The sequence below is a fragment of the Manihot esculenta genome, chromosome 9, assembly GCF_001659605.2.
Source record: "Manihot esculenta cultivar AM560-2 chromosome 9, M.esculenta_v8, whole genome shotgun sequence".
NCBI classification, from domain to species: Eukaryota; Viridiplantae; Streptophyta; class Magnoliopsida; order Malpighiales; family Euphorbiaceae; genus Manihot; species Manihot esculenta.
In genome coordinates this window covers 6,320,465-6,391,331 of record NC_035169.2, presented here as the reverse complement: position 1 = coordinate 6,391,331, position 70,867 = coordinate 6,320,465, and the positions used below count along the sequence as shown (strand labels likewise).

General features: G+C 32.4%; 7 protein-coding genes and 1 long non-coding RNA gene across 11 annotated transcripts; 2 read left to right on the top strand and 6 right to left on the bottom strand.

Moving 5' to 3' along the window:
* Positions 1-14,727: 14,727 nt before the first annotated feature.
* On the bottom strand, positions 14,728-17,987 carry LOC110622146 (protein ABHD18). The gene is made up of 5 exons (XM_021766551.2): positions 16,876-17,987; positions 16,021-16,105; positions 15,747-15,916; positions 15,274-15,548; positions 14,728-15,165 (listed from the first exon to the last, which is right to left on the bottom strand). The coding sequence occupies exons 1-5, from the start codon at positions 17,249-17,251 to the stop codon at positions 14,989-14,991; spliced, it is 1,083 nt and encodes a 360-aa protein (XP_021622243.1). The 5' UTR covers positions 17,252-17,987; the 3' UTR covers positions 14,728-14,988.
* A 5,541-nt stretch (positions 17,988-23,528) lies between these two features.
* Positions 23,529-26,040, bottom strand: LOC110622257 (cytochrome P450 93A3). The gene is made up of 2 exons (XM_021766715.2): positions 25,135-26,040; positions 23,529-24,284 (listed from the first exon to the last, which is right to left on the bottom strand). The coding sequence occupies exons 1-2, from the start codon at positions 26,038-26,040 to the stop codon at positions 23,649-23,651; spliced, it is 1,542 nt and encodes a 513-aa protein (XP_021622407.1). The 3' UTR covers positions 23,529-23,648.
* Positions 25,574-26,592, top strand: LOC122724482. Its single transcript, XR_006351854.1, has 2 exons — positions 25,574-25,713; positions 25,791-26,592. It is a non-coding gene; the product is annotated as an uncharacterized LOC122724482 (long non-coding RNA).
* A 743-nt stretch (positions 26,593-27,335) lies between these two features.
* LOC110622258 (ras-related protein RABA4d) lies at positions 27,336-29,837 on the bottom strand. The gene is made up of 2 exons (XM_021766716.2): positions 29,228-29,837; positions 27,336-28,040 (listed from the first exon to the last, which is right to left on the bottom strand). Exons 1-2 carry the CDS (start codon positions 29,449-29,451, stop codon positions 27,599-27,601), a joined length of 666 nt encoding a protein of 221 aa, XP_021622408.1. The 5' UTR covers positions 29,452-29,837; the 3' UTR covers positions 27,336-27,598.
* Positions 29,838-33,179: 3,342 nt separating this feature from the next.
* LOC110622047 (transcription factor bHLH130) lies at positions 33,180-35,816 on the bottom strand. Of its 2 annotated transcripts, none has more exons than XM_021766395.2 (6): positions 34,897-35,816; positions 34,212-34,540; positions 33,963-34,133; positions 33,761-33,826; positions 33,608-33,679; positions 33,180-33,528 (listed from the first exon to the last, which is right to left on the bottom strand). In XM_021766395.2, the coding sequence occupies exons 1-6, from the start codon at positions 35,294-35,296 to the stop codon at positions 33,457-33,459; spliced, it is 1,110 nt and encodes a 369-aa protein (XP_021622087.1). In that variant the 5' UTR covers positions 35,297-35,816; the 3' UTR covers positions 33,180-33,456. The 2 variants fall into 2 exon arrangements, with proteins under 2 accessions (XP_021622087.1, XP_021622088.1); XM_021766396.2 differs by having other exon boundaries at positions 33,608-33,676; positions 34,897-35,815.
* A 4,379-nt stretch (positions 35,817-40,195) lies between these two features.
* LOC110622430 (receptor protein kinase-like protein ZAR1) lies at positions 40,196-43,263 on the bottom strand. The gene is made up of 2 exons (XM_021766923.2): positions 41,660-43,263; positions 40,196-41,076 (listed from the first exon to the last, which is right to left on the bottom strand). Exons 1-2 carry the CDS (start codon positions 42,975-42,977, stop codon positions 40,436-40,438), a joined length of 1,959 nt encoding a protein of 652 aa, XP_021622615.1. The 5' UTR covers positions 42,978-43,263; the 3' UTR covers positions 40,196-40,435.
* Positions 43,264-49,336: 6,073 nt separating this feature from the next.
* LOC110623493 (OVARIAN TUMOR DOMAIN-containing deubiquitinating enzyme 4) lies at positions 49,337-55,271 on the bottom strand. Its single transcript, XM_021768458.2, has 6 exons — positions 55,016-55,271; positions 51,641-52,249; positions 51,394-51,515; positions 50,997-51,037; positions 49,865-49,963; positions 49,337-49,725 (listed from the first exon to the last, which is right to left on the bottom strand). Exons 2-6 carry the CDS (start codon positions 52,236-52,238, stop codon positions 49,554-49,556), a joined length of 1,032 nt encoding a protein of 343 aa, XP_021624150.1. The 5' UTR covers positions 52,239-52,249; positions 55,016-55,271; the 3' UTR covers positions 49,337-49,553.
* Positions 55,272-61,523: 6,252 nt separating this feature from the next.
* Positions 61,524-70,348, top strand: LOC110622084 (protein cornichon homolog 1). Of its 3 annotated transcripts, none has more exons than XM_021766461.2 (4): positions 61,524-61,746; positions 62,456-62,637; positions 63,899-64,021; positions 64,162-64,550. In XM_021766461.2, the coding sequence occupies exons 1-4, from the start codon at positions 61,672-61,674 to the stop codon at positions 64,232-64,234; spliced, it is 453 nt and encodes a 150-aa protein (XP_021622153.1). In that variant the 5' UTR covers positions 61,524-61,671; the 3' UTR covers positions 64,235-64,550. The 3 variants fall into 3 exon arrangements, with proteins under 3 accessions (XP_021622153.1, XP_021622155.1, XP_021622154.1); XM_021766463.2 differs by lacking the exon at positions 64,162-64,550 and adding an exon at positions 64,572-65,705 and having other exon boundaries at positions 61,525-61,746; XM_021766462.2 differs by lacking the exon at positions 64,162-64,550 and adding an exon at positions 69,941-70,348 and having other exon boundaries at positions 61,527-61,746.
* Positions 70,349-70,867: the final 519 nt, after the last annotated feature.

Sequence of the window (70,867 nt, the reverse complement as noted above, 5' to 3'; positions counted from 1 at the left end):
CCCTAGGAGTGACTTGCCCCTTTTCTTCTCTCTTTCTTTTTATTTTTATTTTTAGCAGCACTTATTCTTATCCTTGCCTGAAAAAGTCACTACCCTTTTTACGCGATTGTGTACATGGGTGATACACCCCCGGTTACTCAGTTAGTCACTTGTTCAAGTGGCTACTAGCTCTGTTCATAGTCTAGACCATTGAAACTTATTTGCTTGAAAAAGTTACTGACCTTTTTACGCGATTGTGTACATGGGTGATACACCCCCGGTTACTCAGTCAGTTACTTCTCCAAGTGGCTATTAGGCTCAGTTCAAAAATCTTAGACCATTGGAACAAGTTTGTGATTTGTGCTTTGTGCTGGTTTGTCATGATAGTTTGGGCAAATCAGCTCATAGGGAGTTACACTAGCTTTTTATTTGCATGTATTTTTATTTTTATTTCCCTTGACCACAACAAATTTAAGGATTCAATTCAAGTAAAGAACTTTCTAAGTGAAGGTAACATACTGTGAATGATTCAATTTAGGCTTAAAGGGGTGGCAAATCAATGGGGTCATGAGATAAGGAAACTCTTTTAACCTTGTTATCTATATTGAGTAGAGCAAAAACCAAGACAAAATTCTGTGTGTGTGTGCAAAAAGTGTGAAAAAATTCTGGTGTGTGCAAAAAGGGGTAAGAATAATGCAAAAAGAAACAAAAAGAAACAATAAGAAACAAATAGAAATCAAAAGATGGTGTGATCAGTGAATAAATACTCTCCAGTACCCCCACACCTATCCCAAATATTGTCCTCAATGTTTGAATATATATATATAGAGAAATGAAGGAGAAAAGGGAAAGGGACTTCCTGGCCTGTGGGTGATTTGACCAGTGACTTGGGCAAGCACTGGGCAAATCACTGGGCAGATCGCTATCTGTCACGGTGCTGGGGCAGAAAATGGTCCACCAGCAGGTCCAACAAGTGCTCCATCCTTTGTATTCGGTCCTCAATCCTACTGAGACGAGCCTCTACTGTCTGGTTGGGGGCTTCGTCTTCTGGTGGCTGAGGAGCATCCTGCTGGGGTCTGCTGGAAGTGTATTTGCTGGTTCTTGCCCTGTTTCCTGTGTTGTCCCATCTGCAGGGGCTGCTGTGGAGGGGTGTCCCGCGCTTCGTCATCACTGTCGGAGGGGATGGGTCTCGGCAGCCCTAGTTTCTTCCACATGAACGGTCCGCCGATGGCCTTCATCTTAATTCTTACCATTGTGGTCTTGAGTTTGCCGGTGGGTGAGTGGTGGGTCGGAGAGGAGAAATCTTGAAGAAGAAGAGATAAAAACAGTAGATAGCGTAAAAAGTAAAAGAGTAAAAGAAAAGAACTACTTAAAGTGATTTGGGTATGTGAACTGCCCTGATCATTTAATGCTGGCCCTCTGGATTCTTGACAGGGTGATTTGACCAGTGATTTGGATAAGCAGTGGGCAAATCACTTGGCCAGACCGCTTCTCCTTTGCAGTTGCTGGGCTGGTACTGTTCACGCCCTTTTCTGATGATGTGCTTGATTTTGCGATTGGACCGGTGATCTTGGTCAAATTATCTGGGCAATTGGGCAAATCACTGCCCCGATCACTTGTGACTATGGTATATTCAGTCGATTTGCCCGGCGATTTGGGCAAGCAGTGGGCAAATCACTACATCTGGGCTGCCTCCCAGTAGCGCCCTATTTTCTGTCTTGGGCTGGACTTCAGTGTCTTGCTCAGCAGTCTTGGGAAGGGGGATCCAAGGGAACCTCCTCCACAACATGGACAATAAAACCTTCATAGAATATCTTCAAACGATGCCCATTAACCTTGAAAACCTTGCTTGTTTGTGGACTCCGTATGTCAATAGCTTCATGTGCTGTATCCTGTCTCTGATTCTGGTGAGATGAGCCTCCACCGAATGGTCTTGAGGTGCCTTTTATGTCCTCCCAGGTCCACCCAATTGCTTTTTTGTGCTTCTTTAACACATCAAGGAGCTTTTCCTCTTCTTCTTGGCTGAGCTGGTTAGAAATAATGACTGGAAGTGAATTTCCAGCTCCTAAGTAGGCATATTTGAGGTGGCTTGGCAATGGTTTCAGTTCTAGTGCTGATTTCTGCTGTTTGCTGTCTGATTTGGGCTGTGATTTGGGCAGATTATCTGGTGGTCTGGGCAAATCACTTTCTGTTAAGTCTGTCTGCTCCAGTGATTTGGTCTGTGATTTGAGCAGATTATCTGGTGGTCTGGGCAAATCACTGGGCAAATCACCCACATCCAGCAAGTTACAGCAGTCTGCTGTTTTTTCTGCTTCAGTGATGTTGCTGTCCACTTCTCCTTTCCTGCAAAGACCTTCATAAAGTAAGTTTTCTTGATCAAAATCAAAAATTTCTTGACTTAAATCATCAATAACATCAAGGCCATAAACAGGAGAAACATCATTGGGGAATTTCATGGCATCATAAACATTAAATTTGATAACTTCCCCTTCAAACTCCATAGTCAATGTGCCATCATGCACATCAATTTTTGTTCTTGCTGTGCTCAAGAATGGTCTCCCAAGTAAGATGTCAGAGGTGATTTTGCCCTTATCCTCCTCCATGTCAATCACATAAAAATCTGCTGGGAAGACTAGTTGGTCAACTTGTACAACACATCTTCTAGCACTCCCTTGGGATGGACGACGGATCGGTCAGCCAATTGGATCACAATACTGGTGCCCTTGAGTGTACCTGCATTCAACAAGTTAAAAATGGAAAGTGGCATGACATTTATTGAAGCTCTAAGGTCACACATGGCCTTCTTTATTCCCACATTGCCTATCTTGCATGAAACCGCGAATATTCCTCTATCCTTGCATTTGGTTGGAAGTTTCCTTTGGATTACAACTGAAACACACTCCCCCACACTTACCTTTTCACGTTCAGCAAGTTTCCTTCGGTTGGTGCATAGCTCTTTGAGAAACTTGGCATACCTTGGAATTTGCTTTACAGCATCAAGTAGGGGAATGTTGATTTCCACCTTGCGGAGTGTCTCCAATATCTCTTTTTCCTCTTTCTCCTTTTGGGACTTTGCAAATCTCTTTGGGAAGGGAGGAGGTATCTTGAATTTTTCTGCTGGTTGCTGTTTCTGCCTTTGACTGGATTCTGCCTTCTCTGGTGATTTGGGCAAATCACTTTCTGCCTTCTCTGGTGGTTTGGGCAGATCACTACTGGACAGCTCAGTTTGACCAGCGATTGGGTCAGTTTCTACTAGTGAACTGGGCAAATCACTGCCCTGATCACTTTCTGGCAGAATTTCTTCCATGCCCTGTTTTTGCAATTTTTCAGCCCTATTGTCTTGCAACTCCTTTCCACTCCTTAATGTGATGGCGCTAACATTTTGTCTTGGATTTATCTCAGTTTGGGAGGGTAGCTTCCCTTGAGATTCATATTTGCTCATTGAAGTGGCCATTTGGCTCACTTGTTTCTCAAGATTTTGCACAGTACTTGCTAAATTCTTCACAATTTCTTCAAGAGATGCATTGGAGTTCTGAGGTGCAGCTTGAGCTTGGTTCCTTTGCTGGTAGCTTGGATATTGATTTCCCCTTGCATAACTGAAATTTGGATGGTCCCTCCAACCTGGATTATAAGTATTTGTATAAGGATCATACCTTCTTTGCCCATTGAAGCCTCCAACAGCATTGACTTGCTGGTCCTCCTCTTGAAGGGAAGGACATAGATTAGTTGGGTGGTTGTTGGCACATATTCCACATGTCTTGGGCTGCTGAATCTGCTGGACTTGTTGGGTTTGACTCACAACAAGGCTACGGACAGCATTGGTGAGTTCAGAAAGTTGGGATGATAAAATGGAATTACTCACCTCATTTACATTCCTTGTTCGCAGCTCTTGGTCTCCAAATTGTTGAGAAGCTGCAGCCATGGAGGAAATCAAGTCCCTCATCTCTCGAGGTGATTTTTTTTCAATTGTTCCTCCACAGGCTGCGTCAATAAATTTTCTCTCTGAGGGTAGCAAACCTCCATAGAAGTACTCAATCAGAGATTGGTCAGAAATATCATGCCGAGGGCAGCTTGTGCACAACTTTTTGAACCTCTCCCAGTACTCATACAAGCCTTCAGAGTGCTTTTGCTTTATACCACTTATTTCTCGACGGATGCCTATGGCTTTTGAGGTTGGAAAGAATTTTCTCAAGAATGCTCTTACCATATCAGCCCATGATGTGATGGATCCGGGTGGTAAGTAGAATAGCCATTCTTTGGCATAGTCTTCAAGGGAAAAAGGGAAGGCTCTAAGCTTGATATCGTCTTCTAGAATGCCTTGGGGTCTCATGGTTGAGCACACAACGTGGAATGCCTTCAAATGCTTGTGAGGATCTTCATTCTCTAGGCCTCTGAATTTAGGAAGGAGATGAATCAGACCTGTCCTTAGCTCGAATGGTGCTGTCAATAGGGGATATTCAATGCATAAGGGTGCTTGATCTCCTGTTGGTTCAGCTAACTCTCCGAGAATTCTTTCCCGTGGCTGGGGTGTTTGGATGGGCGCGTTTCCAGCTTGTATTTCAGCTTCTACATGTGCAGCAGGTGGTGCTGCCATTGCTGGATTTTCTGCCATAACCTGGAATCGGGTATCAGGTTCAAATGCAGTAGTGGCTGTAGGAGAGTTTGCTGGTGCAAAAATTTCTGCAGCAGGGGCAGATGTGATAGTAAGTGCTTCAGCTGGTGTAGAGGTAGGTGAATTTGCTGGTGCAGAAAAATCAGCAGGTATAACAACAGCTCTGTGAGATGGTGTTGCTGACGAAGATGCTTTTGAGGCTTGGTTCCTCAAATTTGCTTGCTTCCTTAAGTGCTTGGCAGTTTTCTCAATCTCAGGGTCGTAAAGAAGAGTGTCCTTACGGCCAGACCTGGTCATAAAGGAAAAATACGTTAGTTTAAATCAATTCCCCGGCAACGGCGCCAATTTTTGATAGGCGGTTGTCGAAGCCGTAAAAAATAAACCTATTAGACAATCAACAATAAACTTGTAGATTGTGGCAATAGGGTCGAACCACAGAGAATTGACACCAATGATTTTCCTAATAATGACTAGGTCAAGTAAATAACAAGTAAATAAAAGAGGGGGGTTTTGTGTTGAAGATGTACTAAAGCTAATTAACAATAGCAAGCAAATAATTTAAAGATGAGTAAATCAATAAGAGAAAAGCTTCTAGTTGAAGTATGGATCTTATTTCAGATTGTTTAGAATTGATCATTGATTCTTTAACACTCCTATTTATTCCAATAAATTAGTTTTGGATGTGGAAGACGCTTCTCACAATCCAAATTCCTCCTTAGTTCTAGTTTGATTAGGAAACGTTCGCTAATCAAACACTAGTTAACAAGTTGCCAAGAAACGTCCTTGGGGCATTATAGCATCGAACAACTGTTAACTGCATTAAGACTTAGAGAAACCTAATTCTAACCTTGCCAACCGCGTGGTCAAGTTTAGATCATGCAACTTGATTAAATGTGAGTTTAAACAATTTAAGCAATTACGGACCTAAATCATTCAAACAATTTATCACTTTAGCAATTTAAAAGCAATGGGCCCTTATTGATTCTAAAAGCAAAGTAATAATTATGGAAAAGATCAGATTGCATAAATATTGAAATAAACAAGAGTTCAACAATGGAGTATTAAATCTCCCAATTCATCACAAAATCTGAAATTCACCAACTTCAACTAGAAAGGAAGGAAATTAGCCACTCATGGTGGACTAAGTACACAAAAGATGAAAAGAAAGGAAAAAGGAAGATGCTGGAGAGTTTCTGGCGAGTTGAGTTGCTGATCAGAAGCTCCTTTGCTGGTTTGGAGGCTCTCCTTTTATAGCTGAAGAATTCTATCTATCTAGGGTTTTGAAATCCCTTTTTGATTTGGTGTTTGACTCCTCTTTTGATGTTGAATTTAATTGCAATTGGAATTCCTTGGATGAGAAGCTCTTTCGTGGCTCTTGGTTTTATGTTGGTAGTGATTGGGTTGGATTTGGACTTCTGAAAATTCGGATTTCTGTTTTCTGCCCAAATTCCCGCTCTGCTGTCAGTTTCTGTTGTGAAAGTGATTTGCCCGGTGATTTGACCAGTTTCTTCAAGTGATTGGGCAAATCACAGACCCGATCACGTTTCTGTGAGTCAGTTCTCTCTGTCTTCTGCGAGTGATTTGGCCAGTGTCTTCGAGTGTCCTGGGCAAATCACTGACCTTATCACTTCTGCCTGTTGCCTCCAGGTTTCTGCTTCAGCTTGATCTGGGCGGATCACTGGGCAAATCACTGACCCAATCACTTTTCTGTCAATTTTCTGCACTTTTTCTCCAATTTTCCAATTTCTTCCTTTTCTGTAAAAACAAGATAAAAACCATAAATTAAACTAAAAAATGTGTAAATAAGCAATAAAAAAGATAATAAAAATGTGGCTAATTTATGCTTGATCAATTGCCTCAGCCTCTATTCTTGATTTTGCCTTTTTCGTTTCATGGTATCATTCCTGTGCTACTGTTTTTCGTCATTAACCCTATTACTCATACTTCCTTTCTTCGTCCCTCGAAATGGCAAAAGAATTACTTAGAGAAATAACCTCAAAAACTGTGAATCAAAACAAAAATGAAAATGAGAATGAGAGTGATTTCCTCAAACTTCAATGTTCAGATAATTTACGAATGCAATTGATTAGTGCTCCTCTTATTGGAAAGATTACCTATCATGGAGTAGGTTTATGATGATTGCTCTTAGGGCCAAGGATAAACTTGGTTTTATTAATGGCACTTTTGAAATGCCACTTGCTAGGTTTGAAAATTTAGAAAAATAGAGGAAGGTGGATAGTATGGTCACCACGTGGATATTAAGTTTACTATCAAAGGAGCTAATTGATGCATTTATATATGCACATCCTCCCAGATACTCCGGGAAGAAATTAGGAAAAGGTTTAGACAGAGCAATGGGCCTCTCATCTATCAGATCAAATAGGAGATAAATTCCATGACTCAGGTTAATACTTCTATCATGATTTATTTCACTAAATTGAAAAGATTGTGGAATGAATTAACATGTTTAAAGCCTTTACCCATATGTGAATGTGGTGCATCTAAACAATTAGATGAAATTAGCAACGAGGACAAATTGATTCTGTTCTTAATGGGCTGAATGATAACTATGATTATGTTAGAAATCAAATGTTGCTTTTGGACTCTCTTCCAAGTATTAACAAAACTTATTAAATGGTGGTTAGAGTGAAAAAAATAAAGAGAAATGTATAGTGACATAGTGGAAGATTTTAACTCGTTATAATGATCAGAAATTAACAACAGATTCAGAAATTTTAAGACAAGAAAAAGGAATGGAGCAGAAAAGAAAATAGAACTTGTGATTACTGTAATAGCAATGGTCACACAAGGAAAGCATGTTTTATACTACATAGGTATCTAGAATGGTTTACTGAACTAAAACAAAAGAAGATGAAATAAAAAGGGGTGATTGCTTCAAGTGTGCAAGAAAGTACGATGGATGTTGATAACAAAAATCATGGAAAACAAAAAGGAGGCCAAGTGAATTAGGCAAACCTAATTCAGCGGGAGGTGGCATAATATATGTAGAATCAAAACCTAGTCATAATGAGGCAAGCTATGTTAACTTTTCAGGATTTATAGGTAAGAATACTAGTGGCTACCCTACTAGCAGACATGGTAAATATTCTGTATGGATAATAGACTCAGATGCATCAACTCATATGTGTAATGATTTATTTCTATTTCATGCTATTTTTGTAATACCCTATAAAAATACCATAACTTTGCCTTATGGAACTTCCAAATATGTTCATTATACTGAAATCATTAGAATTTCACCTAAAATAATTTTAAACAATATTTTGTACATTCCTCATTTTAAACATAACTTATTCTCAGTCAGTAACCTTGCTAAATTCTCTAAACTAATAACAAGTTTTTTTTTACTGAAACCTACTTCATATAGAACCCGGTGACTGAAGAGGTGTTGACTAAGAGAAAAGAGCAAGGGGACTCTATATCCTAGTAAACAAGACTCTTAGTAGCTATGTATAATTTATGACTCTAACACTAACTGTATTCTGGCTACTAAGTTAAGTCCCATGCATGAAATGAATGAAAATGTTCACTTACACTCTTATCAAAATTCCTATGAGCTGTGGCATTCAAGACTTGGTCATACATCACATACAAAATTAACCCATATCTCAGCAATTCAACTAGAAAATAAGAAAGTCAAGTGTGTGAAGTATGTCCACTTGCAAAGCAACTAAGGTTAAGTTTTCAGAAAAGTAAAACAACAACTAAAACTATTTTTAAACTAATTCATATTGATTTATGAGACGCCTATCTGACTCATTCAATTTCAAATGCCAAATATATTTTAACTATAGTGGACGATTTTTCAAGAGTCACTTAGACATACCTTTTACATGATAAAGTTAATGTGCATAACATATTTCATGATTTCATCAACATGATACAAACACAGTTTCACAAAAATGTCAAAATAATAAGATCAGATAATGGAACAGAATTCATAAATAAACAATGTGAAACTCTTTTTAAATCAAAAGAAAGTTTACATCAAAGATCATGTTCATACACTTCATAACAAAATGACATTGTGGAAAAAAAATATAAACATTTATTGTAAGTAGCACGAGCTATAATGTTTAGATCTAAGCTTCCCAAATATTTTTGGGCAGAAAGTATATTGACTACTTATATCATAAACAGATTGTCAAATTCAATTTTGAATTGGAAAACTTTTTTTGAAATACTTTTTGGACAAGTACCAAGTTATAAGCATTTAAAGGTTTTCGGTTTTCGGATGTTTATGTTTTGCTACAAATACTAAGCATAAAAAGGACAAGTTTGAACAAAGATCTTTTAAATGTATTTTTATTAGATATAGTTGAGGTTTTAAAGCATACAAATTATATGATTTACATCATAAGAAAATAATAATTTCAAGAGATATAATTTTTCATGAAACATGCTTTCATTTTGTAAGTAGAGATACTTCAACATTTGATACTGCAATGCCACTATCTATTCTTGAAAATTCTAACCAAAATATTGATCTTCCCATTCCTGAGGCACGCTTATAATATACAAAGAACTCAGAAATTGAACTTATTCCCCAAACAATTTTAGAAGAACCCATTCTAGAAACTACAACTACTTAGCCAAGGAGAAGTGCTAGGGCCACCTCTAAACCAAGCTGGTTAAATGATTATGTGGTGAATAGTTCTTCATTTGCTGAAATCTCAGTCAACACCTCAATAGAAGCTAGCCAAAGCCAAGGTACTATCCAAGACATGCCTATTGTATCTCTTACTTACAGTCCTTTGCACACATTGTTTATGACAAATGTGTCTACTATCCACACGCATATTTTCTATCATCAAGCTAGGGGGGACAGTAGCTGGATTCATGCTATGCAACAAGAGCTAGAGGTACTAGAGGGAAATTTGTAAGTAGAGATACTTCAACATTTGATACTGCAATGCCACTATCTATTCTTGAAAATTCTAACCAAAATATTGATCTTCCCATTCCTGAGGCACGCTTATAATATACAGAGAACTCAGAAATTGAACTTATTCCCCAAACAATTTTAGAAGAACCCATTCTAGAAACTACAACTACTCAGCCAATGAGAAGTGCTAGGGCCACCTCTAAACCAAGCTGGTTAAATGATTATGTGGTGAATAGTTCTTCATTTGCTGAAATCTCAGTCAACACCTCAATAGAAGCTAGCCAAAGCCAAGGTACTATCCAAGACATGCCTAATGTATCTCTTACTTACAGTCCTTTGCACACATTGTTTATGACAAATGTGTCTACTATCCACACGCCTATTTTCTATCATCAAGCTAGGGGGGACAGTAGCTGGATTCATGCTATGCAACCAGGGCTAGAGGTACTAGAGGGAAATCAAACATGGATACGTACCACACTACCCAAAGGCAAAAGGACAATTTCCTTAAAATGGATTTACAAGGTGAAGTACAAACAAGATGGGAGTATAGACAAGTATAAGGTCAAATTAGTTGCTAAAGGTTACAACCAACTGGTAGAAATTAATTACCATGAAAGTTTTTCTCCAGTAGCAAAAATGGTAACTATCAGACTTTTCTCAGCTATTGCCACAAAATATGAGTGAACTATCTATTAGTTAGACATAATGAATATTTACATGGGTACCTAGATGAAGAAGTTTACATGTGCCTACCAAAAGGATATATAAAGGTCAAACATAGATAAATATGCAAGTAAATAAAAAGTCTCTATAGGCTAAAACAAGTGGGTAGATAGTGGAATAAAGAACTCACAGTAAAGTTATAAGACTATGGGTTCAAACAGTCCTCATCTAATTATTGCTTATTTATAAAAATAAGTAGGAAGTGATTTTATAGCACTAATTATCTATGTAGGTGATCTATTGATTACATGTTCAAATGAATAACTGATTCTACATATCAAACATTTCCTCACCAATAATTTACAATAAAAGACTTGGAATATGCCAAATTTTTCCTAGGAATAGAGATCAGAAGATCATGAGATGGAATGTTTTTAAATCAACAAAAGTACATTTTGGACATTCTCCAAGACACTAGCCTAACCAACTCAAAAGCAACACCCTATTCGCTACCAAAATGCATCAAAATGAATAATGAGATAGGGGAGGTTATAGCACACCCAAAACAATATTGGAGACTCGTGGGTAGATTGTTATGCCTGGGCCTTACTAGGCTAGACGTCACCTTTGCCACTCAATAACTCAACCAATTTATACAGTTTTCAAGAAAGCCTCATTGAGATGCAGCGGTTCATGTTCTTCGTTATTTAAAAGATTGTCTGTTGAAAAACTTATTCTTTTCTGCTTCCAAAGACATGCAACTCTGAGCTTTTTGCGACTTAGATTGGGCTCTTGTCCCATATCACAGAAATCCATCACAGGCTACTATGTATTCTTTGGATCATCCTTGATTTTTTAGAAAGCAAAGAAACAATGCACGGTTAGCATATTTTTCGCCGAAACAGAATACAGGAGCATGGCAACAACATTATGTGAATTAAAGTGAATAAGTTGCCTTTTTCCTGATTTTATTCAAAAGTATCTCTTCCTATTTACCTCTTCTGTGATAATCAAGGGCTGAGCACATTGCAACGAATCTCGTTTTCCACGAATGAATAAAGTATCTTGAAATTAACTACTATGTGGTCCGAAAGCAACTCACAAAAGGATTCATTTCTACCTTACATGTCCCTTCTAGATACCAACTCGCTGATCTCCTCACTAAACCCTTGGCTTTCACTTTTTTCCACGAGCATTTGTTCAAGATAGGACTACTTCCTGATCTGTTCTTGTCTCCATCTTGAGGGAAGGTTTGATACAATTCAACAGATAGCCAAAATGGTGTACAGTGCTTTCCCATTCATTCAATATGGTGCATTTCATTTATCATCAAAACGGAATGTACAAGAAGACCACATTTTTTTCATTCTTGTGCCAGTTACACAAATAACAAAAAAATCTGTTTCTCTTGCTTAGCTCATACGTTTTTTAAGGTAACAAATAGTTGTATAATTTGACATTTACATCTTTAGAATAATTCATAAAACTATATATAAACACATTCTTCTAAAATAAATATTAAGAGAGAATTATGTTGGCCTCTATTTTTTATTTGCTCTTTTTTTTTTGTTTCAACCCTCCACAAATATTCACATATCTACTATAAAATGAAAGAAAAAAATAAAATGGAAATAAAATAAAAAAAGTCACTCAAAGGTAGGGAGGGGAGAGTCGGTAGGTTCCCAAATGCCAAAGGGAGTTTTTACTTTATGTTAAAATTTTTTTTCTTTCTTATTTTGATGGTTCACATGTTTCACGTGTTGAACCCTGCATTTTGCAGGGTTTGGTATCAGTTTATCTTCTTCTCTTTTTGTCCTTTTTTTTTTTTTTTCTGATTTTCCTGTCTTTTCCTTTTCCATGTCTTCTCCTTCTTTGTTTGCTTTGAGAAATGAGAATCAATCATACTACTGCTGCCATTACGCATGCTTGATTGATCAAGTCGCTGAAGCTTTTCATCAGCTTTTTAATGTAATTTTGCAAGTGTGCTTTTTTTTTTTTCCTTTCTAACTAAAAAGTTGAAATAATTTTTTTTTAGGAAAAAAGATAAATTAACTTAGAAAACTAAACTGAGATAATCTAGGTGAGGAACTATTAACGTGGTGCTAGTGAACTACTTAGGATTGGAGGGTAGAGGAAGTAACATTCAGGAGGATAGAGGATAGAGCATTTGGTGAGATTTTATAACCTATTGGATTCCTGGTTGTTTGATGAAAACATAGTCGAAAAATAAAAAATTTTACCATATGCTTGGATTGAAGGAAACAAATACTGAACAAAACAAACACTGAACAATTCAAAAACATACAGAGCACGTGATTAGGTACGTATTTATTGACAAACTATCATGATAACAGCTGACGCGGAGGAGTTTATTTTCTTCATTTCTCCGTACAAGAAATTCAAGTCACTTTTACAAGTGGCGATGATTTTAAAAATTAGTAAATTCTCTGGTCATGATTACTTTCGCACTCTAGTTGGTCCTTTCCACCTATATTGCTGGTGTAGGTACATGCATTTCAAAATTCTCATTAAACTTTTGCAGAATTTGATTATTAAAATTTTTTTTTGAATCACGTAAGTCCCAATTTTTGCTGTTACTGAATTTCAGATGTGTTTTCTAAAGTTTAAAATATTTTGTTTTCTAGCAGCTTAGAGCTTCAAAAGTACTGGACAGAGAATTCAACCCTTAGTCTACAGTTCGTTCTCCATGTATTTCATGCTCCTACTGACCCAATATTTATGTTAGATTTGTGATCTATGATACTTAGTGAAATACTTTTTTTTTTAATTAGAATTAAAGATTTATTCTTTAATAGACGTAAACTTATAATCCTAATTTAATACTATTTTCTAATTAGTATAAAAATTTATTTTTTAATAAGTGGGGAGGTATAAAAAATAATCTCTTATTTAAAAAATCTACTAGTTAATCTTTCCATTAATTTTAACTGTTATTGTAAAAAAGTTTAAAATACTTCAGATATGGAAAGAATAATTAATAAATTTTTTTAAAATTTAAGATATTAATTAATAAATTTTTTAAAATTATAAGGACTAAATAGTAAAATATTTAATGGTAAAATTAACGAGGAACACATTTTAAAATATTAATAACGTTCTAATGCATTTTTCACAATCGAAAAATTAACCATTGAATTTTTTCATATTATAAAGACTAAATGGTAATTTTCTCATATTTTTTTAATTATATTGATTCATGATAGGAAAAACTACTAGTTAATCTCTATGATATAGTAAAACTCACTAGTTGATCTCTCAATTTTGAAAAGTATATTAAAACGTTCCTAATATTTTAAAAATCTACTAATTATTCTCTCCATTAATTTTAACCGTTAAATATTGTAAACTAATTTTAAAAATTCTCAATACGAAAGGACTAATTAATAGATTTTTTATAAAATTGAAAAACTAACTAATAAATTTTTTCAAACTATAAGAACTAAATAGTAAAGTACTTAACAGTAAAAGCTAATGAAATGATTAATTAGCAGATTTTTTAAAACGATATTAATATTTTAATATATTTTTTAAAATTGAGAGACTAATTAATAAATTTATCTATATTATAGGGACTGATTAATAAAGTTTCCTTTATTATATTTTTATTTATTATCTGTCCTACAAGTTTGTACTTATTTCAAATTTACCCTTTCAAAACTAATTTATTATTAAATAAAATAAAACTGCTTACTATTAAATTTTATTTATTCATATATTTAATAAAAATAAAAGGCCACAAAGTTATGTCCAATATATACAGTGCAACCAAAACACTGAAAAAAAATATTAAAAATAAAATTTAAAATACATTAAATCTCAATTTGTTTGATAATATCGAAAATATTTTGTATGAAAAATAATTTATATAATTTAAAAATAAAGGATATTAATAAATTTATATATAATAATATTAATAAAATTTCAATTTTCATTTTCTTCGTATAAAATTAAGAAGCTTACAATTCTTTTTAGTTTAAAAACTTTTCATATAAAAAATATATATAAATTTTGCATGATTTCTTTCAAAATAATAATGCTAAACAAGAGATTTGTCTTTAACAAAAAAAAAAAAAAAAACTTTTCATTCATCAGTTTTTTCAAATATTTTAAATATTAATGGGATCCCGCAGTCTCCACACGCATCCCACAAACCTATTAGGATTTTTAATTTAACTATTTTTTCTTAAAATTATCTCAGGCAATTCAGTAATTGTTTTAAATTAATAAAAAAATCAAAAAGCTCGATTTCTAAGCTTTGAATTAATTTTTAAAAAGATTTCTTGATTTACAATAAAAATTAAAAAGCCTGATTTTTTTTTTAATTTTTTTTTTTTTTTTTAAATCAAGCTTAAAATGATCAATTTTGGACAGAAAAGCCAGGGATTAGATAAATTGCACTTTCTTACAAAGGTGAAATGACCATACTCTGGGATACTGAAAGAATTCATATGCTGGGAAGGTAACAAAATCAAACATGCTTGCTACCGTCACCTGCCTGGCTCCCCTGACTTAATCCTGGCCTTTCACAAGCCAAACTCTCCAATTAAAAATTAAATAGAATGCTCATCCTTTAATTCCAACAAGTATTTCTTGCAATCAGTGAACTTTGGCATTCGGCCAAAAAAGAAAAAAAATCCTTTGAAGATTACAAGAGAAACAAGTAATTCATTCACAGAACAGCCCCCTTTTTTTCCCTCAGAGGGTCATTCACTATATCAGTTTTACATTTTACAAAGCTTACCAAGAATTAAGGGAGAAGAACATCAATGAAGAAAATAATTGTAATCTTCATATGTGATATCTGTTACAATGGAGATTCTTTCCACTCTAATCTGTTCAGTCCATCAACAATCGCCTTGCGAAACTCACCATTGTGCAGAAGGAAAGATGAAACATGCCCTCCAGTAACCCATCTCACTTCTGAACCTGGCCAAGCCTTTTGAAGCTCCAAAACAGAATGTTTTGGTATGTACCCATCATCCTTAAACAAAAAATTGAAGTCGAATAAGTTCTAAGATTGAATACCGCGAGACTAACATGTCAGTCTTTTGAAGTATGTCAAATGGTGATGCTAAGACATGTTACTTACAGTTGCAGCAACAAATATTACAGCATTGGGATTCTTAGGAATTGGAAAGCGTGTGACATCTGTGAGAGACAATACGTTTCGCATCCGTTCTTGCACCTCCTCGAGAGTCATTGCAGTCTCTTGAACTGCAAGATCTTTCCTCAGTGCATCCCAAGCAGTGCCATGCCTCAATATCCCTTCACAGAATGCCACAACAGCAGAATGTGGAGAGAGAAAAGGAAGGGTTGCAACAGGCGTGGGGTGCAGCGATCCAACCATTGCAGCATGTACTCCACCTAAATTCAATAAGATCATCAAATTTTAGAAGATATACTGAGCAACACAAAAGGTGAGATGTCTTTGTATTACATTGTTTGTTATCAGTTGGTGCTCCAAAACAATAATATTGGTCTCAAGCAACTAAATCAATTCAATTTTTAAAGTGGCTGGTGCTTGACCAGGAGAGGTGATAACAAGTTTGAGTACTGTTTTACCCATGCTAAGTCCACAAACACCCATCTTGCCAAACCCTGCCTCGGAGTCTAGCCAATGTAGAAGACTGCGTGTCTCCTCAATGGTTGCTCTACCTAATAATAGCAAGTCACTAACACACAAGAGTTTTGCACCACGCTGCAGCATAGGGCGTCTGTGTCCATAGAATGGGCTGCAATTGCATATTTAGTTTGAATGATATGCTCATAGTTATGTGAGAAAGAACCAAAAAAAATCCGTATTCTAGAAGTAGCTAATAGCACAATTGATTCTAACCTCTCCAGCACCATGGTTGCTATGTTTTCCTTCAACAATGGCCCACCAAGACGCAATCTCCGTTCAAATGAATGGTCCCCAGTGCCTGAAAATGTATTTAATTAATAACTATCAAATTCACCACTCATGCTAGGCAAACCTCACTTTCTTGCCAACAAAGATGTCACAGTTTTTGTTAAAATGAAAGAAAATGTATAGCTCAAAAAACCACAAATCATTCTGGAAAGGAAGGGGAAACAACACAAGCAATATTACGCAATCTGAGTCGTGATGGATTCCTTAATTTTAAAATTCACAAAGCTGGGATCACTTGTGAAAGCATATAGGAAAGCAAGCAGATGGTATAAGTTTCTTCAATTGAATGCCAATCCAACAATCCAAATGCACAACTCATAAACCAGGTTGAAGGAAGCGATTAGGAATTGCTCCCACACAAGTGAAACTCCTTTGCAGCAAATGAACATCAGTTAAAACTTCAAAATAGAAAGAAGATATTAAAATTTTTAGGATATAAAAGACAATCCAACCTATCTGACACATTCTTAGAAGAAACTGCATACTTGTAACTAAGGTTAACAGTCAAAATTTCTACACCACACAGACAAAATAGCCATTAAAACAGACTTATACCACAACCCACGAACAACATCAACTCCGCCAGTTTGGAACAAGAAACTAATATCCAACGTTTTCATTTAGCATTAAGCACCTAAAGAAAACACACTTGTCCAGATTCTCGATCAAAAGAAAAATAATATAAATAGAATGCAAAATTTTACCAATAAAAAGTGAAAAAGGAACTTGAGAGAAGGTAATATATCCTACCATTTCAAATGCAAAAGCTGCTCAGCTTACCTGCAAGATGAACCACACAAGCCATCCTCTGTGGAGGGATAAATTTCGGTGCAAGAAAAGCAACCCTTGCAGTGTGACTTTCAGGAGGCAAAGCACTGAGGAGCTGCTCGTCACAAGGGGTTCTAAAGATTCCTTCTCTTAAAGAAGCAGTTTTGTTCTCCCAAATTGTTCGCCAAATTGGCTGTATCGAACTTGGAGGCCAGTTCTGGCCCTCCATTTCAGGGAATAGCTGCTTGATCATTCTCTCCAAGAGCTCAAGCTTTGAGCCACCCCATCCTCTGGAAAAGAATGGAGGGCTTATTTTGGTTCTATGCATAAATGCTCCATAAATGTGGTCAAGAACGTAGTGAAGCATTCCTAGGTTGACTGTCACCATTTTTTGACAGACGCCCAGAAAATCAAATGCAAAAAAGGATGAACTTTATCAGATTTCTATCCAATTGGATAAAATTTAAGAGAAACCCAGAATACAATGCACCGTGGAGAGAAATCAGAGCCACATTCAAGATTTTTAAGAGATACCCACAAATGCAAACACCATAAACACGATAATTTAGAACTCCAATGCAATTCGATTGATTTTTTCAATCAAAAAATCACATAACCAGATCTAATTAAAGGGAGAAAATGTTCCCAAATTTCAAAAGCACTGAAAGACAGAGAACAAACAGATCCAATAAATAGAAATTGGGAACTAACAAGAAACAGTAAATTTTGAGTGAAAGAAATGAACAAAACGAAGACTGAACTGTAGGAATCAAAAGGGCATTGAAAAATTGAAGAAAATGATAAGAGATTATAGGTAAAGAAACAATGGCGTAAGAACTGAAAAAGGATTAGCTGTGGATTAATTGTGAGAGAATTGGGGAAGATCCAAGGGCATGACAACGAGACAGAGCGAGAGAGAGAAACGTGGATTTAACAACAGGATATTGAATTAAAAACAAGGGGCTAAGGATTAGAACAGCACACTGACACGGTGGATTGGGGTCCCATGCGTCAAACTGCCATACCCACCTTTCTGATAATGCGTTGTTTTTTATGGATTTGGTTTTCTTTATTGGTAGGATCGTCGTTGATGGCGATGATGATGGCATGGGAACCACAGGATAAGTTTCAATATTCTCTGTTTGACAAAAGCAAGGACTGCGGAAAATGGTTTATGCCATTTCAAAGCATACCCAACTACCTAAAAAGTATTCTTATAGATTATTTTATTTTTTTTAGGAGAAAAAGTCCATAAAAATCTTAAATTTTATATTTTTTATAATTATATTCTTATTTTTTTATTAATTTGTACTTGCAATATTTTTATAATTATATTCTTTTATATTTTTATAATAATTATATCTTTTTATATTTTTATTAAAAATTAATCATCATCAATCACACAAATATTTTTGAATTATTTTATTTCTCTTCATTTTTGTTATTTGCTTTAAATTGAATACCGAAAGTTAATCACGAGATAAAAAAAATATTTTTTTATTTTTAAATTTAAATATTAATCTAATTAAAATTTTTTTATTTATATTAAAATGAATTTTTTTAATTAATTTTTAATCAGAATATGAATAAATAATACAATTATAAAAATATTGTTAGTATAGAGTGTTTTTTCAAAACAAATTAAGTGCAAAGTTTAGAACATTATCCTTTTTCTAATATTATTAATTTTATAATATAAACCTTATAACTTTAATAAAATCATTTAAATAAAATTATTTAATTAAGTTAAAGAGTTATTTAATTAAATTAAAGAGTAAATTTAACATTATATTTAATTAGTTTTTGGGTTTCCTGGAGCTTTGCGGGTTTAGGCTCTCTTGTGACGCTCCTTCACAAGAACTCCTGTTGGTCCGACATGTTATGCAGGAAGATTAGGCTAATCAATGTCTAAATGATAGAGGCTGACTAGAGTTGCAAATTGGTTGCTGCGTGCATAGCTCGCACACAAGATTAAAAGGACTGGCGAACGCTGGTAGGCACTGCACAGATTGACCAAGGAGGCTCAAATGAGTTACGGAGAGCTGCGGGGAGTGCTGGGGCAAGCGAGATGTAGCCGGGCAGCATGCGCATATGAAGTTCAGTCATGCGCCAAAATTCATTGGAAGCTCTAGAATGTCTGAGGCGATGCTGGAAGGCAGTGAAAGTCTCTAAAAGCTCATGGACGCACTGGGGCACCAAAGTGAGATTCAGTTAGCAGTTTCCTCAAAGATCAGCTGCCAAGTGAGGCTCGATTAGGCCTGGGCTAGAAGGTAGGTTGGCTTGTCATTGTGCAACTGACCCGCATCAAACAAAAACACAGGGTAAAGATTCAAAACACGAAGGAGCAAGCAGAAATCAAGCTCAACCCTATGTTATATTCCATAAGGCGGCGCATAGGGTCCAACTCAATTGGTGCACTGACTTTCTTGGGCAATCATGAGGTGGCGAGGCTAATTTTTAGCCTAAAGAACCTCATTTGCCATAATTGCCTAGAACCTTATTGCTTGTCTAAAGTATTGGCACCACGTAAATTAGGGTTCAATTGGCCGAGGTAAGCCTCACGAACTCACTCGTGTGAGGGAAGAGAAAGATGATGTAAACATTATGCTAGCCAAGGTTGAGTTAGGGCTTATTAATGGCTAAGGAGAAGTTTGAGGGGATGGATGCATGGTCGGGGAATTGGATATAAAATTGACCAGCGATTAATTAATAAATTTTTTAAATTTTAAGAATTTTTTAATGTATTTTTTAAAATTAATAAATTAATTAATAAATTTTTTATATTATAAAAATTAAATAATAATTTTATTTTTATAATAGTTAACGGATAAAATCAATGGACAGATTTTTTAAAATCTTAATAATATTTTAATATATTTTTTAAAATTATAAACTAATTAATAAATTTTTTATATCAAGAAAAATCAAATAATAAATTTTTATTATAATATTATACATTTATAAACATAATTTATTATTTATTTTCAAAAATCAAATTGATACAGGACTATTTAGACGCCGTCAGAAATTTTAACCAATATCGTTTGGCTAAGACGAAATAAGAGAAAAGATATGATAAAAGACTAAAAGTCTTACTGAAATTTCTCAAAAATTGAAAAGTGAGTTTCTAATAGTCATAGTCAAGGGAGACTATTTATAATAGAAATAAAATAATCATAATTCTAATAGGAGTCTAAAATCCTAATAGCTAAGGGAGGCTATTTACAATAGAAATAAAATCCTAATATACAAAAATAATCCTAATCGTAATAGGAGTCTAAAATCCTAATAATCAAGAGAGGCTATTTACAATAGAAATAAAATCCTAATATGCAAAAATAATCATAATCCTAATAGGAGTCTAAAATCCTAATAGTCAAGGAAGGCTATTTACAATAGAAATAAAACCCTAATATAAAAATACCCAAAATATCAAAAAATAATTAAAATATAAAAGTTAGCCCCGGTCCAAGTCTGCCGTAAAATCCAAGGCTAGTTGCCCCGTGTCATTCCCTTCCACTCGTAAAGAACTCGTTTTTGAGTTGTCATCAACAGGGTAGTACTGAAATAGATCTGTCACATTAAATGTCTTGGAAATTTTCATTTCATGTGGGAGGTCAAGAACATAGGCATTGTCATTGATCTTCTGAATGATCCGGAATGGACCAATCTTCTTGGCGTCAAGCTTTTTCTGTCCTCCACCACGCTCCTTGCGTAAATACACCATAACTTGGTCACCGACATTGAAGGACTTGAAACGCCTATATTTATCAGCTGTAGCTTTACATTTGTCATCGGCTTCTGTAAGGTATTGTTGTACCTGTTTGAAAATATCCACGTGCTACTTTGCCAAGTTGCTTGCTGTAATACTGTTGTAAGCAAATTCCACCTGGTCTTGGAAGTTTTCACTCTCCTTTGGACTCATCTTGTAATGAGGCAGATTCAGTAATTTTGATCCAGGAATGAGATCAATCTGATGTTGGATATCCTGCGGAGGTGGAAGCTTTGATGATTCCTCCACTATCTTAGGAAACTCCTTCAACAGCTCTTTGACAGGTGGTGGTAAAGATGGTGCATCCTCCATTGTACTTTTTTCTCTCACCAATAAAGTCAGTGTGCCCCCAGATTTCTCAACTGCGCCTGATAGCTTCTGCACTCCCGTAGAAATAGCAACAACATTCTTCTCTTCCACTTTAGAATGTTTCGCAGAACCGGAAGGCAAGATAGTAATCTTCTTTTGATTCCACGTGAACGTGTATGAATTCTCCTTCCCTTTATGCAAAGTATCAACATCGAACTGCCAAGGGCGACTTAGCAAAATTCCACAGCAATCCATATCCACAACATCACAATTAACAAGTTCAGTATAAGATTTACCGATCGAGATAGGCACGCTGCAGATTCTGTTGACCTCAATTGTCGGACCTTTCTTAATCCATCCGACTTTGTATGGTGAGGGGCGAGGCTGTGTAGGCAACTGTAATTTTTCTACCAATTGCTTAGCTATCAAATTATCACAACTACAGCTATCGATAATTAGCCTGCAAATTGCCTCTCCTACTCGACACTTGGCCTGGAAAATCTTCCTCCTTTGCGTCTCATCCTCCTGTTTAGTTGAGTATAAGATTTTCTTTACTACATAGGTGACTGCCTTTCCCTTATTGTCGACCACAAAATTGGCGGCCACAGGATTGGCGACTGGTTTGGGGTGTGCGGTGGCGGCGGGTTGGTGGATTCCCTGCTGCAAGGTCAATTGTCCGATCATCTCCCTCAATTCTGCCAAAAATGCCTCAATCGCAGCAAGTCGCGCCTCTTGGTTATCTGCCATGGTCGAACTTCGCTCTGATACCAATCTGATACAGGACTATTTAGACTCCGTCAGGAGTTTTAACCAATATCGTTTGGCTAAGACGAAATAAGAAAAAAGATATGATAAAAGACTAAAAGTCTTACTGAAATTTCTCAAAGATTGAAAATTGAGTTTCTAATCGCTAAGGGAGGCTATTTATAATAGAAATAAAATAATTCTAATCCTAATAGGAGTCTAAAATCCTAATAGCAAAGGGAGGCTATTTACAATAAAAATAAAATCCTAATATGCAAAAATAATCATAATCCTAATAGGAGTCTAAAATCCTAATAGTCAAGGAATACTATTTACAATAGAAATAAAATCCTAATATGCAAAAATAATCATAATCTTAATAGGAGTCTAAAATTCTAATAGCCAAGGGAGACTATTTACAATAAAAATAAAATTATAATATAAAAATACCTAAAATATTCAAAAATAATTAAAATATAAAAGTTAGCTCCGGTCCAAGTCTGCCGTAAAATCCAAGACTAGTTGCCCCGTGTCACAAATAATAAATTTTTATTAAAATATCATTTATATTTATAAACATAATTTATTATTTATTTCATGTATAATCATTTATAAAATTATTTTTATTTTTATTTTATTATTAAATATTATATTTTTAAAAAATATTTTGTTTCTTATTTTTTATATAAAAATTCATTAGTTTTTAAAAGGAATTAATAAAAAAAAGTTAGTATATTTTTTTTATCAATTAAATTTTGACATAAAAAAATAATAAAATTACCTCATCATAGTCACATCAATATCATGTCACTGTATTATATTAGTAAAATTTAAAATTAATCAACGATAACTTGTACTTTATTTTTGTGGTAATTTCATGCTCTATTTTTAATTTTTATCAATTAACTATCCTTTTAATATTTGACCAAATATATACTACTCATATAATTGAAAACTTACAAAATTATCAATTTATTCTTTTTCACTATTAAATATATTTAAAATTATTATTTATATTATTATTTATTTTTTTAACTTTTATTAATAATTTTATAATAATAATTTATCTTGATTTTATTTTAACTAAAATCATTATTGATCTTTTTTTTAATATGTCTAATATATTTAGAGATTAGAATTACTCTTAAAACTATAGTTAAGAAAATAACATTATTAAATACATTAGTTATAAAATATTAAAAATATTTTTTTTAAATCTCTTTAATATATTTACTATTTCGCATTATTTTTAAAATTATTATTAAGAAAATAACTTTATTAAATACATTAATTATGAATCATTAAAAAATAATTTAAAATAATATTTAGCATGATTAAGTTAAAAATATTAAAAATAATAATTTTTTTTAAATTATTTTTTAACTTTAAGTATAATTTTAATTCACTATTTTTTTAAATTATATTAATATTTAAAGTAAATTTTAAAAAATTAATAATATGTGAATTAAGTATTTAATTATCTGATTTATTAAATGATTAAAAAAATATATAATTTATTTAAAATTATAAATTTACTCTTAAAAAAATATTAATAAAATAAATAATTATAAAAAAATTTTATATTTTTAATTTTATTTAAATTCTATCTTAAATTTTTAAATTACTATCGATTTTATTTTAAAATTTACTAAGGGATTATATTTGTGACATTAATATAGCAATTAATAGAATAGTACAATTAAAATAATTATAAGATATTAAATTTTAATTGATAAAAAAATATATAATGTAATTCTAACAAAATCATAAGTGAAGATTTTCTTTTGTATTAACTCTTTTAAAAAATTGTTTTTAATAAGTGAATGACAAAATAAAAAACTGAACAAAAAACAAAAATTCTCCGCTCATACCACACCCCAAAAATTATAACATTTTTCAAAGTTTATTGCAAACGATAACAGTGTTGTATCTGCCTAGTAGCCTTCTACTTTGAAATGATTCAGAAAGATGGGAATGGATTCAGCCTAGCAACTGGAAAACAAATCAAAGGATTAGCTCTAGGAAGGGTAAGTCCAGGTGCCTCATCCATGTCAACACCACCATCCCCTCCATTAACCTTCCATTCAAAGCACTGAATCATAGCAGCAAGCGTCGTCTGCACTATTTGCAGCGCTAATGAGGTTCCAGGGCAACCCCTTCTTCCACTCCCAAATGGCAACAAATGGAAATGCTGGCCCCTCACATCCAGCTGACTCTTTCCATTTCTCTCTTCACAAACAAATCTTTCTGGGCAAAATTCAAGTGGGTTTTTCCAGTGGTTCGGATCCCTTCCAAGAGACCACACATTCACAAAAAGACGAGTTCTTGCTGGGATTTCATATCCATTGATGCTGCAATTTTTGGTTGATTCTCTTACAATTAATGGGCCTGTTGGGTGGAGTCTTAGAGTTTCCTTTACTATAGCTTGGAGGTAAGGGAGATTAGGAATATCTGATTCTTCTACTAATCTGCTCTTTCCTATTGCAGAATCAATCTCTTCTCTTGCTTTCTTCATAATTTCTGGGTGATTGATTAGCTCTGATAATGCCCATTCTGTAGTAATGGCTGATGTGTCTGTTCCTGCTGCAAATATATCCTGCGCAATGCAGAAATCATTTTCTTTTTCAGTTTATTATTATGAATTTTTCAATGACATAAACAATCAATCATATTGCAGAGATTCTGCTTTGGAAAATGGGGGACCAAACAAGTAGATTTAATTGCTAAAATCTAATTATATCACCATTCATGTAGAATTTGAGTCACATTGATGCCTTTTGCTTCCATTACTGTTGTTAGTATGTTTTAAATGCAATTCACTGAGTCATGTCACTAGAAAATACATCAGGGATTTGGGTTTGAGTCCTCCACCTAGTTTGGTTGTCCTGCAATCTTGCTATGAGTTGGGGAATATCCCTTCTTTAGAATGGAGTCAGTCTTTGAACTTTAAATTTGAATCCTTCTCATTTGTAACTGTGATTATAATTCTGATCATATAGATAAAGAGAGGTGGGATTTGTATCTACTGGCTAAAGTAAGATTATAATGAAATGAAATCCTACTGTCCCTATGCCATTGCCATGTGGAAAGAAAAAAAGAAAATTGTGCAGTTTGTGATTTAGAAATTCACTATTCTTTAGAGAAAATGACTCAAACTAAAGAAAGCTTAATGCAAAATTGATTGCTAATAAGGAATGCAGGTGTGGAGCCATTTGGAATTCTTAAAAATTTTGCATCTTGGAATTCTTAAAAACTTTGCATCTAACACCAATTAGATGGACATATATTGTTATTCCTGCTATTAATCCTATAATTGTGCAGTTCGTCTCATGGAAAGTGAATGAGCTTTAAGAATATTACTTCAATGATTGTCAGTTGCATGCGTTAAGGAGATCATAGTTGATATTGAAAAACCTGTTTGGATTTGTGTGTTGATGAGACTTTACCAGGATAAAGGCCTTGATGTTTTCCCTAGTCAGTTTCATTTCTGAGTTTGCATCTTCTGAAATATCTAGTAAAATATCTAGCAAATCTTTTATTGTATCTTCTCCTGTTTCTTTCTTTATCTTCCTTCCCTCTTGATGCTCTTTTATGATCCTCTCCAACATTTTGTCAAAATTGTCACGAACTTCCTTGAGCCTTTTGTTAAAACCCTGCAAATCTAAGTTCTTGCAGAGCCAAATATAGTCTGACAAATTAAACTTCCCCGTAAGCTCCACTGTCTCTTGCACCAACTGCCTGACCTCATCAGCTTCATCTTCACTGTCTGAACATCTTTGGCTCATCATCATTCTTGATATTATATTATTGGTTGCCCTTAAGAGCTGTCGTCCAAGATCAACAGATTCGCCTGCATTTGCTTTCTTTAGTATCAAATGCAAAAATATCCTTATCTCCTCCTGCCTGACTGGAAGGAACTGGTCTAGTATTCGACCTCCAAGAAGTTCAGAAACACAAATTTTCTTCATGAACTTCCAATAAGGTCCATAAGGGGCAAAGGAAAAATCAGCAGAGCCATATGTGAGGTAATCTACTGCAAACGCTATTGGACGATCAGAGAATGAAGTTTCATGTGTTTTGAGGAACTCTTTTGCCATCTCAGGGGAGGAAGCAACAACACAAGGGACAGAACCAAGGAGTAGATGAATTAATGGCCCATACTTGGTTGAAAGCTTGTGGAAAGCTTGATGAGGTATTGGACCAAGTAGATGGAGGTGTCCAAGGATTGGTAGGGCTGGTGGACTTGGTGGAAGATGAGATTTGGGTCGAATTTTGTTTAGTATTACTCTGACCACAATCATGGAAACTAGCCATATGAGAAGAAGGATCATGTATTCTTGGAAATCAGCCATGTTTGAGTTGTGGTTTAATGGTGTAGAAAGTATCAAAGAGCAATTTATATAAGGGACAAGGAAGACTCTCTCCTTCACTAGAAATGTCACTTGGTGCTTGGCAAGAAAGCTTGAAGAGGCATATCAGAGACGGCACGGTGTATTCAAGATTAAATGATTGATTACAAAGCAAATCAACAGATGTTTGAATTGACACACTGCTTCCTTTTAACATGGGCTAGTTGTTTTTAATCATCTGTTACAAATACTTTACTCAAACTGAAAGGAAAAGCAATGCTATTTGACAAAATAGCATCTTTGAATTCTTGGTATGGACCGTTTCCGTTATATACATAGAAATAGAATATATGTTTCCTATGCATATTATATTGCAAGTGGCAGACTTTTGAACTGAATAGCTATGGTGGGGAAAAAGGTTGAAGGATATGGATGGAGATGTGACAACATATATAGTAACAGCTTCATCTTATTAATATAAATGCCTTATTTTTGTACAGACTTGTATGTATTCTTGTGGTCATTGCCTATTTCTTTAATGATTCTATTTCTGTTGCATCCTTGAGTCATCTTTCAAAAGTTTAAACACTAGAACTTTGGTTCTCTTTGCGAGCTGCCGGCCAGGCCAATGCTGAATCTGACTAATTCAGCTTAATGTGTGACCAAATCATATTTATTGACAAGATGCCCATGATTGTTGGGAATCTGATTTTAATTTGGCAGGACCAAGCAAACATTGAACATGCCTTTACATCACCATTTTGTGTATGTTTCCTATGTGTTTTTCTGTTTTATTTACTATCTGCACTGGAAATAAGCAGGGAGTTTGGATTTGCTTATTCTAATGCTTTGCATGCTTCTGCAGATTTTGCACTAGTTTAGATTCATCGAAACGATATTTTGTGAATTCATTTATTATTAGTTCTACCAGATTGCTTCAACACTATCAAATTCACTGGCTTTTATATTTTTAGGAGACAGCAAGCAATCAAATTTGCTTCTGACTAGTTTGCATCCGAACTGAGCAGCCATGGACCTAGTTTGGCAGATTACTGGTTTCAGTAAAGGGAGAAGCAAGACTCCATAGCAATGCCCAGAGGTCACACTTGTCTCACTAATTGATACTAGGAGAATTTACTCGGTGCAACCAGAATTCACTCTATTCATTGATGATAGAACCAACATGAAACATACTATAATCAATGGTCATAATAAAACTGTTGTAATAAGATCACATGCAATTACCACCGTTATTTCCAAGATATTGAGCAAGTTCGTAGTTCAAAAAATATTCTTGAAAAATGAAAATGGAAATAACATTCTTTTACATGTAGTTATCTGGAGAAGTAATGTCTTTCCAAGAATTACAGTGATAACTAATTCCATGCGGATAACTTATAAACAACCTTAACCTATTACCCAACAACGTCAAATACTCATATTCTAGACAATACACGATGAATTTGTTCGAAACAGTATATCCTAATTAAGTAAAAAACAATTCCAAAAAGGTAAAAAAAACAAAACAAAACAAAAAATGGTGAAGTTAAAATTAGCCGGGTTACATGCAACAGCCTCCTTTCTTTTCAAGGTTTTGATCCTGAGCTGGAACAATGATCCTGGTTCCCTTTAAAAGGCCCAAAGTTCCATTAGGATCATGATCATCATTAGCAGCAAGAGTTTTCTTGCTAATAATTCGATAAATCTCAGTTAATACTGTAAAAAAAGCAGTTTCGACATTGGTTGCCTCTAGAGCTGATGTCTCCATGAAGTATAGATTTTCTCTTTGAGCAAACTCCTGGGCATCTTCTACAGGAACTGCTCGAAGACTTTCCAAGTCACACTTGTTGCCAATTACCATAACTACAATATTCTTATCAGCATGTCCTCTCAATTCCTCTAGCCACCTTGTCATATGATCAAATGATTGGCGCTTTGTCATGTCATAGACTAACATCGCACCAACTGCTCCTCTATAGTATGCACTTGTCACTGCTCTATACCTGAGGCGGAAACAAATTTAAAAGGAGAACCTTACAATACAACAAATTCACAATACAAGATATACAGAGATTAGGGAGACAAAAATACATGCTGGAATATGCATCACCAAACAATGAAAATATGGTTAGCCTATCATCGCATTAGTCTTAATACGAAATTATAGTGGAGAAAGTTCTCAAGAGGTGACATAGATTACTACAGGTTCATTCTTTTTAACCAGTAGTTTTGAATTTGAATCTTGATATGGAGAAAATTTAGAAGAGAGTTTTTTGTCTCCCTTGATGAATTTATCCGAAATGAATTTAAATTAAATGAACTAATGAATTTTTAAAAAACATATAGTGGAAGAAGTGTAAATTCAAACCTCACATTTCTTAAAATAAATGGTATATCAATTATTTATTCTCTAAATAGACACACAAATTCCATTTTAATATAACTTTTATTTTTGTTTTAATAACAGATATTCTTTTAATTTATTGGATTAAAATTAAATTCTATTCGCATCATATTGATTCATTAAAGGATACTATCAGTAAGAATTTGCTCCATACACAAGAATCAAATAAGTATTTTTAGTTTATTAGACTAAGATTAAATTTTATTCGCACCAAATCGGCCTATTAAAAATACTTTTAATAAGTATTTATTCTATTCATAATAATAGAATTCTTAACCTCGAAGAAAAGAGTATCAAATCACTCATTAATAATATAATATAGATATGCGATAATTTGAAAATTAAACTCCTATTGAACTTTAACATAAATTCCTCACTTTCATAGTTTCTTTTCACTTATGCCCATAAAGGTTTCTTTTTGGTATTCTCTTGTTTATCTAGCGGCAACAATAGGAACAAGTAACATCTTTTCAAGAGAACATAAGGTACAATATAAAGCAATCATTATCTTGATTAAAAAAACCTAACACCCTCAATCCACAAACAAGAGAACCTAACAAGTCCATGTAAAGCCATTAAGCAACTTCAATGCATGTTTTACACCATTGAAGAATTTTCTTTCATTTTTAACCTCATAAGACCTGCAATTAATCATTGAAATCAGTCTGCTAATGCCTCATTTTTAAATCCCAAATTCCCTCGATAAGAAAGAATTCAAATCTTATATATCTTTAGTTAGAATTTCAATTTCATGGAAATGCTGAAGAAGAAGAAGAAGAAGAGCACCTTTCTTGGCCAGCAGTGTCCCAAATTTGAGCCTTGACAGTCTTGTTATCCATAGAAAGAGTTTTTGTCTGGAATTCAACCCCAATCGTGGCTTTTGAATCTACACAAAATTCATTTCTTGCAAATCTTGCCAGGAGTTGGGATTTCCCAACCGCTGAATCTCCGATCAAAACAACCTTAAATACATAATCAATCTTCTGATTAAAATCTACATAATTGGTCATCTTCAAAGCAAATCAAACCCCTCTTGATTTTCTCCCAATTCTACAATATCTAACATATATATATATATATAATACAACGTGAAATTCTACAGAGAAAACTTGTCAAGATCTATTAATCTTGTCGTGAGGTGAACAAAAACCACAGGCTGCAACATGGATTGGAAATGAAAGCTTGAATCGGCAAGGATTTGGATTTAATTAATGGGGATTAATTGATGATGAATTAACTCATTAGGGCAGGGATTTGAGAGGGGAAGCTCTAAGAATTATCGGAAATGGTGGATGATTTTGTTTTTGCGTGTTTGTTGCAGAGAAGTGCTTGGGTGATCGATGGAGAGAGCCTGCTGGAGATTTGTCATGTAACGATGCATGTTGATCACAGATTATGTATGACCAAACTCATGCCTTTCTCTTTTTTTCTTTTTTTTTTTTAAATTTATTATTTAATTTTAATCAACATTAGTTCATGAAAATCATAAAATTCTATAGTTTAAATCCATTTAAATATGATTTAAACTATAATTTTATCATATATTTTGAATAAAAATCTATTAGCTCAAAAAATCTAATTTTACGAGTTTTAACAATTATAGTATAAATTTTTAATTTTAGATAAAAAACTATCATTTTAAAATTTATTATAATTATAATAATTTTTTAAATTAATTTTGATTATATTTAAATTAACTCACATGACACCCTTATTTTTATTATATAAGTAATTTGATTAATTTAAATTAAATTTTAATTAAAATTTTAAATTTTGAGTTATTTAAAATTCTCAATTAAAATTTTTATTTAAAATAAAAAAATTAAATATTTTAATTATATAATTTAAAATTTTTATATAATTAAGAGTTTAGAATCTTAATTAAATTTTAATTTCAGTTAATTAAATTGCTTATGTGATAACAAGAATGAGTTATAATATATAGTGTATAAGTTAATTTAAATTTAATTAAAATTAATTTAAAAATTTGATACAAATATGATAAATTTAAAAATTAAAATTTTAATTTAAAATTAAAAATTTAGATTATAAATATGCAAAAACAGAAAGTTATTATCTCTTTAAATCAATAAAATTTAAAATTTATTTTTTAAAAATTATAAGCAGTCATGTGATTATTATTAATAATAAATATTATTATTAAAAATACAATTTCAGTTTAATTATTTATTATTTCAGTTTTCATTTTTTTTAATTTCTATTCAATTTGATATTCAGCTTTTAAAACAATTTCATATAATTATTCCTATAAATAACTAAAATTAAAAAAGTATTTAATTCTAAAGTGATATCAATATTTAATATGTCATATAATATATCTGTTAGTAATTTGATTTAATGTATTTATAAGTGAAATTATTAAAAAATGTAAAGAAATTAAAAATAATTTGATTTCATCAAAATATAGAAATTATAGGATATAAGTTTCTTTTTAAAAATTTATTAATGGTAAATAAACCTCCAATTGTTTATAAAAATAATTGTATTTAAAAAATATTTTTTATGTAGAAAATATTTTTTAATGAGATAATTTATTTTTTATTATTTAATTTTAATTGAAAAATAAAATTTATTAACAAATTTATTTATAGAGATTTTAATGAATGAATTTAGACCCGATTAATTATTAATTTTGTATAAAAATAAAATTCGTAATAATAAAGATTATGCCTAACGTAGGGTGAGCATTCGGTCGGTTTGGTTCAAAATCGAATCGAATCGAATAAACTAAAAATCAAAATTTTAGTATTTATGAAAACCGAACCGAACCGATTTGGTCAGAAACCGAATCGAACCGAACCGGTCTGCTTCGGTTCGATTTGATTGGTTTTAATTTTTAATATTTTTTTATTTTTTACACTTTATTTTTAATATTTTAAAATTTAATTAAAATATTTTAATCTTTATATGATTTAATTTCTCTATATTATTGAAAAAATATATTATTATCACTAATCGGTTCGATTCGATTTTTTCAATTTTTTTCTGATCAAAATCGAACCGAACCGAAATAACCGAAATTTTTAAAATTAAAAACCTAACCGAACCGAAATATATAAAAAACTGAACCAAATTTTCAAATCGATTCGATTTGATCGCTTTTTTCAGTTTGAACTGCTCACTCCTAGCTAGGGGTGAGCATTCGGTCGGTTCGGTTTAAAATCGAACCGAACCGAATAAATCGAAAACCGAAATTTTAGTGTTTATGAAAATCGAACCGAACCGATTTTGGTTAGAAACCGAATCGAACCGAACCGGTCTGGTTCGGTTCGGTTCGGTTTGATCGGTTTCGATTTTTAATAATTTTTTTTATTTTTTACACTTTATTTTTAATATTTTAAAATTTAATTAAAATATTTTAATCTTTATATGATTTAATTTCTCAAAAAACATATTATTATCGCTAATCGGTTCGGTTTGATTTTTTCAATTTTTTTCTAATTAAAACCGAAATAACCGAAATTTCTAAAATTAAAAACCAAAGCGAACCGAAATGTATAAAAAACTGAACTAAATTTTCAAATCGATTCGATCGATTTTTTCGATTTGAACCGAATATTGCTCACACCTACCCCTAACCCAAAGGATGTCAAAAGGAATTAATAATAAAGCACTGATGTTTATTTTTTCAAATATTAAAAATGATTTATTATTTCTAATTTCAATAAAAAATGGGAATAAATGAAGGACACAAGCCAGTAATTTTTTAGTTTTTATTTAATTAAAATAATAAATCATCTTTAATATTTAAAATATGAAATTATTATTTTAATTTTATTAAAAATTAAGCTCATTTAAACTGAAGCAGAAACATATAAATTAATTAAGAAAAAAAAAGAGAGATTATTCTAAAATCAAATTAAACATCCAAAAAATACAGAATAAAATTAAAAGTTTATTCCATTATTCATTTCCTTGAATATATAATAAATGGATAAGGTTTATCAAATAAAGGAAAAAGACAAGAAATCTGCACAGCTGTGCCTCTTGGACAGTTAACTCTATATATGCTTTGCAAAAATTAATGTTGTAGTGACTCGCACACAAAAAACAAAATTAATGTTGTAACTTGAACCATAGTGTGATAAGAAGTGAAATCCACGAGTCAATTCACTTCCATGGTTTATGGGAAGCTAATAAATTTTCCCTAAATAGATTTTAGCAGAAAGTTCAATACAATATTATGTAATTCCGCTATTTTTTTAATTTATATACGTTATTAATAAATAGTAATAATTTTTAAATAATATTAAAAATATTTTTTAAATATAAATTATTTTATGCAAATACTTAAAATCTCTTCCATCTATAAACCCTCAAAATTTTTAAATAAATATTTAGAAACACTTATTTACCACTAGATTAAACATATAAAATTTATTCAGATACGCTTATCATCTGACTAAATATATAAAATACACTTGCCACCAGACTAAATATATGAGATAATTTAAACTTACCACCAAACTAAATATATGAGTACAAAATTATAAATAGTATAATACTATAAAATAATAATCTAACACAAATTAAAATATAAATTCTAAAGTAATAAATCAATAATATCACATAATATTTTTTTATACTTTTTCCTATCTATTTTCATTTGATCTGAAATTATTAAATTAAATTATTTAGTAGTTTTAATCTAACCACCAAGCTCGTAATTTGCCGATGGGAGAATCATTCCCAGAACAACTTCTAAAGAACCAACACATGTGAAAAGAGAGCCTGCAATTGAATTGCAACTTGCATATTCAGCAGAAGATAAATTGCAAATAACAAGGAATTAATGCACTACAAGAACATGTCCTGTACATTTTTCTATTTTATTTCAGGTATTGTGTAATTGGAAGCTTTGTTAGCTTCCATATAATGATCTTCCTGTGAAAATTCTACCAAACTGACAATGTTGCCCTATTGTTCATTGCATAGAAAAAGATAAACAAGAACTTGTTCCTATCCATTTCTCTTATTCTCTGTACAGAAGCATTTCAAACAATTTGGTGTTGCACTGGCTTCTGCTTATTCGAACACTTGCAGTGGGCTCGGATGTCGCTGAGCGTCTGCATGCAAAAAACAACTGTGAATGAAAAATGCTAAAAACTAATTGCTAGGTTTAGTTATTCTCTTTTTGTTTAATACCTTGTATTGCTTCTGAAGATCTTTAATGTACACAACAGCCAAATCTAGCATGTCTGCTGTGTTTGTTTGCTGCTAAGAAAAACAAAACAAACACCATGAGTTTTAAAGATGATGATTTTAAGGCTTAAGAGTGTAGTTATGGAGAAGTTCTACCTTGTCCATGTTTGGGACAAGCTCCTGTAGTTTCCTCATTCTTTCGCTGATCCGGGTTCTTCTCACCTGAAAAAGGAATGCAGATTATAATTGAAAACAAATGATTTTCACAGATTAAGCAAGAAAACCAAGACTATCCAGGCGATCGATAGGCACTCTTTCGAAAACAGAACAGAACATGATATAAGATATAGAATCTTACTCTTTCAGCAATACTTCGAGGATGAGTGGCACAGCCGCGCTTAGCTCTAATTTTACAAGGAACAGTATCCTGGAAATTGAGTAACTTTTCCATGGCAACCATATCAACTGATGTCTTTGGCAAGCTTAAGTGGTGTGATAGAGAATTAACTCGATTCACAAGCTCTCCGTTCTAATTTTAAATAATCATTCATATCAGGATTTGAAAAATCAAACAAGATAACTTCACACCTAATGCACAAACTGTTACCTGTATATTAGAAAATAGTTTTCCATTATCATCTGGATCTCTTTTCATGCTGTTAAAATTTTCTGCAAAATTTGAATCATTCCAAGAACCATATGGGAACCCAGTAGCGGTATAAGCTCGAGCATCACAGTTGCCATTTCTGAGCTTTCCACTATCAGGGCTGGCTGCATCAATGCTTTCACTCTCGATTGCTGACATTGGCGACAACATGCTCAAAGAAGATGGTATTCTTGCCGGGAAGCTAAGTTGGCTCTTTAATCTTGGACTTCCTTCTCCATTTGTACCATTAACCCCAGCATGGATTCCCATCCCTTTCATAGTGGCATAACCTGCAATACACTGGAGAGCTCTTCAGTATTTCGTTCTACCCTCTAATCTTTAATTCGGCTGCTGCCATTGTATTTCTCTCCAATAACCAGAACGAGGAATTTAAAATACAGAAACACATCTATGTAATACAAATTTTCAAATTTTAGATGAAGTGAATCAGCTATTCCACTTTCTAAGGAATGAGCTTCTAATAACAAATTCTTCAACATACATCTCAAGAAAACAAGTGCTTTAAAGGAATGACTAATGCTAAATATCCATGAAACAAAGAACTTCCAACCACAGAAAACATTTTCAAAAAAATCACATAGTCAGCTTAAGGAGATTCATTTAAAAATGAGAGCAAGAAAAATACCATTTTGAACACAAAGATCAATGAATCCAGCAGGGGAGCTATTGAGTCTAGCAAGATTTGAATCAAGCCTTTTGGCTTGCTCATGATGACCCATTGCCATTGAACCCATTAATCCATAAGAGCTATCCATAGCTGAAGATGTAGTAGCTGAACTTTGTCTAGGGTAATGAGGAGGCAAACAGGAGTAACTCTGCGGGGAATTTGCATAACTGAGAGGTGACTCTCTCACTCTTACTGCAGATCTATCCTCAAATTCTTGAAAACTCAAAACAGAATCATCACTAACTCCATTATCATTGAAATTAGCAAGAAGTGAGCTTGGAGCTGAGCGAAACCGCAATAACCCAGAAGAGGGCTGGTTGCTTTGGTGGTGATAACTGTGATTGCTACTCGAATCCATGAACAAATGCTCTGTTTTAACTTGTTTCTTTCCTGAAACTGTAAGCTTGAGTCAAGAGATTTGATGCTGGGGAACAATTACACATACCTTAATACCAATTTATCTCATGGGAAATTCTGGGAATATTTTCGCATCACTTTCTCAAGAGGAAAGAACAAAAAAGAAAATCTTTCAGCTTATTTTTTAAGCAGAGTAAAGATAAGATCTTGAAGAGGAAGCAACCCAAGAAAAAGCTCAAGAACTTTTAATGGGAAATAAAAACCCTAAAGAAGAAGAAGAAGAAGATACTGAAAACCATATATAAACAAATGGGGAACTTGAAAAGAGACTTTGTTCTGTGTAGTTAAAGTGAAAAAATTGAAAGAAGAAAAGTGAATTAGAGAAAATAGAGAAGAAGAAAGTCAGATTTGCTTTTGAAAGCAGCAAAAGCAAGGAAGAACTTTGAAGCTTAAAGATGGGAAGGATGGAAAGAGAGAAAGATAGAGAAGAATGAAGCAAATATCTATCTTGTTTTGTGCAAAGAGAGACCAAGGCAATGTGAAAGTACAAAAGACCAATCAATCTCGTCATCTCTCTCACAAACACCTTAATTTTCTGTATTTACCAAATTGCCCCTACTTGTTTTGCAAAATTGCTCAAGTGGCCCTCTTCTTTTATGTGTTTTAACTTTTCTTAGCTTGATTTCATGTCCCTCGATCTCCTATAATTTTTTTAATCCCTTTAAATTAATATAATTAAAAATATTTTTATAATTAAAAATATTTTTATAATTAAAAATATTTTTATTAAAAAATTTATAAACATAAAATATTAGTAAAGTAATTAATTAATTAATTAATTATTTAATTAAAGAAATTATTATAAACTTTTTAGTAATATTTTTATAAATAATATTTATAATTTAATAACTTATAATATTCAATATTGTAAAATTCCATTTAAAAAAAATTGTAAAATTAAACTCTTTAATACTTTTATTACAAAAATCATATATTTCTTCCAATGCGCACTGGCAGGAAGCAAACAGAATTCAGGCGACCGAAAGAGCGAAAAGTAATACACGTGAGGTCAGATGTAAACGGAGAATCAAAAGATGTGTTAGACGGCGTTAAACCTCGGGAATAGTATCCTACCAGAGCTGCTCCTCGAATCGATGCCTGAAATGAAAGCATAATCGTCAAGTCACGAGGAGACTAAAAACTAATAACCAATTAAATGTCTTGACGTCACCGTTAGATCCGTTTAGAACCAGATTCGTGCCGCATCCGATTCTCGCCGTCGTTTTCATTTACTCCTTAGACCATTCCTTATTAAGATATGTATTACAGGCGCCGTCTTTCCATTTCATTAATACCACAGATTTTCTTCATATTTACAATATTGCCATCATAAAAGTCCATAATTGAGCATTGTATTTGTCATTTAGATTCTATTTATTTTGAAAAAAAAAAACATTTTTCACACTTTTTTTTTATTTTTAGGACGTGTGAAAATTGAAAATAAATTTAATTTTGTAGAATAGAGGGAATATATTGGATTTTTTAGAAATTTCTTGCTTTTTTGATAATTTCAATTTTTTAAAAAATATCAAACAAAAGAATTTAAAAAGATAACATTATTAAGAATAATCCATGATCTTCAAATGAATCATTAAGAAAAAGTGGAGTAAAAAGGCAAAGTATCAAATTTATTCCCATGTCAATCAAGATGGGAGGATCCTAATGTTTGATGATTCTCTTGATCAAGATAGACTTCCATTTATGAATAATGGAATTATTTTTTATAAAAAATATTTTTATATATATCTTTTAAAATATATTTATTTATGTGATCGCTGAATTTTATCTGTCTGAGACGAGACCGAATTCAAAAGAAGAATGCATGTTCAAAACCCATCAGACCCTTTTGAAGGTGAACCAGCCCACATTGCGTGTCTCAGCTCAATCAGGAGAGTCAAGCTTTGCCAAGTCATATCGCAACCCTGTCCGCATATGCGTCAAATAAATTAAATGACCGTCTGGCATGAAAAAAGACTCTGACATACCCATATATACATATTTGAGTGACAAAAAAAGGTGGTATGGTAAAAGAGAAATGGTTACACGTCATTAGCTAACAAAATAAAAAATAAAAAATTATATGATTTTATTTTCCGAATGTGGCAACATCAATTTATAATACTATATTATTAATTAATGTGGGTAAATAAATCATAATTGAATCTTAATGCATGATGCAAAGTCTAATTAACAAAAAGCATCATCACATGAGGGTTGTGGTCCCCCACATTGATCTTCTCGTGATGCCTATGAAAAAAAGAAAAAGAAAAAGGTAAAAAGGTTTAGAAAAATAAAATAATAAAGAGAGAGATAAATATAAGAAAATGACTTAACATTAAAAGACTTGTGAGCATTTTTTTTTTTATAAGGCATTAAAGAAAAGAGAATGTGTGGAGAGAAAGAAGGACATGCGAAGTGGCTAGTTCTTCAATGGTTGTGCTCCTATTCTTTTGTAAAACATGCTCCTTTTGGGATTTTTTTTATGTCAAAAATGGTAAGAATAAGAGCCTCTTCTTTAAGCAATGGGCGTTCCGTGGCTCATAGTTCAGATTGAATTAAATTGAATTGATTTGATTCGGTTGATTAATTTAAATTTTTAATAAATTTATATTTTTTACATTTTAAAATTTTAATATTTTAAAATTTAATTAAAATATTTTAATTTTAATATGATTTAATCTTTATATTATAAAAAATGATATATTATTTTTACTAATCGGTTTGGTTTAATTTTTTTATTTTTTTATTAAAATTGAATTGAAATAATCAAAATTTTTAAAATTAAAAATCGAAATGAATAAAAATTAAATTAAAATTTTAAATTAATTTGATTAGATTAATTTTTTCAATTTAAATCGAATACTGCTCACTTATAGTAGTGCTATACAATCCTTTTTTTATTCTTTCATTTGAAATAAAAAATAAAAATAATTCTTTTTTAATTTTATAAAAGTTTATTTAAATTTTTTTATTTCAAAATGAATGATACCAATCCAATGGTAAATCTTTATAACCTTACCTTTCTTTTCATTCTCTCATTGTTTTCTTGAGAATTTTTTATGCATTTTTTTATTTTTAGCTAAAATGTTATTGGTAAAGTTTAATTTCACCTGCTTTAACTTTTTATTTAAATTATTTTAAAAATTTTAATTTATACTCAATTAACTTTAAATGAAAAATAGTCTAAATTTTGACTTGCATTAACTATTAAGAAGCTAAATTTCATGATTTTTAATAAAATTTATTAATTTCAAAAAAAAAAAAACTAAATTTCTTGATTCTTTTTATTTAATTCAAAAATTAAGAAGTTGGATTCCTTAATTTATTGATTTTTGAACTAGAGCTTAAATTGAAAATTTTGAGTTAATATGGACAAAAACTTGAAAATATGTTAAATACTCCCGCTATTTTATCAATATAATTTTACTTTAATTTTTTATTTATTATTTTTTTTGAAAATGTAGTTTATTTATTAATTTATTAATATACCCATGTTTTATCTGTATTAAAAAATAATATTTATTAGTTTTAAAATAATTTAATAATTGGAATCGTTTAATTTTAGTATATTAATATGAGTTAATAAGTATATTAATTATATTTTTTAAATAAATGTAAAAGTAGAATTAAATCTATAATTTTTTTTTATAAGAATCAAAAAAATTTATAGTATGAAAAATTAATGAAATTAGAAAATGTGTATTCCCTACTAATTTCTGTATAGAATTTAACATAATATTTTAGTATTTAATCTTATTAAAAATATAATTTTTAATATATATGAATATATTTAACGAACTACTGATATTGAATTTTATTATATAACCGATTATTTAAATTTTTATATTAGAAAATATTTTCTTAAGTTAGCACAAAATTGATAAGATCAATTTCTTTATTTTTAGGTTAAATTGAAATTTTAGGACTAATTTGAATAAAAAGATAAAAATTAACTAAATTAGAGTATTCGGTTCAAATTAAAAAAACCGATCGAACCGAACTGATTTAAAATTTTAGTTCGGTTTTTTATGCATTTCGATTCGGTTCGGTTTTTAATTTCAGAAATTTCGGTTATTTCGGTTCGGTTCGGTTTTGATCAGAAAAAAATTGAAAAAATCGAACCGAACCGATTAGTGATAATAATATATTTTTTCAATAATATATTTTTTCAATAATATAGAGAAATTAAATCATATTAAAATTAAAATATTTTAATTAAATTTTAAAATATTAAAAATAAAGTGTAAAAAATAAAAAAATTATTAAAAATCGAAACCGATCAAACCGAATCGAATCGAACCGAATCAGACCGGTTCGGTTCGATTCGGTTTCTGACCAAAATCGGTTCGGTTTTCATAAACACTAAAATTTCGGTTTTCGATTTTGAACCGAACCGACCAAATGCTCACCCCTAATCACAATAAATACAAAAATGAAGGCCACATTAAGATTTTTTTTAAAACATCTTTTAGACTTTTACATGTTTTTTTTCTTTAGATTTTGAGCTTGGGTCCATCTATGAAAAGATCAAAGCTAGCCCAACAATGGGCTCCTTCTGCTCTTCTCCCATGGCGGCTCCATCACTCAAAATTGTTAATTTAGGCATTATTCGTCATTTTTAAAGTAATTTTAATTAAAATATTATTATTTAATAATTAATAAAATAATCTCAAGCATAAGCATTAAATTCGTAGAATATAGATTTTGGTAAATTTACATTTTAATGGATTTATACTCAACTATTACTTGTATAACTTTCCCTTTCTTCTATTCCTATTTCTGCAATTTTCCTTCCGTCCAAACATTACTATAGCACAAATTTACAGGAGAAAACCCAAAAAGATCAAGATGGCACATAGATAAATTATCAGAAAATTGAGAAATACATAGAAATTAATTAATCAGCCTAACAACACAAACATCCAGTCCCTGAGAAATCCCCACAAGGACAAATGATAAAAATTAGAACTACCATATGCATCCGAGCAGACAAGCTTACACAATGATGTCTGAAGCTAAAACAACTTCAGCATCAGAAGTAAGCAAAACAAAATTTTACAAGAGACATCCTCTCATTTTTTCACTGCATTTTAATACGATCGAGACTCTCAGACACAGTTTTCATCCTAGGACGAACTTCAGGATCTAACTCGGTACAATTCAGCGCAATGTGAAACACTGAAACAACCTGTTTCTTTGCATAAACTTCACTCAACAATGCAGGATCTATAATCTCAGACAACGGCCGTTCTTCTCGAAACACTTTCCTCACGAGACTTTCTAGCCCTTTCCCATCATTTTCTGGTCCTGCATTAGGTAGTCTACCAGTTAAAAGTTCCATCAGGATAATTCCAAAAGAGTACACATCAGATTTCTGACTGTACTTTGTGCCAAAAACTCGAGCCTCAGGAGCCAAGTAACAATTCGAGGGAGGTGAAACTCTCGAGCCAATCGTAGACGAAACAATGGTTTGGTTCAGATACTGTTTCTTGGATGTTGAAGTTGTAAACTTAGAGGTTCCCGAGACGAGACGAGCGAGTCCAAAGCTCGAAATGTAAGGCTGGAGTTCATCATCAAGAAGGATTTTTGTTGATTTTAAGTTGCCATGAACATATTTTCTGGGGCTGTATTCATGAATGTACATTAAACCTCTTGCAGTTCCTTGAGCAATTTTCAATCTTGATGCCCATGTGAGTGGAGGCAAAGTATTCGGAGGTCCCCCTGCAATGATTATAACACCATAAAAGAAAAAAAAAAAGCATCACTCAAATTGCTATCTATCAGTACAAAAAAGAGATAAACCATCAAGAGTCCAAAGAGAAAACAGTAACAACACATGCATGTGATTCATCAATATTCTGCTCCAGTGGTCCATTTTTAATCAGCATCAAGGAAAGCCAAGTTGTTTTGGCATTTACTCATGAGGGGTCTATATTAAAATTTTTTATGGATCCCTATTTATTTTTCAATGAGCAATGCCGATCAAGCCGACCACAGGTTTCAGTACTCTGAGTTGGTTCTGTACTATGAGTTTTGAAATTAGTGAAGGATTAAAAATTCTGATTTTATAAAATCCAGTGATATTTTAATCGAGTGATTTTCAGAATGAGATGAATTGATAAATTTTTTAATATAAAGTTAAGGGGACGAGTACAATTCCTAAAATTTCAGAAAATAATTTTCCCACAAACTTATATTAAATGCACCAATCATAAAGCAACGTTATTTATTGCAGCTGCAGCTGCAGGCATTATAAACATATTTATACCCAATAAGAAGTGAATAAAGTTGAGAGGAAAATTACCATGCAGCGCAGTGTATAAGCTCCCGTTGCGTATGAAATCAGAGATCAACAACTTCTCATCATGAGCATAATAATAAGCTCTCAACCGCACGATGTTAGGATGGTGAATCCTCCCAATTGCCTCCACCTCAGACTCAAAGTCCTTGAATCTCCACGTGGCATCACCCTCATTCAACCTCCTCACAGCAACAACCGTAGGCACCACCGTACCAGATCCTCTCCCGCCCACTACCACCTTGTAGACTATCCCACTCCGGCTTTTTCCCACCACGTACGCCGATGCCCTTAACAAATCCTCTAATTCCAAATCAAACCCTTCATCGATCACTACAAATTTACCCTTTTGCCCTTCCTCGTTAATGTCAATATTGTCCCCCATGTTCTTTTCTTTTCCCATCTTGCCCTTCTGCTCTTCGGAAACCCATTTCCTCCGGAACAGCCACACCGTGATTGAAACGGCACCGATCACCACCGAGACACCCGAAATTAAAGGAACCGCCACCGACCCATTTTTCGCATTCTCTTTCCCTTCAGTGTCAGCAACAAAATCGGGATTATTGTCCCTAGGGTTTTCAGGATTTTCTGGATTTCCACTGGCTGTAAGGTTGAAAGCTTCTGGACATTGATTCTGCAATGGAAACCCACAAAGACTCGGGTTTCCTACAAATGCAGTTGGTCCCTGGTTCACCAGTGACCCCACCTGAGGCACTTTGCCGCTAAGATTATTGTGCTTCAAATCCAAACTGACCATCACCGGAAATCTTCCGTATGACTCCGGAATCTCACCAGAAAATGCATTATAAGACAAATTTAGAGTTCCGGTGAGGTTTTTGAGCTCAACGAGAAATTCAGGGAGAGACCCATTAAGGAAATTTGAAGATAAATCCAAATGGGTTAGAGCTTTCAAGGATCTTATCTGGGGTGAGATGGAGCCTGCGAGAGAGTTATGAGACAAATCAAGAGTGGAAAGACTAGTGGCATTGAAGAGATGGGAAGGGATGGGCTTGGAGAAGTTATTGTGCGAGAGACAAAGTCGAGTTAACGAGTCAAGGAGACCGAGTTCTGAGGGAAGATAACCAGTAAGGCTTCTGTTTGGGAGAATGATAGAGGTGACTCGGTGATTAATGCAAGTAATTCCATGCCAGTGGCATGGAGTTCGGTCAGAATCGGACCAAGAGGCAAGAACTTGAGTTGGGTCAGTTGTAACTGCAGCTTTGAGAGCCAAGAGAGCGAGGCCATCTCTGGTAAGAGAGAAGGAGAATGGAGTAGCGAGAAGAATCAGAAACGCAGTGATGATTGGAAGCGAGTTGAGTAGCATTTTGTGTGGTAGGTGGGTTTTTTGAAGATTTAGATGAGGAAACAAACTTTGTGCATTTGAGAAAAAGGTAGAAATGCAGAAAGCAACGAGGAGTTGCAGAGAATTGAGTGGCGTCTGGCTGAGGGTGAGGAGACGAAGAAGGAGACTGGAGACGAGTGAGTGAGTGAGCAAAAGAGAAGAGGTGGTTTCTGGTTTGAAGTTTGAACTTTGTTTCTACGGATATCGAAGTGGCTTGGAACGTGGAACACTGTGACTGCAAATTTGAATTCTCATCATAGCTTCCTATGGCCTCTCTTAGGTTTTCTCTTTTTTTTTTTTATAATTATTATTTTACTCTTATATTATAAAAATCTATTAATTAATATTTTAATATTAAAAAATATATTACAACCTCATTTTAAAAATTTACTAATAATTCTCAATTTATTTTTAAATATAATAAAAAATTTCAAAATATTCTTAATATAGAAAAAATATTTTTTTTCAAATCCCAATGGTTAAATAATAAATTAATAATTAAAATTAATAAATAATTAATTAATAAATTTTTTAAAAAAATATAAAAATATTTTAATATATCTTTTAAAATTAATAAATATAACAATTAAATAATAATTTTTTTAATGATTTGATATTTTAAAAATTATTTTTTGAAAGCTTAAAATTCTTTTTTTTATTGCATTATTTAAGGAAAAATTAAAATTCAAGTCACAGTCACTCGCTCTTGGTTTCAATTAAAGGAAAATGTGGAAGAAAAACAAAATTATTTTACACTTTTATGTTTGGATTGTAGGAAAAATGAAAAAAAAAATAGCAGAAAATAATTTAAAAAATTATATTTATTTTCTCTCCAATTTTAAAAGAAAAGTAAATAAAAAATAAATAACATTACAATTACATTTCTATAATAATATAATTACTTATTTTAATTACAAGTAAAAGGTTAAAGTATAATATATTACTGCTTAAAAAAGTTAGAAAACTGATCTTTGCAAAAAAAATATCTTATATCAATTTTACTATGTATTTTAAAAATAATTAATTTAAATCTATATTTTTAATTTTATAAAAATTGCACTTAACCATTATCTAGTAATAGAAAACTATATTATTGCTATGTCATTATCACATTCTTGCCAAATCTTTCAAATAATTATAAAAAAACTTATATTTTACATTTTTTTATAATTATATTTTATATTTTAAAAATAATAAATTTAATTCTATACTTTTAAAAAAAATTACAAATTATTTCTAACCATTAAAAAAATACTAATTTTTTGTTATGATATTAATAAAAACACCATACAATCATATCACATACTATAAAATTAAATAAAAATAAAATTTATAACACATAAGATATTGGTGTTATAAGTATTTGGTTGACTTTATTCAAAATTGAGTTTTTACGTTTTATTTTTAATATTATAAGATTTAATTGAAATATTTTAATTTTGATTAGAATATAATATTTTTATACTATGAAAATAATATAATATTATTAATTAATTGATTTCAATTTTTAAATTTTTTCTGATAAAATCAAACTAAACTTAAATAACAAAATTTCTTAAAAACTAAAACTGAACTAAAATAAATATAAAATCGAACTGAATTTTTATAATTTAATATTTATTATAATTTTTTTTTGAAATGATAATTAAAAATTGGGAGAGTATAATTATTTACCATGAGGCTTAGTCTACCACCGACTTAGCCTATAAATGTCATATTTATTATAATTTAGTGATAATTTTAAGAAAATATTTTATTTATGGTTCATAAACTTTTCCTTTTTATTTAAACAAAAAAAAAAAAGTAAGTTATCATACTTAGTTTTCTTATTTTTGGAAAAACAACTGAATCATATATCATGAAAAGCAAAAAAAAGATTGATTGTCCAAATGAGGGAAATAGTTGAAAAGAAGATGAGGGGTGGCATAGATTATTATTACAAATTGATGATTGCCTTAACACTATTTTTGAGGGAAAAAGTCTTAGGTAGTTGGCAGTTAGTAGGGAAAATCAAGTGTGGGAATAACTGAAGATATATAGATGGACCCATCAGAAAGTATAATTTTGCAATTATTCTTATTTTTTAAAATAAATTAATTTTTCTTTAATAGTTCTCTTCTCTTCTCAGTGAAAAAAAAATTAACAGAGTGCTTTTATAGCTTTGAAATTTTATTCCATAAATCAATTTTTTTATACTATAAATTTTTAAATGGAAGAGAGTTATTATGACTTATACTTCTAGAAGAATTGAAACTTAGAAAGTTTAATTTATTTTATCGTAATATCATATTTAATTACTCTATTATTAAGTTTCAACGATATTAATGAGTAAAACGTAGTATTTTATTGGTCCGAACACGTTTTTTATGTTTAAAGAGATAGATTTTTCTTTAAAATTATTTTTCTATTCTTCTTCAAATTCTAGGAATTATTTTATTTTAATTATAAATTTTTTTAATCTCTTAAAGTATAGAGGAATTAGAGATTTTTTTTTAATCTCTTAAAGTATAGAGGAATCTTTTTATTAGATTATGTGAATGCTTTCTCTCTTGCTGATATAGATGCATAGATTGTTTTTTATTGTTTTTTATTTTTCTTTTGTTTTATGGTGTGGCTTGTTTGCAAATTGTGAGGGCTCTCTAATCTGAGATTGAGTTCAAGCGAATGGAAAGCTGATGGTGGCTCACAGATGTAAGGCTTAATAAGCGTGACGAGATTACTAATGAGTGCACCTCTTTTAACTGGCAAGCAATTATTGATTCAATATAGTTTTTCTCCAAACCCAAATAGTGATAACGTTGAACATGCTGTGATATTTACAACTGTATAAAACTACTTCAAATAATAAAATGTGAGTAGCGATCTTGAATCGTTCTCTTTCACTATTAATTTCACGATAAAATCATTCAAGCATTCTGATAACCGCCAGACTTCATCTACTCTAAACGAGTTCTGACCCAAGAAAATAAAAATCCATAAAATCTTTCTTCAATTGATCGGTCCAATATCTCAAGTTTCAGTCCAGATATGCAGGGGAGACCGGGTTGATCGCAATCCCAAGGCCAGTGGGAAATAATCTAGCCCGGTGATGTGACGTGAAGGAGAGCAGCTGGCCCAATCATTTTGCAGTCCTGTCCGCATGTACGCCGGGGGAATCAAATGGCCGTCTGGCGTGGAGAGCGGTTCTGACACGTCTGTACGTACGAACTTGAGTGACAAAAATAGGTAACACTGTAGCAGGAGGCCGTTAGACGTTATTAACGGATAAAAGAAAAAAAAATAAAAGGGAGAAACATATTTCTCTCCACATAAGCTCACACAAATACTGTAAAACCTTCTTCTAAATCTCAGAACATCACATTCTAAATGTACTAAAAAAATATTAATTTCGAAAACTAAATAATAGATAGATAAAAAAATCAATTCAAATAAATTAAAGAGAATTAATAATACAAATTGCATAAGGTCCTTAGTCAACATAAATTTTTCCTTTTAGATCTTTCCATTCCTACTTTTTGAATCTCTTACTATTTCTGTCATATATATGTGTTCAAAAGTGTGTAAAAATTTATAAAATCTCTCCGATATGATATATTTATATTTAGTGTTACACGTGGAAATGAGCGAAATACGGATCTAATTCACATGACCAATCTAAAAAACATGGGTTGCCTATATTTTTATCTGTTTACTCTAAATTTTTTCAAATTTTTTAAATTTGTAGTTTATACAAGCACTAAAAATTAAATGAAAATATTAAATAATATAAAAAATTAATAATACTAAAATTAAACCTAAAAACCTAATAAATTTAAAGAATATCAATGAAAATATATAAATGTGATTATAAAAATGTATGAAAATTTCACTACATCACTTGCTTGTACTACTCTATGAGTAACGTGCCTTCCACACACTCCAATCAATCTAAAATTGCATAGAGTCGTGGGCACAGGCTTCATTCTCCTTGCAATTAGGAAGGTTGGAGTTGCGTGGTTGCGTGTTCACTTACTAATTCATTCCTTTGCATTGCTTTCATGGGTTGATGTTATCGACTTTTTCGATAATCGAAAGCGGGGCACTACTTAATATATTTTTTTAAAATTGAATGAATGATTAATAATTTATATTATAATATGGAGACTAAACAATAATTTTTTAGAAAGTAAAATACTCCAAGGGTAAGTAAAGAAGTGCTCGCAATCACCCAGTCAATTCCTACTTACATGATGACTTTTTTAAAAAATTTAAAAAAAAAAAAAAAATTCCCACAGGAGATCATCTAGAAATGTAAGATTTAAGGTGGGGCAGCAGAAAACTTTACCCTAAATTACACGGATACTCGCACGAGCAGTTGAAGGCCTCGCTGCTCTGCAACTCTTTAAATGCGGCCTTGTTTTGCCCACCACTTGGCTAAAGCTTTCCAGGAGCTCATCTGGTTGGCGGAAGTTCCCTCTCCGGTTGTATTAGCTGTTCAAAATAATTGATTGGCTTTGGCCAATTAATATATATGGTAAAGACATTTTTTATATTTTTTGTTGTTGAAAATTTTAAGACAATTGGAATTTATATCCGCAGTAACCCTTTAATTTTTATCGTCTATTGAATAAAAAAATTTAAAAATTTATGAATTTAAATATTTAAAATTTTGGATGATAAATATAATTTTTTTCATATTTATCTTAATTTTAATCTTTAATTTCAATTAATTTTAACTAAAAATATTTTAATTTTAAAAATATAATAAAATAAAAAAATATATTTTAAAAATTATTTTATTAATCAAATAAAATTTTATAAACTATATTGTATCATTACCTTCTTTATGTTCAATTTAGTTTTTTTTTACTATAACTTTAACGAATTAAAAAACTGATTTTATTATTTAAAATTTAAAATTTTTAATATAAATATGGATTTACATAATTTTTTTATTGAATAGATTTAATATAATTAATTGAAAATAAAATTATTACTTAATCCTTAGAAATTCACTTATTGATACTTCAATTTTAAAAAATATATTAAAAAATTTTTCAATTTTTAAAAAATCTATTAATTAATTATTCTATTAATTTTAATTATTAAATATTATAAAAAAATTTAAAATATTTTTAATATAAAAGAATTAATTAGTAAATTTTTTAAAAATTTAAAAAATTAATTAATAAAATTTTTAAAATTATAAAAATTAAATAGTAAAATATTTAAGAAAAAAGTTAACAAAAATATTAATCAATAAATTTTTTAAAATAAAAATATTTTAATATATTTTTAAAATTAAAAATTATCTAATAAATATTCAATCCTCAGTAATTTTTCCACAATTGAATAGTAGGTGATTTTAAAGTTTAAGAGGCGGACCAAAGATCGAATTAAAATTTTTACGTTAGTTTTTTTTTTTTTTTGGTCGGAGTTCATTTTAGGGGTAAAACATGTAAATTTAGTGTTGACATGTCTTTTTGTGTCAGAATATCATTGCTGCAGAGGACACATGCAGACATTAGACATGCTTGTGGACTGCTTTTTCAGTTTCCACTAACAGGGTCAGTTTGGTCATTTTTCACAGCACTTGGTAAGATTCAAAAACCACCAGAGTAAAAGACAACTGAAAAGAAAAAAAAAAAAGTAAAAATTTGTATCCTCCAATCATTTCTACACATGGCTTTTTAAGAGAATATATGCTTAAGCTTAATTAATTAATTAATGTGGATTAACGCTTCCTTAAAAATAATAAAATAAATAAGTTGTATGATCAGATCAGATCAGATCAGACCGAAGATGGCATGTTGGGAATTTGGGACTGGCAGCATGTGATATATTTTTCTTTTTCCAGGAAAATAAATTCAATTGGTTAGCAAAGAGGCCAAATCCGATACATACGATAACAGATTTAAGCAACCAACATAGCCCATAGTTCTGAGAAAATCAGCCGAATCATTGCTCGGGAAAAATTATCCAAGGCCCAAAATGAAAAATCCATTATTACTCGGTATCGAATTCAGCACTGGTGCTTTCGGATTACAGTCCAACGAGCTCAGGACGAACTCAGTCGTAAGAGGGGCCAAATATAAATAATTATGAAATAAAATTAATTTATTTAAAATTTAATTAATATTTATTATGAAATAATCTCAATTTAATTCGGTTCGAATAATCTAAACTTCACTAAAAATTCCCTGCCAATTTTTAACAATTCCTCCACTTCCTTAGCCACAAGGACAGTACCCAAATTCCCAATCAATGAAGGAAATCCAAACCTAGGTTTTCGTAAGCAATTCTCAATATTGAAGAACCAAACTGTTTGAATCAAACCAGACCAGATGATTCAATTTGAATCACTTGAACAATTATGCATGATTTTTATTTCTTTCATTTCAAAGACGAGAATCAAAAAGAAAAAACATATTTACACACGAGTAGCAATTGATCCAGAATGAAAAGTTCACCAAGTTAGATAGCAGTCACCAATCACAGCACGATATGCTAGAAGGAAGAAACTCATGCATGATATTTTCTTGTTAAAATTATCAACAATCTCTTGAATCAAAAAGTTAACTAGAGTTTTGATCTCCCACCTTTTCTTCCAGGAATCTGTAATGCATCATAATGACCAAAACCATGATACAGAACTCGAATTGGATTGTCGTTGCCATATTCTTGACCATACTCAGCAATAGATATAAGGCCACCAGCATTCTCATCATACATGTAAACAGTGATTGGCATCCTACAGTCATCAGTATCATGGCTCCATTAATATAATTTCTAGCATTTTCCCAATAACTACACAATATCACATATGCACATTCTTCATTCAAGAGCACTCAGCACGAATCATTTTGTGCGTGTGAGAGAGAGAGATTTACTTTAGAACGTGTGAAGCCATGAACAACTCAGGCTCGCCTCCCCATACATGCGACTTCCTCATATGTGCCACGTAGGTATCAAAATCACCTTCTATAAACCTGTCAGCATGGTCAAGTCAATAAAAACAGGTAATAAGTCCTTGTTTGGAATACCTAATTTTGAAAGAATTCAAGAGAAATGAGTTCTTTTTGTGAGAATTGATTTTGAATTAAAAGTAAATTTTGCCAAAATTGTTAGAATTTTGTAAAAAATGATTTCATTTAAGGTTATTTACATCAAAATTACTTAATTAGCTTTAAGAACTCTTTGTTTCTTCTTTTCCTTTTATCCTTTGTTTTTTTATTTATTTTAGTTTTAAATTTATTTCTTATTTTTTAATTAATAATTGCTCTTTAAAAAAATTATTTTAATTTAATATTGACTATTAATATTTAATACATTTATAATCAATATTGAGAAATTTATTATATTATTTTGTTAATTTAAAAAAAAAAACAATCTTTATATTTTTAATGGTAAAAAATTATGTAAAATTCAGAATGTTATAAAAATATTAATAGTAATTTTTCAATCAATGTGAAAAATGATTATTATTTATAAGAATAAATATTTATATTTAGTTTAAAAATAATAAAAATGATGAATAAATTAAATCAATATTTATTATTGATTTGTCTAATATAAAAGAGTTCAATTAAATTCTATTATATTTAAATTGATTCCAAACAAATAAATTCTTTTATGAATAGAATTCAATTCTTTTCAAGAAATGCATACCAAACAAGGGCCAAGTAAAATTTCTTCCTACAATATAATATCACATAACTCAGAAAAGTATTCTGAGTTCTTTAAATTCCATAAACAAGGTAAAACATTCTTGCAAAAGGAAAATGTCCGTAGGCAAAGTTGCTAAATGTGACTAGAGTTACCTTTATGTTCTTTATAGGAAAACTGCCATCAGATTTTATGAAACCATGAAACCAGTATTCAAGATTCTCCTAGATGAACACAAGGGCTTCTTCATTTTTTTTTTCAAACTGGTTGTAAGATGTACATTGGTCTTGGTTAATACTATTAGTGGGTTTGGAAAACTGTCAAAATAATATAATGATTACAACTGAAATTTCTTACCATTCTGTCTCTTGCCTCCTCTTGATAAACTCATCAGCAACCTGACAAATTTCACAAACCAACAGAAATAATAAGTCTTTTTGATGAAAACATAATGTAAACAACTGGAGCCTGCATTGCAAATTTAAACACAAAATTAGATAACTGCCTGCAATGTGCAAGTCAATCTAAGCCCATATTACAATCATCATTTTTCAGTCCTTAATACTTCTACCTCAAAAAACATTCCCAAAGAAGGGGTGGAGAAAGAGAGAGAGGAAAACAATTATACAGCACAAAAAAGAAACTCAACAAAAATGGCAATGAATGATGATGTTGCAAGTTGCACCAATAGCTATGTTTTTCACAGAAACCAAATTTCGAACTCAAAAATTATGAAAAGACATTAGAAAGATACTCTAGCCCGCAAGTCATCAGCTAATTCTCTCTGAAGACCTTCACTTGGAGCTGGTTTTCCAGCCCGTAAATAAGCCCCATGAGCCACAGAGCGAAACAAACACCTTCCATCTCCTGGTATTCCTGCAAGACACAGATACAGGCTTATCAAAAACAACAATATTGAGTCTCAAGAGAGCAGAAATGATTAGATAAATAAATGCATCATTAAATGACTGTAAATAAAAGGACAACATGTTGGTACTCACCAGTAATAGAATAGTCAGTGTAGACTTTCTTCCCATGCGAGAATTTAACATATGATACATCAGAGTCATCCTCCTCATCCTTCTTGTCTGTGGCTGCTTCAGCATGTGTTGGCTCAGAACTTGAATAACAAACCAAGAGAGCAGAAATTAAGCCAGCTGAGGCACATTCTTGTGACCAAGATATAGATCCCACATTACCCTTAATTTTGGAGAGCATTCCTCGTTTTGACAGTGAAAGCCTCAAGTTCAAATTTTGATATGCCAGTGAAATATTAAAGTGTCTCTTTAGAGGACCTTTAGCATTAAATAAACCTTTAACGGTAAACGACTGGCAACTGCCACTCTGCTTGGATGAGGCAGACCTAAAACAGCTTCTATGCATTGTGTGAAAGCTATTAACGGATGGACTAGACATTGTCCTTAAGACAGATAAACGAGCATAACTTTCCCTAGAATGAGAAGGGTAGAAACAGAAACAACATGAAGTAGATTGTCCTCTGGACACCAAATTCAAAATAGTGCCGCCCATATGTTGAACATGACCACTCAGGTAGACAACATTTCTTGCACACGTACTGATAGGAGAACAAACTATCATGACGGCATAGCCTGAGGCAGAAGCACAAAGCAAGACATTTTGCATGACCAACTAGTTAATGTTAACAATAAAATAAATATAGGCTATTAAAAAAAGAACCATACTATTTAAGGCACATCATAGGTATCCTGACATTCAAAAACGAACTAAATAAAAAAAAATAGAAAGAGATCACAAAACAAATCTTAAAATAATATATGATCATATCACCCTGACATTCAAAAGCAGAAAAAATTTCAGTGTCACATGAACCCAGCCTAGAGTAAACATCATTTGGAATGCACGATGCCCATTGCAACCTCTCTTAGACTCTCACCTTGCTCCTATCCCTCCCTCTCTGACCTTATATCTCAGCTCTATTCCTCTCTCTCTTGTGTCAATTCCCGTGATTAATTGATGATTTGTTTTTAACTCTTGATTCCCTTCAATTTGAGCTTTATTTCCCTCCCCTTCAATCTCATTCCTTGTTGCAAGTCACCATCATCCTCGAGTCATTGAGGTGCGCTGTTAATCTCGCTCACTTTGACACCTTCACCAATTGACATGCATCTACTTACTGGCCAGCATTCTACTATTTCTATAGTTCGACGACCATGGCACCACCCTTTGGTCTTCACAACTTCATCTCAATGTTCATTTCTCCATGTTAAATTTGGGCCAGGCCTAACTCATCCCAAAAGCTAGCTCAAGAGGGAGAGTGCCTGTAGCCCATATAAGGGGCACATTACCCCTTTCCACAATCGATGTGGGATTCAGCACACCCCCTCACGCCCAGAATTTTTACTGGTGCGTGGCACATTTATGGGGCGCCCAACATCGGATGGGGGGCTATGATACCATGAAACTTTGATAAAAAGAAGAAAAATAGAGTAGAAGATTTGAGAAGGAATGCTTGATAATTCTCATCAAGCCAATTGGGGTATATATACTACATACAAGAGTACATACTAGGTAAGAAAATAAATTAATTCCCTAATTATAGCCTAATCATATCCCAATCATATCACACAATCATATCTCTAATTATCACTACAAATCTAAGCTATTTACAGAAATAATCTCAACACTCCACAATCCACAAGCTTTGATTTTGTTCTTGAAATTTGTTATGAGATGAGGATTTTGTTGAATTTTTTCTTAAAATTTGCATGTTAGTTGTTTAATTTGAGTTCATAATTTTTGGATGTGATTGTTGGGAGTAATGGATGGGATTTCTTTTTGGCTGCTAGCTTCAATCTGTTTCAGTGAATGACTGCTGGGATTGGGGTTTAGGCACTAGGAATTGAGTAAAGGGGAAGTGAAGAAACGACATTGTTTGAGTGCAAAGCAACAGTGTTTGGCCTTATATACAAAACCGACAAACCAAGTTAAATTGATTTGTTCCAGTTGGATTTAGTTCCCGTATCATATCAATTTGTTTTGGTTTTCATTGTATATGATTTCAAGAATTTGGTTTTGTAATTCGTTTTGGAACCAAACCAACTGTATACACACCCCTATTTTACATTTCTTAAGAGTCAACTTCATTTAGAAAATTTGGCAAAAAAAGGAAGTACTTAATTTAGAAAACCAATTTAGCATCATAAACAACTAGGTTTGGGATCCACTGAATCCCCAAGCGGACAACTATTTCACCAAGTTACTACAAAAGTTAATAATTGATAGTCATTGAAGCTATTAGGCTCACATGACAACTAAAAGGTGTTATTTTCACATTTCCCCAGCTCTCTTCTAAAACACAGAAGGAATGACATTATGACCATAAACTTCCCTGAAGTCAACTCAATTGCATAAAAGAATCAAGTACTAGTTCATAATCTTACAGGATTACCATTCCAAAATGCTGTTTAGCAAATATAACTACTAATATCTCCATTGCCTTTTCAAGTGAAAAATGATACACAGGCTATTTGTATAACTAAGGATATGAACCCGCCTATACAATCCAAACTAAAAAAATCCTAGCATGCCTGGCATCATCAACAGTTTGCAATTTGTCTATAAGATTCTATATGATTTTTAGTTAACACAATTGCCAATGCCTTTTAAGGATTAAAAAACGCTTCAAAAACAGAGCACAATCACCATCATCAGAGATTAACTCTCCAAATTCAAATTGAAATCCTTGAGAACAAATTTAACTTTTAAAAAAAATTTGTATTAAGAAGAATGATAAATGATAACAAATCAAAATTGACAGCAGAAAGGGGAGAATATTGTCTTCCAAAACCTTTAAAATCTCTAATTGCCTTGACAAATATATCAAATTCATCAAAACTCTTCACTTGAATTTAAGATTCTAATTTCAATTTCAATAGAAGATTTGGCTAACATCACAGATACCAACTACAGTGCACAAAGAAAGGAAAACAATAAGATTAAGTAAAGGACAGATGCTAAGTGGATTTTTAAATCACGTATGCAGTAACACAATGAACACATTACAAAGAAAAGGAATCAAGAACACATACATGCAAGTCTCTCTGTATTTAATCAGCATCTAAAACTATATAACTAAATATGCATGAAAAGAAAGTTAATTTGCTTGAAGAAGTTGATATAGAAATGAAAGGATAAAGGAAGATAACCTCTAGAATTTTCTCAGAAAGAAGAAGAAAACAACAACTAAGCCTCAATCCCATACTACCCAATTGGATTTTAAGAAGATATCATATATGATTTCAAAAACCCAGAAAGAGAAGCACGTGAAATCAAACAACAAAAGGCTGTTAAGTGAAGAAGACAGAAAAGGAGGGCCTGTAAGCAAAGAATTATACCTGCTTTGGACCCAAAAAATAACTTTTAGCAGAGAAGTAACGGATAATAAGATTCAATTTTTTCGATTTTGGTTTAGATTGTCAAATAAGCAGCACGTTTTTTCCGGTGCTTCTCGATCTGGATTGGTGAACTAAGAGCTTGCAGCTCACTGTGCCCCTCCTATCGCTTCGTACGTAATCGTCTCTGTGACACCGTCACTTCGGCGATGCCAATGCCGAAACGGCTCCGTTTGCAAGTTTTTGCAAGTAATTGTTCATAAATTAGATAGATGTAAGGGGATTTCCATAGTTATTTGGTTTAAATAAAGTAAATTTTATTTTATTATGAAATTGAATTTAATTTTATCAAAAATTATATATTTTATTGTAAATTAATTGTTATTTTTTAAAGTAATCATGAAAAATATGTTAAATTAATGAAAACTGATGTTTAAAAATATAAATATATTTTTATATAAATTAATATAATTAAAATATATTAAATTAATAATATTATTATTGATTAAAATTATTTTTTTTATTTTATTATTATAATCAAATACAATATTATCTTAATTAATAATGTTAATATAATTTATATTTTTGAAAATTCCATTATTTTTATTAATTAAATATTTATTTATAAAATAAATACTTTTACAAAAATATGTACTATTGCATTAAATATAAATTTATAAAATCTATAATACAAATATTATAGATTTTTAATTTTTTTAATTTTTCAATAAGTATCATGTTTATATATTTTTAAGAATTATTTTTCCCATTAATATCATATAGTTTTTGTAATATGATTAGAAAAATTAATTTACTTTATAAAAAAAAATAAAATATAAATTTTTTTTAAAGGTAAATAATTTACATAATCAAATAATTGTCACTTTATTTTGAATAAAATAAATGTAACAGCCCGGAAACCGATACCCCTCTGTAACGGCCCAAACTGCTCGGCGCTAGGATCCAGATCGGCTTAAGGCCGCCGGGACCCGTAGCAAGCCTAAACTGCACTCTGTGTACCTGATCAATCCCAGACATAGTCCAACTCGAACACTAGCTTTTAAAACCTTCCATGTAACACTACCAGGCTTAACCGTAAAACCACAGCCGTCAAAGCCTACACCAGTGATCTACTACTAAGCTGAAAACATAGAACCCACTCTCTTAGGGTCAGCATATTACAAGCTAGCCTTACTTTCCGTTATGGGTCAAGGGGTTTTATACCCTTTCTTCCCTCTCAGATGGGTCAAGGGGTTTTATACCCTTTCTTCCCTGATCACTGGAGTTTTATAAACACATCATATGTTAAGCTTAGCTTGACACATTTCTCATCAAGAAACGTAAAATAGGACACATGCATACACCAGGGATTCAGCATACACTGGGCAAAGCACAACTCTAGACATTATCTCATTATATACTCTATCTCTTTACCACATGCTCTGTCCATGCATAACCTGTATATACATCATGCTAACACATCATGTCCATACATCATGTCCACTACTATACTATACACACATACATAACATAACATAACATAACATCACTTTCTCTTTACATCATCAACACATATACATCAAGCTTCTTTCATCCATATACATGCCACATGCCACTCTAGCAAAACCTAGCTATGCTCTTACAGCCAAACACTGCAACCCCTGCTTACACTCTGCTTTTCCCATAGCTCACTCTGCTGAACTCTAGCCCTGCAAAACTGGGGTTAAGGGAATGGGGTGAGCTACAAGAGCCCAGTGAGTAGAAACCATAAAACAGTTCATTCATTACATGCTTTCATGGAATGTGTCATAACACAAACATCTCACATCTCGGATTAGACATGATCCCATAACTCCCTCTGTCGGTGCCCGGCCCCTATGGACTCCCAGGTCACTACATGTACTAGAGCCCGGCCCCTAACTGCGGAGCTCCCAAAGGTCTTATCTAGACATAACAGGTTGCGGGCTACTGAGATCGCCTTGGTCCATCCCATCAACAATAATAATGCAATGCAGCATATTCGTGATCTCTAATGCAGTACAACCTAGTATCATATGGCATCCATGATGCGTGTCTCATGCTCATACTGTCACTACCTTAACCATTAGCTTTAAAACATGCATAGTTAGTTCTACTCACCTGAAGCCAAGCTGTGGCTAACTCTGGGCCAACTATCACATTGGAGCTAAACACCTTGCCTCAGATCCGATCCTACACAGGTGGACTCACATGAGGTGCCAAACAACTCTAACATAACTCTCAAACATTTCCCCAAAACCCCCCTAAAACACCATAGACATGCATGGAAAAACATGCAAAGGAAGGCAAAACAGGGCACCTTCGGCGGCACTTTCGGCGGCCGAAAGTCCTCTCCAGAGACGAAAGTCAGGCATGTTCGGCGGCAGGTTCAGCGGCCGAAACTCCACTCCAGAGCCGAAAGTCCAAACCTTCGGGGGCGAGTTTAGGCGGCCTATCCCACCTCCTCAAGGGTTCGGCGGCCGAAACTCCTTTCGGCGGCTGAACCTGAGTTCCTCCAGAACCCAGATCCATGCACCAACAAGCCTCCCTAAACCTTCCTAACCCTCTTAACATGCATATAACCTCGTAAAACCATGCACAAACCCTTAAACACATATATATGAGCTTAAACACCCTTAAACTCCCACACACAACAACACATAACCACATCGAGCAAACAAAGGCATAAAGGATGCATAAACCCCTTCATGCACAACTCATGCAAACCATCCAAACCTACCCTTTATCCCTCCATAAAACTTGCTTAAAACACCATAAAACATAAGGATCAACACTTACCTCTTCAAGAACTAGAGTTGGTGTGATCCGACCTTCAAAACATGGAGAAATCAAGCTCTATAAGCTCCAAACTCCAAAACCTTGCTCAAAGCTCACAACTCTCTAAACCAAGGATAAAACTCATTAAAAACCACGCAAGAACTTGCAAAAACCATGAAATCATCTCAAGGAGGACATGAGCTCACCTTAGGTGGGAAGAGGAAGAAAACTTACCTCTTGAACCGATCTAAGGGCTTTTATAGGTGGCTTGGTCAACCATCTTCGGCAGCCAAACTTGCACCCGCAACTCAGCCAACTTCGGCGGCCGAACCTAGCTTTCGGGGGCACAAACTCTACCACCTTCGGCGGCCGAACATACCTTCGGCGGCCGAACCTCTGTTTTTCCCTCCTTGACCTTTTCTCGTCAAACACTTAAAACCATGTTAGAAAACCTTTAGAAAACCGTGTAGAAAACTTCAGTTGACCCTTGCAATACCCCTCAAAACGAATCCGACATCCGAGATTCCACCGGACGGTAGGAATTCCGATGCCTGAACGAGCCGGGTATTACAATAAATATGGAAGTTACTGAAATATAAATATACAAAAATTTATCAAAATTAATATATATTCTTTATTTTTGAAAATTTAATATTTTATTATTTATATTTTAAATTCATCAAACTAGTTGAATTTGATAAAATTAAAATATAGAAAATAAATTATTTATTTTTTGAGAAATTAAGTGGTGTAAGTTTTAATTTTGAAAGTATTAAATGATTAAAAAATACCATATATTTAAAAAAAATTTAATTATTTCAAAAATATTTAATAGTAAATTAGATGACCCAGTTCAAAAAAAAAATAGTAAATTAGATGAATAAACTTTAATTTGATACAGTTAAAAAACAAAAATTAAATTATTAAATTTTGTAAATAAATAACATAATTATTTCAAGTACACTAGAATATAAACTTTTAGGTACATATACAAAATGAATCTTGTGAGTAATTTATGGATTCCACATCCACATATGAAGAAATGGACTTTAACTGTAGTTTATAATTTTCTAAAACGAATATCAATAAATAATCATGGAGATTTCCGAGTTTGAAATTCATATGGTAAACCTATTGGAATTATTAATGATATAATTAAAAAAAAATTATAATATGCATGTTATCGATTAACCCTTATCCATTATTTTGTTTAAAAACGCAAATTTCTTTCTATAGTCTCTATATGACTCAATACTCTCGTATTTTTTTATTTCTTAAATCTAACTTTTTCTTTACCCTTTTCCATAAAACACGATATGTGTCAATTGACTATAGATGAAAAATAAAATGTTGTTGTCTCTATTAAGAGTTTCAGAAATATTTCGATTGTCACTTGTGATTTCTAGATGGTGAATCCAATTAATTTTCACAATATACAGATCTCTTTGGCAGATTTATGACGATAATCCTCGAACAGTTAATGCATTAAAGGATTTAGTTTCTAATTACAAGTCCTATATTTTATTTTTGATGGAAATAAAAACTCTTAATTCTAGTATGAAATTTTTTTCATAACTTTTTATATTTTGATAGTTGCGTCTCAGTCAATAGATAAAAATTGAGAGGAAACATTTTGTTAATATGAAAAAATCATGGGTCTTTTTCTGTGGTTGACTTTTCTTCAAATTTTATTGATTCAGTTGTTTCGGAAGATAATATTCAATGGAGGTTTACTAGTTATTATGGATTTTCGGAATCGTAACGATGATGTTAATTTTGAAATTTTATTCGAGCTTTATTTAGTAAAAGCTCTTTTCAGTGACTTTGATCGAGAGATTTTAATCATTTATACTCGAGAGATAAAAAACAAGGAGAAATATCTTTGCCAAATTATCTTATACAGAGATTTAAACAGACACTTTAGAAGTATTTTTGCCAAATTATCTTATGCAGGAGTTTGATTTTGAATGATTATAAATCTTATTAGACTCTATAGCTAATATTTTTGTTAGATAAATTCGTCATAATGCTACTGAATCTGCTAATATTTTGGTTAGTGAATCTATCAGGTATAAGCATCTCTCTCTTTATTTGATAAAATTTTATTAATACAATAAATTTGCTTAAAAAAAAAAACAATTAACCCTTAAAAATTTTTGGTAATTATAATTTTTATTTGAGGAAGGAAATGACTTTCTAAAAAATCTAAATTAATTCATATCTTGATTATAAACTTAGAAAATTAAAATTTAATTAAAATAAAATAATGTTGTTAATAAATAAGTATAGATTAATTTCGCACTCACATATTTAGTTTAGTGGTAACTATATCTGAGTAATTATGAGAGATCTCATATTCTATTCCTAAAATTCTCAATTTCTAATTTTTATTTTAAATAAAAAAATATAAATTAATAAAAACATTGGAGAGATAGTTAGTAACTTATAACATATTAGATCGGTTGTTTTTAAAATAAAATTAAAATTGAGTGATTTTATTAAAATAAATTAAAATTAAAAAAAAATTTCAAATTGAGTCATTAAAAATTACCCCATACTTTCAAGGACTTCTGGATTGATTTTCTTATTTATTCATATAAAAACAAGATCAACCCCAAGGAATACTCATTATGCTGAAAATTAAATTAAAAAACTTAATGGAACTCTGCTTAACACAAGCAGAACATGCACAAATTGACCCAATGTAAAATTATGACACCTCAATTGAGTGGATGGGTTGCTAATGAGGTGTTTTTTCTTTTTTTTTTTAATAAAAAAAGTTATTCATACATCAGCAAATAAAAGGTTATTATAAAAACTTTAAAAAGAATTCCAAAAATGGCAAAGAATATGTCATTCTAACTAACATATGAGCCACCATATTGACTTACTAATCAAATAAATGATAAAACTAAAACTATGATCCGAAAGGGTTTTACAATCGTAAATAATAAAATCAATATTTAAACAATCAGTATCTTGAGAATTAAGAATATCATACAGGTATTGGGCTAATAACTAAGATAAGACATTTCGGATAATAATGATTCAGCCACTAATGGAGAAAAAATACCCATTAAATTGCTGGGACTGCGGTGTCGCCGGTTATTTGGCAGTAGTCGGTATCGGTTCAGTTTGAAGTGTGAATCAAATCAAAATTTTAAATTAAAAAGTCTATTAAAGATTTTTTTTAAAATCTAAATTAAAATTAAATTGAACTGATAAATTTAAAAGGATCATTTAGTTTAATTTTAATTTAATTTATTTTTTTTTAAAATAAATCATTTAATAAAATTGTATCAACATACATAAATAAATTAAATTATTAAATAATTAAATTTAATTTTTTATTTATAAAAAATATTATTTCCATTCAAATGTAATCTTATTTTATTTTTAACATTATACAAATAGACACATTTTATATAATTTTTTTTATTTAATTAAATATTAATTCAATAATATTTAATATTTAGATTTATTTTTTTATATTTTATTTAATTTTTAAATAGGATTTACCATTTAAAATTTAACCATAATAGTGTACCCGCAACCGCAGTAAAAACAAGACTGGAAGCAGACTGAAACTGTAAAAAAAAAATAAAACCGTTTCCTAACCATTATAAATCAGTCTGGTTCCAATTCGATCCGTAAATCGAATCGAACCGCCGTTCCGGTCTACCTGATAGGCTGGTCTTATTGACTGCTACCGCACACAGGCACAGCAGGCCATTGTCCCTCCATTTTTAGTGCATCCAACGCTTAGCATCCCCTCTCGTATTCTGACTTCTTTCAACTTAAAATCAAATATAGTATAAAACCCTACTCTCCCTTCCTCATTCTCTTTCACTGCTCAACGGAAGATGGTGTGGGACTTGGTTTTCTGGCTTCTCTCTTTACTCGCCAACTTTGGCCTCCTCGCTATGGTCTTTCACGAGGTACTCATCTTTGAACCCTCGCTTTTTCATCTGCAAACATAGCACCGCTTCTGCACTTGTTTGGTTCCTGAATGAAAAAATGAGAGTTTCACAAATGAAGATCCAAAGCTGTGATGGCGGATTTTCCTTGTTTATTATTATTATTTTTTTGTTTTTTTGGTAATGGAAGTGAAATCACTTCAATTAGACTAAGTATTTTTGCTGAAGTTGATTACTGAAGGAAAAAAAAGCTGAATCATGAGGTTTCGGCTCTTGTTTTTCTTCATTTTCTCGGTATCTAGACAATGAAGCTGTAAATTACACACGCTTGCGCACTATCCGTTTTGTTCATGGAATTATTTGCAGTTTTCCATCTCAGAAATTTACGTATTTACAAAAATGTAGATCAGAGAATAGGATATTTGATGCCAAACAACTATCGTTCCTGTTGAACTTCCAACGGAAAATATGACATTGTCACAGTTAGTTGTTGTTTACTAGCAATGTAACTTGATCCATGTTATTTGATGCATAAACTGTCAATGGCCTAAACTGTCAAGGCAAAAAATGTTTTCAAGCTCTGATCAATTTTCTAGGAATTTTCAATGCTGTGTTCGCATAAGTTAGCATTAGATGAGAGGCAGGGAGATTTTGCTGAATATCTAATGGTTCCTTGATGCATTAGCTCCTCCTTTTGCTTGTGGTTAACTTCTGTGGATAATTTTTGTAGCTTTTGTGCTTAACCGACTTGGAGGCTGACCAGATGAATCCCTTTGAAGCAACAGCTTCCATTAACAACTGGATTCTGCCTGAGTTTGTGTTGCAAGGGGTTATCTGCATTCTCTTCCTTTTGACGGGACACTGGGTTATGTTTCTCATGGCTGCTCCCCTTACTCTTTATCATGTGATGCTGTAAGTATAACACATCATCAAATGTTTTAAATTGATATAGTTCTTTAATCAGTAGATAAATAATTGTTAGTCAGAAGCCAAAAAGCTATTATCAAGCATGACAGATTCACAAGAGATGCCTTCCCAATAGATATGTAATAGCTTAACAAGTGCACACACTTGAAAACTTTCCATATTTATTTCGTGGTGTTGCCATTGTCTTTCATATTGGCCAGTGATGTTGCAATAATTTATGTTGAAATGATATAATCATTCTCAATTTTCTCAGAAGATAACTGCTGGATTATCAAGCTAAGCCAAGCTAAGTAGAGGATTAGTTATTTAGCTTTGTAATGTGAAAACAGTCTGAATTACATTTTCAACAAGAACAAGAAGGAAATGTCCTGAAAACCCTTAACTCCTCCCAGATCCCATTCAACACAGTAAAATAAGCATCAACTGACTTAGTACCTTGTTTAATTCTGCACAAGAGAGGTTGAAGGTGACAAATATGAGAATCATCTGGTTAAAATATCTTTGATGTAGTTTATCTTAGATCTGGTTGGCATCCTCCAAGTAGAAGATTGTTGAGGCAATTGAAGGAGAAATTGATCTTAGAAGCCAAGCAACTATCACATTGTTGCATCTGATTTAGCGAAGATACAATGAATTATCAGGTGAAGGTTTTGAAATCTTTCCATCCAAGAAACCCTGTTTGTTCCTGATGGAAACGGCAAGCAAGGAGGACCTCTTCCATGAACCAAAGTTGTGGGAGTTAACTCTGGAATCATAATTAATGAGCTGTGGTTCTCCAGTATGGTGAAGAGTTGTCCTCTAATGGATTAGAGCTTTGCTCAGTAGAACTTGATTCTGCCATGGAAATGAGATTGAAGAAAGAGTGGGAAGAAACTAAGGCGGTTACTTTTGGAATTGTGGTACCATGTCACAAGAAATGCATGTGATATGCTTAGAGAATTAGTTTTCATTGCCTGATAGAGGAGTCTCAACCTCCTTATATACAAACAGCAGAAGCAAGCTATCGAGCTGTGATGAGCTGGCGCAGCCAACTAAACAATTAGTTATTTACAAAGCTTAACTAATAAGTTACAAAGCTAACTAACTAATCTTCTGCTTGGCTTAGCTTGACACAGAGAAAAGTTGGAAAGTGAAAGAATGAGCACATTCCCTAGTTATCCATAAATACAGTAGTGTTCTGTTTAAGCTTTCTACTCTTCTCTTGCCTGATTATATCTGAAATCTAGATGTTCTATTTCAAATTCAGGTTTATGAAGCGAGAGCATCTCATTGATGTCACTGAAGTTTTCAGAAATCTTAATTCTCAGAAGAAATTTAGGCTGATCAAGCTTGGTATCTACTTGATTTTCTTCTCCATTTTAATGTTCAGGTATGTTCAGCATTTAGTACATAATTATTCTGCCTTCTTATTTGGTTATTTTATTTCTTTTACGTATCCATCATTTGGTGTAAGAGCATCTTGTGCTTCTGTTTAGTCTGATCAAGGCTTTGCATACTGTCTGGGTATAGAATTATTGCAGGCAGCTTATCAAATTACAGCTCCAAAGACTTAGACTTCCGCTCTTCTTTTCTTGCACTATAGAAACTTCACTATAATCTTTGCTTGATATGTAACTCTGACCACTTTGAAATGGGTTAGATAAGATGTGAAAGTTCCCTTTATTGTTCAGATTCTTTCAAAAGGAAAACAAATTTGTGGCCTAAGCTGCTTCCCAATCTTTTTGTAATGGCACCACGTTCTTTTTTTCATATCTGAGCACAGGTTTATATAGGTTGCTAGTAACATTTCAGTCAAGTTATTGAATTTCACTTTTCTCTTGTACATCTTTGCGTTTGTGTGTATGACGATTCAAGCATTGTTTTAGAAATTTTGAGTTCTTGCTTAGCCTAAAAATATCAACTTGCGTTGTTAATGTTAGGGCACAGTAGCTGGGAAGTATATACATTTGTGCATTTTCTTCCATCTACAACCTGATATAAGGTGAGATGGTGGTCTTGATGTAGCTATAAAGTTACTCTATTGGACCTGGAGGTCATTGGTTTGAGAGATGGAGATGATCTTTCTACAAAGCAGTGTAAGCTTGTGTATGTGAACCCTTCCATGGCTCGTATGTGGGATGCTTTGTGCATTTGGCAGCCTTTTCTTACAACAGGTTATAAGGTCATGTGACAAAGAACACCAAAGAAGAAAACACTTGTGAATGTTACAAGAATGTAATATGCGCATGATGTCTATCTATTTTGTGGCATTATTTTTTCATTTAATGAAAATGATATGCCATTTGGTTAGATGTTAAAACAAGTATAAACTACTGAAATATACAGATTACCTTATAACTGGGAACTTCTGACATGGCAGGATAAGGAGCTAGTATCTGGTGCACCTTTATATTTGGTTCTAAACAGAAATGCCTTAAGGATAGACCTACATAATGGGAAAAAATGGCACACATCATACAAAGAAAAGCTTCACTTGGTTTTCCAATGAGGTAGACAGTATTATAAGGTGAGAGGCGATAGGGTACCCTACGGCCTTAGGTGAGAGATGAGGCAAGGGCCTATATATATATATATATAGATGGATAGATAGATAGATATAACATAAAAAGAAAAAATCAGCAACTAAAGAATACCCATCTAACAAAAATTGAATGGAGAACGGGGCATATCCTAGCTAAATCAAGAAGAACGCATTGGATTAGTAAAGAGTTTCCACTCAATTCAATCTTGAAGAAAGCTAAGGTTTTGAAAGGTAAACTAAAAAAGGAAACTAAGATGCTGCAGCTGCTGACATGAGAGTGAGAGAAATGAGAAGGAGAAGATATATATTTTTTCAAAAAAAAAAAAGATGGTTGAATCTGCTGTCTTCTGTGCCAGTCCTCTTAGGAGAGAGGAGAGGAGAAAAGAGAGAGGAAAGAAGAAGAGGAGAGAAATAGATAAAACAGATGAGATGTGTACCTTTTAGGTTGAGGAAAGAACTTCATTTGCTGGCTTGCAAGAGAAAAGGCTGGGGTTCAATTTACAAAAAGAAAAAATTAAAAAAAAAACTTATTTCACAAAGGTATGGCAACTATTTCCTCATGCCTCATGGCTTGGACCGTCAGGTGCTTGCCTCTTGTAGCCAAGGTGCTGGGCAGTAGCCTCCCCTACTCAGCGCCTTGAATTACACTGGATGTAGTTAAGAACAAGATACAATTTGCTCATTAAAGGATTTGCTCAGTAAAATTCAAACCATTAATTTACTAATAATGAAAGAAAAAATAAGCCTTGATAAGTGTAGGATATCTCTTTCTATGTTGAATATTGAGTAATGTCCTATTTGGCCCCTCATAACATGAAAATATTAAGTTTTAACAAAAGGAATTTACCAAAAATCAAGCTAAAGAATGAGTATTGTTCCAATGAAAGTACAAGTTTGATTTGCATGGTTCAAATAACAACTGTTACATAATGTAGCGGGCATTATTTCAAGGTTTTTATGATGGCCATTACTGTTAAGGCTGTTATTTAAAGGTTTTTAAAAAATTGAAGTGCCAGGGCCATACCAATCATTAGCTGACGGCCATAATGGCTGTTATTGCAACTTTAGGCGGGAGTTTTTTCTTTTTTGCAGTCTTCACATGAAGGTCTTAGTGATAATGGGCAGAAAACAAGGTCTCCTTGTCCATTCTGCTGTCTTAAGTCTTAACCTCATTTCTTAAACACTTTTTCCATTTTCCTTCACCTTTCTTTCAAGTTCCTCTCTAACTTCCTTCACATTTTGAGTTAAAGTGAATCTTCTAGAGCATAATCTTGGTGATTTTTTAAAGTCTGCCAGCAAAAGGTGATGGTTTGTGTTTCTTTCTTTCTTTTTTTTTTTTATTTTTTTATTTTATTTTGGCAATTTTTGACTTTTTTTTTATCAGAACATAACATCAAATGAAGTTTGATGCTTTGCTAAGTATAAATTTAGTATTTTACAAGATAAAGTTTAAGAAGGAAAAATAATTTTGAAATTGAGGGTTGAACATAGAAATTAATTTTTCATAATTTTGATGGTCATAAGGTTAGGTTTTGATTCTCTAGTATGTACTTAGTTACTATGGTTTTTAAAATTAATTCGTATAAATAATGCATAAAAATGTCTTTATTGGTTATGCTTTTCCTTATTATTAAGTTTTATATCTTAGTTTTAATTAGAATTTTAAATATTTGTCATTTCATGAATTTTATAAATTTTCAAAAAGAAAATATTGCATAGTGATGGGCTTATTGGTCTATTTCCATTACTTGGGACCATGACCATGTCACATACAAGAGATTAAAGCATATGCAGGCTAGGGACTGGTATTTGGAGGGAGAATTGGTTATGAGTTGAAGGTGGTTAGTGGAAGTCAAAGATAGTTATAGGAGTTGATGTGATAGGCACGTATTGTAACAATTTAGCATAAATAGTGAAGTTTATTTGTAGAAGAGGATATCTAGAAATTGAATACAATAACAAATATTTCTCTCTTCTATTCTCTTGCCCTTCTCTCTCCTATCTTCTTTCTCTCTCTCATATCTTCTCCCTCTTCTCTACAATTTCTCTTCTTCTATCTCAGTAGAATCTTAATCCAAGGGCTGCTACTGACAAATTGGTATCAGAGCTTCTTTTCGAGTGGGCTGGAGCTGCAAATGGCTAATCTAGGTCGCATCCATGGCAGAATCAGGTTTTTTTCTACTCTTCTCACTTTCTCTCTTCTTTCCCTCCAAATTCTTCTTTCTTCTTTCCTGAAATTTCTTTCCTTTCTTCCCTCTATTCCTTCTTTCTTTCTTTTCTAAGATTCTTCTCTTTCTTTCCTCTATTTTTTCCTGCCTTCATTCCCTTAAATTTCTTTTCTTTCTGCTCTCTGTTTCTTCTTTATTTCATTAAAATTTCTATCCTCCTCTTTGTTCTTTCTTGAATTCTTGAAGTCTTGAATCGGATTCTCTTCTTTTTCTAGTTGTTTTGTGGTTCTTTCTTCACTTCTTTAATTTCTCAATTCTTGCATTTCAAGAAATCTGTTTCTTGAAATTCTTGAAATATCTGATTCGTTTCCTTCACTTTCTTTCTTGTTTGGTTGTATTTTTCTTCTGTTTCTAATTCTTTCTTTAAACCTCCTGTTTGGTTTTCTTTTCTTCATAACATGGAAATATAATCTTGGGACCAAGAGGATCTTGAGAAATCATTGGAAACTATTGACAGAAAAGTAAGAAAATGTGATGAGGATTAAGGAGTTATTGATGAAATTGGATAAGCGTTGGAAGCGAAACAAGAAGAGGTAAAGAAATTGTTTCAAGTGACAAAATCCAAAGGGGATATGTTCATAGAAAATGCTATAATAGATGTTATTCCAACCCCCCAAATAGAGGCACAAGTAACCATTAATGGTGTGGGCATAGCAGAAGAGCATCTCAATGTAGAATTGTCTAATGTTCATGCTTCACTTACAGCTGAGGAAGAAAATTCAGAGCTGAAACCCCAACTTCTGGAGAGTTTTATAGAAAATGAAACTGAAAACATTGCAGCCTTAACTAATAGAACGGCATTGGAATTGTGTTTTGTATAAGGAGGGGAAACAGGACTCAGCAATAGGCAGCAAGTCACTGATGAGAAGTTTCTTCTTGGGAAATTAGGAACCAATTCTGTATGCAAGGAAACATTGTCTATTGAAACTGTGGATGAAGCCAATTTGAGTTGTAATTCCCATTCAAATTTTGAAGTTGGAAAATCCAATTTGTCATTCTCAAAGGGAAGAGTGCTGGATTGTCCACGTGATTCTCATCTTTTATTTGTGAATGTTATTCAGATGGCAGTTGAGAAAGCAAGGTTACAACAAGGAGCTGGCATGGTTCCTATAGTTTTTCGTTACAAGGGTACTCTTGTTCTTAGGAGAAGTTTATTTGGGCTGAGATCATGCAATCAGATGATGCTCAAAGAGAATGAGTTTGAAATTAGAAGAAGACAGAGAATGAAGATGTATTTCTTTGGGTACCACATTCATTTTTTGCTCAGAGAGAATGAGTTTGAAATGAGGAGAAGCCAGAGGAAGAAATTAGGCCTTTGCTGAAGGTATTATTGCCAAATGACTCTCTAAGTTGCTGGTTCCAGTGTTATGTTGCTGCAACAAAAGCTGAAAATGATGCTCAGCAGTTCCAGCTTTTCAACCGTCTTGGGGTCAAGAAGGTTCTAAAGGAAGGGGTAATGTCACATACAAGAGATTAAAGCATATGCAGGCTAGGGACTGGTAATTGGAGGGAGAATTGGTTATGAGTTGAAGGTGGTTAGTGGAAGTCAAAGATAGTTATAGGAGTTGATGTGATAGGCACTTAATGTAACAAGTTAGTATAAATAGTGAAATTTACTTGTAGAAGAGGATATCCAGAAATTGAATACAATAACAAATATTTCTCTCTTCTATTCTCTTGCTCTTCTCTCCCCTATCTTCTTTCTCTCCCTCATATCTTCTCCCTCTTATTCTTCTCCTTCTTCTCTAGAATTTCTCTTCTTCTATCTGAGTAGAATCCTAATCCAAGGGCTGCTACTGACAGACCATAACTGCGATTTGAAACCATGATGATATGTATTGTCGGATAACCTTAATTTATTTCAATGGTGTTCTTGTAAATAGGTATCATGATTAGGGAGCCTTTTCAGTTCTCTAAGTTCTCTAAGCATGAGCATTTTTTTTTTATTAAAGTATAAGTACAAGTTGTGATTTGTATTATCATACTGACCATTGTTAAGTCTGATGCTGTTCCACGTGGATATAGCAACAATTGTGCATTTGAATAAAGTTTTGAATATTTTGGTATAAAGATAAGGGGAGTTTTTTTTTTCTCCTCTATGAAAGGATGATCACTCAGACACTTGGTATTCTAATTCAGGGATTGTTGCATGTAGATAATTGTTTCTTACATGTGCTGATTGAGACAGAGCACTCTCTCTTCTTGGTATTATATAACTAGGACTGCTTATGAACAACTATTTGGGACTCTTTCCAGAGAGCCTTTCTGGACCTAACTTGGTCTAGAGGGTCAGCTTTGGAGGCCTACTTTTCTAGGTTGCATTTGAGGTTTGAAGAAAACTCTAATTCTATTATTATACGTTTTTACAACTTTTCTGTAAATTTACATATATCTGTGGACACCAGCAAAATAGGATTATTTTGGTTTTGTTTGGGGAGGGATGTTCTGGGTTTTGTTTGAGAGGGAGTGGGGTGCAACTCTCTCTCTCTCTCTCTCTCTCTCTCTCTCTCTTCCCTGATATTAAGTTCCTAACCTGCAGGATTACATTGGAGGCTTTCTACCTTCTCAGTAGTGAAGATTATGAGTGATGACGTTCGTGTATTTTGATTACCACGACTTCAGGAGTGTGATAGCAGCTTGTAAGTGGGTTTTTTAGATCCCTGACCCAATATGAAAGGAAGTGAATTTTAGCATATACGAACTTAGATGTATTCAAACTTCTGTTGTAGGATGAGTTTCATCGAACTTTGACACAGTTTTGATATCTCAGGTTATCCAATGATTCACAAAAAAGTGAATGTTTGTAGGCATGCGTTTATAATTAGGTAGTTCAAAAGTACATCAATCGGCTTATATTCAATGTTCTTTTTTTTTTTCTTTTTCAAATATACTGATACATTGTGACTTGTATTTCACTAAATACTTAATGCATGATAGTATTGAGCTATGTTTTTGGTAGTTGTCGTGCGCAGAGGTTAGTAGCCTCTGCTATCTACGGTTGTGAGGCTTCTAATGTATCAAATATTTGATTTTGAAATGTCTAAATCTTATATTTTGCCTATTTTATTCTCTAGTAGTTTCCTGAAAGTTAATGCCGGGATCTAAGGCTCTAAGCCTTAAAAAGTAACATGATACCAAATTGTTGCCTTTGCTCAAGTCCTTGTATCAAACGAGTATGAATGAATATTGTGTTTCAAACTCAATAGTCCGAGGCACATCCATAGTATAATTCCCTGCCCATTATCTCCGAACCAGGCAGAATTTGTGCTGTTCCTTTCTAATGTGTATTTGATATGATCCCACATATAGCCTTGGAGGCGAACTTGCTTTTTCTTCTCCTGACAAGTTATTGCATGATCCGTTTATCAATGTTGCACTGCTGATAAGCATGTGATGTTGGCAGTGTTCATCATTTTCCTCCATTTTTAGATCATTTCATCATGGATTTTTCTCGATCTCACTAGCC

Excerpts from the sequence above, each read along its gene's own strand:
- LOC110622084 (XM_021766461.2), top strand. The coding sequence starts at position 61,672 with ATGGTGTGGGACTTGGTTTTCTGGCTTCTCTCTTTACTCGCCAACTTT. Across the intron at positions 61,747-62,455 it reads TCGCTATGGTCTTTCACGAG|CTTTTGTGCTTAACCGACTT; the intron begins GTACTCATCTTT and ends TAATTTTTGTAG. Across the intron at positions 64,022-64,161 it reads TTCTCCATTTTAATGTTCAG|AATTATTGCAGGCAGCTTAT; the intron begins GTATGTTCAGCA and ends GTCTGGGTATAG.
- LOC110622258 (XM_021766716.2), bottom strand. The coding sequence starts at position 29,451 with ATGACCAATTATGTAGATTTTAATCAGAAGATTGATTATGTATTTAAG. Across the intron at positions 28,041-29,227 it reads GACACTGCTGGCCAAGAAAG|GTATAGAGCAGTGACAAGTG; the intron begins GTGCTCTTCTTC and ends TTTCCGCCTCAG.
- LOC110622146 (XM_021766551.2), bottom strand. The coding sequence starts at position 17,251 with ATGGTGACAGTCAACCTAGGAATGCTTCACTACGTTCTTGACCACATT. Across the intron at positions 15,917-16,020 it reads GCAACCATGGTGCTGGAGAG|CCCATTCTATGGACACAGAC; the intron begins GTTAGAATCAAT and ends ATGCAATTGCAG. Across the intron at positions 15,166-15,273 it reads TAATATTTGTTGCTGCAACT|GATGATGGGTACATACCAAA; the intron begins GTAAGTAACATG and ends TTTTTGTTTAAG.
- LOC110622047 (XM_021766395.2), bottom strand. The coding sequence starts at position 35,296 with ATGGATTCGAGTAGCAATCACAGTTATCACCACCAAAGCAACCAGCCC. Across the intron at positions 34,134-34,211 it reads AACTATTTTCTAATATACAG|AACGGAGAGCTTGTGAATCG; the intron begins GTAACAGTTTGT and ends ATTTAAAATTAG. Across the intron at positions 33,680-33,760 it reads TTGTCCCAAACATGGACAAG|CAGCAAACAAACACAGCAGA; the intron begins GTAGAACTTCTC and ends TGTTTTTCTTAG.
- LOC110623493 (XM_021768458.2), bottom strand. The coding sequence starts at position 52,238 with ATGATAGTTTGTTCTCCTATCAGTACGTGTGCAAGAAATGTTGTCTAC. Across the intron at positions 51,516-51,640 it reads CACTGACTATTCTATTACTG|GAATACCAGGAGATGGAAGG; the intron begins GTGAGTACCAAC and ends TGTGTCTTGCAG. Across the intron at positions 49,726-49,864 it reads ATGGCTTCACACGTTCTAAA|GATGCCAATCACTGTTTACA; the intron begins GTAAATCTCTCT and ends TGATGACTGTAG.
- LOC110622430 (XM_021766923.2), bottom strand. The coding sequence starts at position 42,977 with ATGCTACTCAACTCGCTTCCAATCATCACTGCGTTTCTGATTCTTCTC. Across the intron at positions 41,077-41,659 it reads CTTATACACTGCGCTGCATG|GGGGACCTCCGAATACTTTG; the intron begins GTAATTTTCCTC and ends TAATCATTGCAG.
- LOC110622257 (XM_021766715.2), bottom strand. The coding sequence starts at position 26,040 with ATGGCTGATTTCCAAGAATACATGATCCTTCTTCTCATATGGCTAGTT. Across the intron at positions 24,285-25,134 it reads ACATCAAGGCCTTTATCCTG|GATATATTTGCAGCAGGAAC; the intron begins GTAAAGTCTCAT and ends TGCATTGCGCAG.